This window comes from Hyaena hyaena, unplaced genomic scaffold (assembly GCF_003009895.1).
Source record: "Hyaena hyaena isolate Hyena2069 unplaced genomic scaffold, ASM300989v1 scaffold_48, whole genome shotgun sequence".
Lineage (NCBI taxonomy): Eukaryota > Metazoa > Chordata > Mammalia > Carnivora > Hyaenidae > Hyaena > Hyaena hyaena.
Genome location: NW_024080680.1, coordinates 2763710 through 2826162, shown reverse-complemented (window position 1 = coordinate 2826162; position 62453 = coordinate 2763710). Strand labels below are relative to the sequence as shown.

Sequence of the window (62453 nt, the reverse complement as noted above, 5' to 3'; positions counted from 1 at the left end):
AAGTCTGGCTAGAGGTTTGTCAATTTTGTTTACTTTTTCAAAAAACCAACTCTTGGTTTCATTGATCTGTTCAATTGTTTCTTTGGTCTCTATGTTGTTTATTTCTGCTCTAATTTTTACTATTTCTCTTCTTCTACTGGGTTTAGGGCGTTCTTGTTGCTCTGCCTCTAGTTCCTTTAGGTGAGCTGTTAGATTTTGGACTTGCGCTTTTTCTAATCTCTTGAAATAGGCCTGGAGAGCAATGTACTTTCCTCTTGGGACTGCCTTTGCCACATCCCATAGATTTTGAATTGTAATACACATTTTTTTTGTGTGTGTGTGTTTCTATAGACTACTAATAAACTAGCAGAAGGAGAGATTAAGAGAACAATCCCATTGGCAATTACATCAAAAATATAAAATACCTAGGAATAAAAATTTTAGGGTTTTATTTCAATTCCAGTTAGTTAACATACAGTGTAAATATTAGTTTTAGGTGCACAATGCAATGATTCAGCACCGGGTGCTCACCACGACCAGGGCACTCCTTAATCCCCATTACCTATTTCACCCATCCCCCCACCCACCTCTCCACTGGTAACCATCAGTTTGTTCTCTATAGTTGAGTCTGTCTCTTGGTTTGCCTCTCTCCCTCTCTTTTTTCCCCCTTTGTGCATTTGTTTTGTTTCTTAAATTCCACATATGAATGTAATAATATCGTTTTTGTCTTTCTGTGGCTGACTTATTTTACTTAGCATAATATTTTCTAGCTCTATCCATGTCATTGCAAATGGTGAGATTTCATTCATTTTTACCATTGAGTAATATTCAGTGTGTGTGTGTGTGTGTGTGTGTGTGTGTGTGTGTGTATTATATCGAATGTAGATAATACTGCTATAAACATCAGGGTGTATGTATCCCTTCAAATGAGTATTTTTGTATTCTTTGGGTAAATACTTAATAGTACAATTGCTAGACTGTGGGGTAATTCTATATCTTCAACTTTTTGAGGAGACTACATACTGTTTTCCAGAGTGGCTGCACCAGTTTGCATTCCCATCAAAGGGCAAGAGGGTTCCCTATTTTTTTTTTTTTTAGTATATGTATTTTGAAAGAAAGGGAGCACAAATGGAGGGATTGGAGGGGAGAGAGAGAGACAGACAGACAGACAGACACACAGACAGATTTTTTTTCTGTTTGTCTTGCCCCAGGAGACATATCTAGAAAGAAATGGCTACAGCTGATGTCAAAGAGATTTAGTGCATGTGTTCTCTTCCAGGATTTTTACGGTTCAGGCCTCACATCCAAAAACCTAGGAATAAATTTAACTAAGGAGGAAAATACTTACATATTGAAAACTACAAGACATTAATGAAAGAAATTGAAGAAGATACAAATAAATGGGAAGATATTGCATGACCATGAAATGGAAGAAGTAAACTGCTAAACTGTCCATACTACCTAAAGTAATACACAGATTCAGTACAATTTCTATTAAAATTCCAATGGCATTTTTCACAGAACAAAAAATTCTCAAATGTGTCTGGAAATACAAAAGATCCAGAATAGCCAAAGCACTTTCGAGAAAGAAGGATGAAGCTGGAGGCATCCTGCTCCCTGATTTCAAACAGTATTACAAAACTACGGTAATTAAAACAGTAGGATATTGGCACAAAAACAGACTTAGAGATAACTGAAATAAATATGGAGCCCAGAAATAGATCCATGCACACATGGTCAGTCAATGGTGCTGGGAAAATAGGACAGCCACATGCAAAAGAAGGAAACTGGACCACTATCTTACACCATCTACAAAAATTAACACAAAGTGGATAAAAGACATTCTGAACATAAGATGTGAAACCATAAAATTCCTAGGCTATATACTCCTCGCCAGAGGTCTTGATGATAATTTTTTTGAAGCTGACACCAAAGCGAAGACAACAACCACAAAACTAAACAAGGGGACTATGTCAAACTAAAAAGCTTCTGCACAGGAAACAAAATCATCAACAAAACGAAAAGGCAACCTACTGTTGAGAGAAAATATTTGCAAGTCATATATCTGATAAGGTGCTAATATCCAAAATATATTTAAAAACTCATACAACTGAGTAGCAAAAAAAAAGGGATTAAAAATTGGGCAGATCTCAATAGACATTTTCTCAAAGAAGACAGACAGATGGTCAACAGGTACAAAAGACACTCAATATCACTCATCACCAGAGGCATGCAAATCAAAACCATAATGAGCTATCAACTCACACCGGTTCATGTGGCCATCATCAAAAAGACACAGAATAACAAGTGTTGATGAGGATGTGAGAACAGGGAAGAACTTGTGCACTGCTGGTGGGAATTTAAATTGGGGCAGCCACTGTGGAAAACAGTATGGAGGTTCCTGAAAAAATTAAAAAGAGAACGATCATATGGTCCAGCAATTCCACTTCCGGGTAGTTACCCGAAGAAAATGAAAACGTTAATTCAGAAAGATATATATTCATTGAGGCATTATTTATAGTAGTCAAGATATGGAAATGACATAAGTATCCAGCAAAGGGTGAATGGGTAAAGAAGATGTGGTATATATTTGTACAATGGAATGTTACTCAGCCAATAAAAAGAATGAAATCTTGCCATTTGTGACAACATGGAAAGATCTCAAGGGCATTATGCCAAGTGAAGTAAGGCAGACAAAGAAAGCAAATACTAGATGGCCTCTTTTTTACATGGAATCTAAATTTATACATAAACTATATATATATATATAACTAAGCTCACAGATACAGAGAACAGCTCGGCAATTACCAGAGGTGTGGGTGGGGAGGATGGGAGAAATGGGTGAACTGTTTTCATGTTATTTTTTAGTTTAAATAAATTGAATACGGGGAGCCTGGATGGCTTAGTCTGTTAAGCATCCGACTTCAGCTCAGGTCATGATCTCACGGTTCGTGGGTTTGAGCCCCGCGTCAAGCTCTGTGCTGACAGTAAGCTCAGAGCCTGGAGCCTGTTTCAGGTTCTGTATCTCCTCTCTCTGAACCTCCTCTGCTCACGCTGTCTCTCTCTCTCTCAGAAATAAATAAAACATTTAAAAAATAAATTGAATTTAATAGAAACCAAAAAGCAAAGCAAAGAAAAAATTAAATTAACATAGTTTTGTACAATTTTCTTTCTTCAAAATACGACTTCAAGTGTCTTAGAAGTTTCTTACAGTATTACTGAAGTACTGGAGAAATGGAGAAAGCACAATACATTTTTTTCCCAAAAGAACAAAAGAGTATATAGGCACATAATCGCAAGCAGCCAGAAAATCACCTGTAACACTGTGCTTAGTCAAGAAATATGCCTGTGTTTTGAGAATGTAAGCTTCGTTAATGGCTCGTGAAGTTGCGAGCTGTTCTGATATTCTCCCAAAAGCACACCGTGATGCCTTCACACCAGATTTTATAACCAAATGCCCAGTTTCACTTTGCAGAATTCTTCCTGTTGATTCCTTTGAAAACTGCCAGTAGAAACAATTAGCAGAGAAGCTGAACACGCAAACCTGGTGGGTTAAGAAAGACCAGATTTCCAGGACAATGCCTTGTTTGTCGAGGGGAAATACTGTTCAGCCTTTTCTGGCTCTCGAAGCAATGGAATTTCCCCTGCGTAGACAAATATGAGCAGCTTGTTTCAAAATATGCATTCCTTCCCATTTAATGAAAATGATCCCATTAAAGTATTATAAATTGAATTAAATTGCTATCCATTTTTCTTTTTTAATATGCCTAATAATAAATTTCACCAAAGTGATGTTACCATTATAGGTTCATTTTTACCGCATTTCTTTATAGTACCTTTGTCATGATGATCTCATTAGCAGGCATTAATGCTTTTCAAAATCCTTGCTAAAAAAAGAAAAAAAAGAAAATGAAAATAGCCTATCCTATCAACATCTAATTGGAACTTCTCTGGGGAAACTTTCGGTTATTTGTTTTTACAAAAAGTCTCAGTATGTTGCTTTGAATGACTAATGATAATTGTCATAATATCATAAAATAACAGTTTACAGCCAACCTGTATCTGGGAAATTAGTCATGGAGACCAAAACAAATAACAGGGAGATTCTCATCGACTTCTACACATTTTCAGCTAGCAGGCACTAATACTAAAGGTTAGGTATGACTGTTAGCCACTTTACAAATAAAGAATCATAGTCTTACAGACATTATGTAAGGTGACAGGCACATAGCTAATAAACGGAAGAATGTAAAATCTGGAGGAGGCCAGCATTTATACCTGGAACTTCTACTTTTTCTCTTCTAACGAGAATTTACTAAAGTCTTGGAAATCACAGAAATACTTGACAGAGGTAACTCACATCTGCTCTAAGATTCGTTACTTCCAGAACTGCTCAGTCCTAAATATTCTCGGGGATTTTAACTGCTCCCTAGGAGACCTCCTTCCCCCCAGGTCAGAGATCAACTGAAGTCACCCACCGAGGAGTCAAGTTCTCATTGAAAGGGGATAAAAGGATGCTCGAGCCTAATATAGGTCTCAGGGTGCCTGTTAAGTTCCCAGAAAGATCAACGGTGGGAACATTCACTTATCTGAAGGGAAGCCCACCACACTTCCCCACCCACCTTGCCCAACACACACTATGGTCCCACACAATGGCCAGAACTGGGCCACTGAAGGATGGTCCAAATTCTCCAGCAAGGGAGAAACCAACAGCCACAGGGTAGCTCTCTTCTAAGCCAAATACGGTTTTTCTTCTAACCTAGTGTGAAGGACACTTGTCTTAACCAATGTTCACAATCTTTATGGGAAACACATAAATAGCTCAGATAAGTTTTTTCAGACATAGGATAGCTTCAAGCTAGCTTTACGAGGAGAGGAATTCTCTCACACAGCTCTGTCGTGTTCTCACTTTACAGGACTCAACAGAACATGGACAGGCAGGAGAGCCTGCCTTTGGGTGACTTCCCAGACTTAGGTATTGGCTCACTCGCCTTGACTAGCAGGGCCCACCAGAGGGGACCTCCTAGTAAACGAGGGCATTTGCTCCCAGGATAATCGCTACTTTAGATAACATATAGTTTGAAGTCCTAAAAGGTATAGTTTCTAACTTTATTATTATATTTTAATGTTTATTAACATATTTTTTGTTTATTTATTTTTGAGAGAGAGAGAGTGTGCGTGTAAGAGAGAGAGACTGGGGGAGGGGCAGAGAGAGAGGGAGGCACAGGGTCTAAAGCTGGCTCTTGACTGACAGCAGAGAGCCCAGTCCGATACAGGGTTCAAACTCACAAACTGTGAGATCATGACTTGAGCCGAAGTCGGACACTTACTTGACTGAGCCAATCAAGCACCCCTAGTTTCTAACTTTAAAACAAACCAAAAGGGCTAACCTCTGCCTGTCCGCAGGACCCATTCTATATGGAGCCCAGGTACACAGATGCTTAGGGCCAAGCAAGGCAAACGGAAAAACCCCAAAGGCTGTGTGTACCACACATGGGCCATCTTACAGAAATGGAAAGTTGACTCCAAATACCTGGTGACTTCATGTTGGGGTTCACAGATACCTAAGATTCCACTGACTTTTCCATTTCTGTCCAGATTAGGGGATAGGTGTTAGAGAGACCCACATAGATGGCTTCCATGTTCCAGAAGTGGTCAGCAGTTCCAGAGCTGAAAGTGGCACCCCTGATCTTCTATGACACTATGAAATAAAGGTCACAGGCCACCTGCTACCTCATCCTCATTTTGGAGGCAGCACAGCATAGAGGGAAGAATGAAGCTGTGGTTTCTCAGAAATGGGGAAGAGAATCCCCATTCTGCTTCTTACCAGCTATGTGATCTTGAACAAGTGGCTTTAGCATACTGACCCTTAGTTGCTCTATCCGTTATCTACATTTTACGGTGATGGTGAAGAGTAAATCAAACAAGGGCACCTGGGGGGCTCAGTCGCCTATGCCTTCGACTTCAGCTCAGGTAATAATCTTGTGTTTCGTGAGTTCGAGCCCCACATAAGAGCCTCTGTCCCCCTCTCTCTCTGCCCCTCCCCCACTTGCACTCTCTCTCAGAAATAAACAAACATTAAAAAAAGAATAAGTCAAACAATATTTAGTACATGCCTGGCACATAGTAGGTGCCTTAAAAATAGTAGCTACTGTACCTTCAACTTAGCTCTTTGAGAGTAGGAATTATGTTTGTTTTATCCTTCCCTTTGCCCCATTACCAACAGCCACTTGGACTTGATACATTTACATGCTCAGTAAATATTTGCTGAATGATGAATGCATGAACAAACAAATGAATATCTCTACAGTGCCTACAGGGGAACATTTAAGCCAATCATCACATAGTTTGAGTAATGAAGAGCAGTATCTGCCAGTAGATAACATTACCAGAAATAATACCGAAGCATGAGGAATTTGTGAAATGTCAATGCGCTGGCCTTTTGAACAGGCTGCACAGAGCAGACAGCCACTCAGGATTTAGCACAAGCCTTGTCCATCACACTTCAGCCTGAGACAGTGATGAAGGTAGACTTGGGACTCAACAGCCCATCAATGACTAACCAAGCAGCATCCAGGAAGGGCCCACAGGGTGCCAGGCCCCAGGTCGAGGGCCAGGAAATAGAGCTGACAGACAGAATTCCTGCTCTTGAAAGCTTACAGCCTGCTGGAGAAGTTGAGTAGAGACAACCTTTGTTATGGGGGTAAGCAGGGCAAATACACATGGAATGATCCGGGAGTATAGCAAGACTCCCCTTGCCCAACAGTCTCTCCTTATCTGGGTATCAGGCCTGGAATCCCCCCTTCCTCAGCCTCTGGAGCTGGATCAGGCTGTATCTGATTCCTTCCCTACAGTAGTCCTTGGTTCCTTAACAGCCCAATTCCTTGGTCCTTATGTGACAATGGTCACTTCTCACCTAATTTTCAGGTTAATCCTGAATGAAAAGCAGGATTTCTTCAAATCAACAGATGTGGTTCAACACTCACTATTCCTTTAATTATGGAAATGGTCACTGAGAGGCTACGGTGTGCTAGGCATTGAGGGTAGCACAGAGCTCAGGGAAGATGCAAGATACACCTATCATGGTGGGCAATACTGTTAACAACTATGAGGAGGAAGAATGGGGACTAATGAAATACACAGCAACAACACTAAATCTAACGGAAGCACAGATCTCAGCTGACAACAGATGGATAAATAAGTATACTCAGAGAAGAGGGAGGCTTCATAGTTAGAATGGTGGGATTTGGGATCTGAAGCCCACGTTCAAGTCCTCGGCAAAGTTATTAACCCATCTCTGCCTCAGCTTCCACACTTTAAAAATGCAAATAGAAATAATGACAATTATTACCTCATAAGTTACTGTCCTCAAAGGTAAAGATTAAATAGGAAACATATACATATAAATACACCTACGCATGTTCATATATAGAGCCTATAAAATATATATTTCTATATACATAAGTTCATTACATAAGTTCATTAGCACAGTATGTGATACATAAAAGGCTTCATAAGAAAAATTATTCTTAAGGATGAAAGTAAGAAAGAGTTCTCAATATTGAAGGAGTAACAAGTGTCACAGATTGGAGATAAAGAAGTAGAATGTCAGACTCAGATGGAGAGCCTTCTTTGGATCTCTGGGTTTCTGACTTCTACAAAAATGTCCAACCCCATGACTGACCCCAGAGATAGAAAGACTTCCCTCTCAGTCACTATTCACAAGCGGTTTTTTTTGTTTTTTTGCTTAAAAAAATTATTTATTAAGTAATCTCTGCAACCAACATGAGGCTTGACCTCATGATCCCGAGATCAAAAGTTCCATACTCTTCTGACTGAGCCAGTCAGGCACCTAGCGTTCACAAGTTTTTATTGTCATTATCTCCTGGTACCCCAGGCCTGTCTTAGGTCTGTTGTGTATTAGTTATAACACATTTGGCTGAAAGTGGCAGAAACTAATGTACAAAAAAAAAAAAAAAAAAAAGGAAGCAGAGAGATTACGGCTCAGACACCTGAGAGGTCCAAGCACAGCAATGGCTGAATCCAGATATTCAGAAATAGTTGCTGGTAATCTTTCTCTTCTCCTTGCTCTGCTTTCCTTTACGCTCACTTCACTCTAGACCATTCTTTTCTCCACGGTAGCAACGTAGCCATTAGCAAGTCTATGTTTACATTCCATAGCCCAGGGAATCTTCTAGGAAGCAGCTTCCTCTTGACCCCAAATTCCAGGGTTCACTCTCATTGGACCAACTCAGGGCACTCTAGCCAGAGGAGGGGAAAATGCTGATTGGCCAGGCCTAGATCACATGCCCGCCTTTGGAGCCAAAGGTCAGATTGGCTGCACCAGGACCATATGAGTGGGTGGTGGGAGGCGAGGCCGTTCCTGGGCGAGACGTCTGCCAATTTGCTCTCAGGTCTCTACTCTGAGCACAGGGAACTCTCTCTGCTTGATTGATGGCTTGCCCCTGGCTCTCGGGTAGTCTCTGCTAACTGGAGCACTGACAGAAGATGAGAGAGGAGGGAGAATGAGAAGCCTAGATATTTCTCCCTTTTCCTCTGCTTCAAGGGGTATCACAGCCAATGGTGGTGGCTCCCTTGGGCCCCCTCCCTTCATGTTCACCTCCGGATGGTCAGGCTCACCTTCCTCTAGCTTCCAGCAGATGGGCTTGGACTCTGCCTCCTCCCTTGGTCTCCCAGCCCTGTGTATTAGAGACAGCCTGCTGTTGCTGACCACTGGGCAGCGTCATGCTTCTGCGCCGCCTCCCACCCCTCCCCCCAAGAGCATGACCCTTCCCTGGAACACACTTCACTCTATTTGAAATGCCTGGGACGCTTTGTGTTGTTTCATCTGGACCCCGACTCACACATTCCCTAGAGGAAAATCCAGGAGAGGGTATCCATGTCTGCGAGGCAAAATCCATGGATGTCCACTACAGACTAAAATCTGACTAGTTCCTGTGATTTCCTCTGCAGGGAATGAAACGTTGCCCCTTACTCCCAGCCTGTGCCTGCCTTGCTACTTAACTAATATAACTCTGTTACGATGCCGTGTTCCAAGAGGCCTGGAGGAACAGAAGCGGCAGCAGCAATAGGCAGTTATGTGTCATTCCCTGTGCCCCACCCTGTCCTCAATGTTTATAATGTAAGTTAACTCACTTAGTACTCAAGCGACACTATGAAGCAGTACTACCACATTTCACTTTGACACACGAGGCAACCGAGACTCGAAGAAATTCCCTTGAGTCAAAGAGCTGCTAAAAAGTCAAGCTGAGGGGCACCTGGGTGGCTCAGACGGTGAAGCCGACTCTTGTCGCAGCTCAGGTCATGATCTCAGCATTTATGAGATCGAGCCCTGCGCTGGGCTCTGTACTGACAGTGCAGAACCTGCTTGGGATGCTCTCTTCCTCTTTCTCTGCCTCTCCCCCACTTGTTCTCATTCTCCCTCTTGAAATAAATACACTTAAAAAAAAAAAAGTGAAGCTGAGATTCGAACTTGGCATTCTGGCTTCGTGAAGAATCTCCTCTCAACCAGGGTGCTTGACTGTCTCCAGGCAAGGGAGGGAGCAGCCAAGGTCTGAAACATGCCACTTGGCACATCATGTGTGGCGACCCTCCCTTAAGAGGTGATGGGTCCACCCTGAGTGGAATAGCCAGTGTTCGGTTCCCAGTGGGGGCACGTCAGTATTAGGCAGAAACACCCTGATATTCTGTTTGGGGTTTTCCTCGCGGAAGCTGCCAGCTGTGGAACATCGCTTGACTATTTCTAATAAACTCTGGGTTATAAAAGGGGATTAAAGCTCTATCTGCAAAAACCATTTGTGGCACAAAACAATTACCATGATCGCAAGAAATGTGGGGGATAATTCTGTGAAAATTGCACAAAAGCCATGCCAAACCCTCGCTCAGCATTCCAGTTAGAATCCGAATGAAATGAGGAAATAATCACGGGGCTACGATGATGCCTAATTAAAGCTAAATTTAGCCAACCCCGGTTTTTCAGAGTTGTCATGAAATCCATTTCAACTCACACAGTAATAATGGCAAACCCAGATAATGAGGAAAGGGATTTAATTTGAAAGGTGGAATGTCATCGATACAATAATTAAGTTAAAAAAAAAAAAACCCACACAGGGGCCAAATGAAACGGGCAGTTCTTTGGTTGACATTTTCAGGGATTTCAGGGTGACTTCCTGACTTTCTAACTTAAAAATAAAAGGAAAGAAAAGCAAGCAAGGAGAATCTCAAGCAAGACGTTGATTTTCTTGCCATTTCCAGGGGTGCTAAGTGAACATGGTGTCTCAAGGCAGCATGGCTGGGGAGAGGGTGGAAGACCAGACCTTTAATTACAGGCAGGGAAGATTCTGGCTCTTCCTTTCCTGACAGCTCCATGGGGGCCGGGGAGTGACACCACAGGCTGGCTCTAAATTAGACTGTGAGGAAAGGGGAGTGAGGCTGCTCAGAGAGCTGGAGGGCCTCACCAAGTCAGTGCTTTAGACTTGAGCCGCCTTTCCCCTATGAAGCTCTACCTCCTCTTCAGTGAATCTGTGTCCCTGAGAAATAAATCAAGGAATGTCTGTGAAGCCTGTAGTCTTATGAAAAGGAAACAGTGAGGAGACAAGGTGAGGGGAGAGGAAATAGTTGATAAAGGAAACGTTCTTCACAGCCAAGGCTCTGGCAGACACACACACACACACACCCTGACGCACACACAGGCACACGTAAGTAACATGAAGGCCTCCAGCTTCGGTTCATTTTCTATTTTTCTCAGCCCTTGCAGGCAGGAAATGAGGGGGAAATCTGAAGGTTGACTATATGGTTACTGATCTGCTCTCTAAATCCAGAGAGAATCAAGGGAGCATAGAGTAGCTACATTTCTCTTAGAATCCTTCAATATTCAATTTACTCTCTCCTAGGTATGAGGCACTTTGTCTTACTTCATCTGCACTGCAATACTAAAAAGTAGGTATCATGACCCCCATTTTACAGGTTAAGAAACCAAGACTCCGAGAAGGTGAGCAACTTGCCCCAAATCACAGAGCAAGTAGGTAGCACATTTGGGATTCAATCCACAAACTGTCAGACAGTAGTACAAGACTGCCTCCTAGCTACTTCATTCCGCTAAGAGGCAAAATGTCTCCGTGTACTGTCTATCTTCATTACAAGTTGTCTATTGTGAAGATGTTTTTAATATGGGCTTAAAAAAATGAAAACAATGAAATTTCAGCTTTGGAAAAAAGTCCATGTAATGGACAAAAGAGATCATTTCAGCACACACACGCAGCATAATTTTTCAAAAAGTAACATAAATCAGAATATTATTCTGGGAGATAATCATGCCACACACTAGATGAATTTAAGGCTTTTTAATATTTCTTGAGAATTAGATTCAATTACAAAAGAAACAGGTTAGTTGAGGGGGAGGAGTTAAGATGGCAGAGGAGTAGGGAGACCCTAAGCTTGCCTCCTCCCTCAAACACAGCTAGATAAATAGCAAATCACTCTGAACACCCAAGAAATCGATCTGAGGACTGAGAGAACAAAACTGCATGTCTGTACGTAGGAAAACAACCAACTCATGGATGGTAGGAGCTGTGGAGAGTTAATTTGGGGGAGAGGAACTATGGGTGCTGCGGAGAGGAGGGAGCCCTGCTTATGGAAGACTACGGCAAGGCAGCGGAGTACAAAACCAAAGTTCTAGAAGTCCACCACCACCGGGGTCGGGTCTGGCTTAACAGTGATCCTCTGGGGAAGGAGGGCGGAGACCCAGGAGCGGACAGGATGGTTTGAGGATCTCCTTGGTTCTACCTGGAGAAACCTGGCTGGAATGCAGTTGGGAGTGGTGGCAAGGCCTTTCCCCTGACAGCTGCACTGTTCCCAGGCATAAGTGGGAAGGCTGGCTGAGGGCAGCGAGCCTTGGTGCCAGCTTTATGATCCACTTTGCCAGAAACTCCAAATTGTTGCATGGCCATGGGACTCCCTTCCTGGGACAAGATGGCGAATGGCAAAAGCGTGGCGAGACTCTCGCCGAGAGGCCCAGAGTAGGTCATGCCAAGGGAGTCCCTAAGATTTGGAGTTTAGAAACCCAGCTGTACGCCTAAGATAAAACACAGGAGTACTATGCAGTCTGGGAGGTGGACAGCTGGTACACAGAGAGGGTGAAGTGGGGGGGGGGGGTGTATCTGGCAGAAGCCGGGGACACAGGGAGGTGACTGCTCTTCTGTGAAGGCTTTTTTTTTTAATTAAAAAAAATATTTTTTAGTGCTTTATTTATTTTTGAGAGAGAGAGAGACACAGCTCACAGAGTGAGCAGGGAAGGGTCAGAAGGAGAGGGAGACATAGAATCTGAAACAGGCTCTAGGCTCTGAGCCAGCTGTCAGCACAGAGCCCAGCATGGGGCTTGAACCCACGAACTGTGAGATCACGACCTGAGTCAAAGTCAGACGCTTAACCCACTGAGCCACCCAGGCAAGAGTGACAAGTTTGAGCTCTCTGCTCTGGGGGCAAGAGAGCAGGGCACCGCCAGCTTGTCTCCCACCAGACAGCACAGACCAATCTCAGTGAGCTAAACAGCGACACCAAGTGGAGACAGGGGTCACACCAAACCCTGCCCACTATGCCCTCTCTGTGCCCTGTAGTGCATCTCTACTAGGGCAAGTGGACCTGAGAGTCAGCACAACAAGCACTTTGCCACAAAGACCAGCATAACCCCCTTGCCTGTACCGTATCTACTAATCTAAAGTGCTGCAAAACTTCAACACTAGGGGATATAGGATCTAGCTTTGCTCTTCTTTTTTTTTATTTAAAAAAATTGCAAAGTTTAAAAACTTGTATATATATATACACACACATACAAAAAAGACTAGAAAGGAACAGAGAACATCACCAGAAACACCAACTTTACAGTTAACACAACAGCACTAAATTCATCTTTCAATAATCACTCTAAATCTAAATGGACTAAATGCTCTAATCAAAAGACATAGGATATTAGAATGGATAAAAAACCAAGACTCACTAATATGCTGCCTATAAGACACTCATTTTAGACCTAAAGACACCTGCAGATTGAAAGTGAGGGGATGGAGAACCATCTAGCATGCTAATGGATACTGAAAGAAATCCAGAGTAGCCATACTTATATCAAACAAACTAGATTATATAACAAAAACTATATAACAAGAAATGAAGAAGGACATTATATCATAATTAAGGGGTCTTTCAATAAAGAAGATTTTAACAATTATAAATATTTATGCTCCTAACTTGCAACAGCCAAATATAGAAATCAATTAAAAACAAATATAAAGAAACTCACTGATGATAATATAATAATAGTAGGAGACTTTAACACCCCAGTTACAGCAATGGACAGATCAGCTAAGCAGAAAAATCAACAAGGAAACAATGGCTTCGAATGACACACTGGACCACATAGACGTAACAGATATATTCATAACATTTTGCTCTAAAGCAGCAGAATACACACTCTTTTAGAGTGCACATGGAACATTCTCCAGAATAGATCACATACTGGATCACAAATCAACCCTCAACAGTACAAAGAGATCAAGATCATTCCATGCATATTTTCAGACTACAACGCTATGAAACCTGAAGTCAGCTAAAAGAAAAAACTTGGAAAGACCACAAATACATGGACATTAAAGAATATCTTACTAAAGAATGAATGGGTTAACCAGGAAATTAAAGAAATTAAAAAGTACATGAAAGCAAATGGAAAGGAAAGCATGATAGCGCAAACCTTTGGGATGCAACAAAGGCAGTAAGAAAAGGAAAGTATATTCCAATATAGGTCTACCTCAGGAAGCAAGAAAAGTGACAAATATACAACCTAACTTTACACCCAAAGGAGCTAGAAAAGGAAGAACAAATAAAGCCTAAACCCAGCAGAAGAACAGATATAATAAAGATTAGAGCAGAAATAAACAATATAGAAACAAAAAAAAGTAGGAAAAAACAGCAAAACTAAAACTTCGTTCTTTGAAACAATTAGTAATATTGATAACCCCTAGCCAGACTTACAAAAAAGAAAGGAGAAAGGACCCAAATAATTAAAACCACAAATGAAAGAGAAGAGATCACAACCAACACCACAGAAATCATAAAACAATATTATGAAAAATTTTATGCCAAGAAACTGGGCAATCTGGAAGACATGGACAAATTCCTAGAAACATACAAACTACCAAAACTGAAAATTCCTAGAAACATACAAACTACCAAAACTGAAACAGGAAGAAGTGAAAAATTTGAACAGACCCATTTGAACAGTAAAGAAACTGAATCAGTAACCAAAAATCTCCCGACAAACAAAAGGCCAGGGGAATTCTTTTTTTTTTTTAAGTTTAACTTTAAGAGAGAGAGAGAGAACATGAGCTGGGGAAGAGCAGAAAGAGAGAAAGAGAAGGAGAATCCCAAGCAGGCTCTCCAGTGTCACAAACTCTGAGATCATGATCTGAGCCAAAATCAAGTCAGACGCTTAACAGACTGAGGCCACCCAGGTGCCCCTTCCCAGGGGAAGACTTAATACCTATTCTTCTCAAATTGTTCCAGAAAATAGAAAGGGAAGGAAAACTTCCAAACTCCTTCTTAGAGGATAGCATTACCTTGATTCGAAAACCATACAAAAGCCCTACTAAAAAGAATTATAGGCCAATATCCCTGATGAACATGCATGCGAAAATTCTCAACAAGATATTAGCAAAAGGAATCCAACAGTACATTAAAAGAATTATTCATCACGATCAAGTTGAATTTATTCGTGGGCTGCGAGGGTGGTTCACTATTTGCAAATCAATTAGCTTATACACCACACTAATAAAATAAAAAATAAGAACCATATGATCCTCTCAGCAGATGCAGAAAAAAGCATTTGACAAAATACAACATTCATTCTTGATAAAAACCCTCAATGAAATGAGGATAGCTGGAACGTACCTCAACACCATAAAAGCTATATGCAAAGACCCACAGCTAATATCGTCCTCATTGGGGAAAAACGCAGAACTTTTCCTCTATGGTCAGGGACAAGACAGTGATGTCGACTCTCAGCTCTACTATTAAATAGTAGTATCCAAAGTTTCAGCCTTAGCAATCAGACAAAAAGAAAAAAAGAAAAAAAAAATCAGCAAGGAAGAGGTCCAACTTTCACTATTTGCAGATGACATGATACTCTATACAGAAAACCCAAAAGACTCTACCAAAAAATAGCTAGAACTAATACATGAATTCAGCAAAGTCCAGAATATAAAATCAACATAATCTGTTGAATTTCTATACACCAGTAAAGAAGCCGCAGAAAAAGAAATCAAGGAACTGATCACATTTCCAATTACATCCCAAACCATAAGATACTTAGGAATAAACCTAACCAAAAAGGTAAAAGATCTGTATCCTGAAAACTATAGAACACTTGGGGCACCTGGGTGGCTCAGTTGGTTAAGCATCTAACTCTCGGTTTCAGCTCAGGTTCTGATCCCACGGGTTTCTGAGTTCAAGCCCTGTAATGGGCTGAACAGGCTGTCAGCACAGAGCCTGCATGGGATTCTCTGTCTCCTATCTCTCTGACCCTCTCCCACTTGTGCTGTCTCTCTCAAAATAAATAAATAAAACTTATTTTAAAAACTATAGAACGTTTATGAAGGAAAGTGAAGAGGACATAAAGAAATGGAAAAACATTCCATGCTCATGGACTGGAAGAACAAACATTAACATGTCTATACTCCCCAAAGCAATCTACATATTTGATGCACTCCCTATCAAAATACCACCAGCATTTTTCAGAGAGGCAGAATGCATATTCCTGAAATTTGTGTGGAACCACAAAAGATCCCAAATAGCCACAGCAAATCTAAAAAAGAAAAGCTGAAGGCATCATGATTCTGGACTTCAAGCTATATCACAAAGCTGCCAGTATGGTACTGGCACCAAAACAGACAAAGAGATCAATGGAGCACAAAAGAAAACCTGGAAATGGACGCACAATTTTATAGTCAACTAATCCTCAACAAAGCAGGAAACAATATCCAGTAGAAAAAGGACAGTCTCTTCAGCAGATGTTGGGAAAACCAGACAGCAACGTGCAGAAGAATGAACCTGGACCACTTTCTTACACCCTATACAAAAATAAACTCAACATCGATGAAAGACCTAAATGGGAGACAGGAAACCATCAAAGTCCTAGAGAACACAGGCGGCAACCTCTTTGACCTCAGCCAGAGCAACTTCTTGCTAGACATGTCACCAGGCCAGAGGCAAGAGTGACAAAAGCTAAAAGGAATATAGAGACTTCATGAAGATGAAAAGCTTCGGCACAGTGAAGAAAACAATCAATGAAACTAAAAGGCAATCGACAGAATGGGAGAAGATACTTGCAAATGACATATCAGATACTAAAGGGTTAGTATCCAAAATCTATAAAGATCTTTTTATACTCAAAACTCAAAAAACAAATAATCCAATTAAGAAATGGGCTGAAGACATGAATAGACAGTTTTCCAACGAAGACATCCAGATGGCTAACAGACACATGAAAAGATGCTAAACATCACTCATCATCAGAGAAACACAGTGCAGATCAAAACTATAATGAGATAGCACCTCATACCTGTCAGAATGGCTAAAATTAACAACAAAAGAAACAAGGGGTGTTGGTGAGGATGTAGAGAAAGGGGAACCCTCTTGCACTACTGATGGGAATGCAAACTGGTACAGCTGTTCTGAAGAACAACATGGAGGTTCCTCAAAAGGTTAAAAAATAGAACTACCCTATGATCCAGCAATTGCACTACTAGATATTTACCCAAAAGGATACAAAAATACAGATTTGAAGGGGTACATGCACCCTGATGTTTATAGCAGCACTATCAACAATAGCCAATTATGGAAAGGGCCCAAATGTCCACCAACTGATGAAGAGCTAAAGAAGATGTGGTATATATACACAATGGAATATTACTCAGCTATCAAAAAAGAATTAAATTTTGCCATGTGCAGTGATGTGGATGGAGCTAGTGTGTATTATGCTAAATGAAAAAAGTCAGTCAGTGAAAGACATACCATATGATTTTACTCATATGTGGAATTTAAGAAACAAAATAGATGAACATATGGGAGCTAGAAAAAAGAAAAAAATAGAGAGGGAAACAAACCATAAGAGACTCTTTTTAAAATCCTTTTTTTTTTTTTTTTTTTTAACTAGGCAAAGAACTTTATTAACCTTGTTTCAAACTTTATACCCAGGCTTCTTCAGCTTAATTAGCAACAAAGAATAAATGCTGTATAAGCAAAACCTGAAAAGAGCTGCAGTGTCCAAGGGGCTTGTAAAAATATCAGAGCTCTAGATTTTACCAAATTCATGAAGAAAAAATTTTGAAAGCAGCCATAATATAAAATATCTCCCTGTAACTTCTTCAAGTTTTATCTTCCTCAGAGGTTGACTCGATTCAGTTTGCTTCATCCTTGGGAGCTTCATCAAAATTCTCCACAAGATGGGGACCTTCATCGTCATCATCCTCTCTGGTTGCGAGTGGTGCCTTTCCATCCACAGATGGTTTGGGCAGAGCTTTCAGCCAGTCTTCTTAAACTAGTCAGACTGTGGGCAGCAAGTTGGCTTAAGATAGTGAGTAGCATTTCTGTCAGCTGCGTTTGCTCAGCATGGCTTGTGATGGTGAAAGTTTCGCTGCCAGGGATGCCTGAACTTTAGGGTTGTTAAAGTGGGTCAAGATGGCAGCTGGAGGGAGCTAAACATTTTTTTAATGTTTGTTTACTCTTGTGATAGGGAGAGAGAGAGAGAAAGAGATCATGAGCGGGGGAGGGAGGGGCACAGAGAGAGAGGGAGACACAGAATCTGAGGCAGGCTCCAGGCTCTGACCTGTCAGCGCAGAGGCTAAAGAGGGGCTCAAACTCCCAAACCATGAGGTCACGACCTCAGCTGAAGTCAGACACTTACCTGACTGAGCCATCCGGACACTCCAAACCATCAGAGACTCTTAACATGGAGAACAAACTGAGGATTTATGGAAGGAGGCGGGTGGGGGATGGGCCAAGTGGATGATGATTATTAAGGAGGGTGTTTGTTATGATGAGCACTGGATATTATAAGTGATGAATCACTGAATTCTACTCCTAAAACCAATACTGCACTGTATGTTAACTAACTAGAATTTAAATACAAATTTGAAAAGAAAAAAATGAAATGAACTTAGCATGTATACGGGTATGTGTGTTCCTAAACAACTTAGTATGAAGGTAAGAATATTCACAGTCTTTGCCCTTGCCTGACCTCTAATTTTGGTGCCCTCATTACCACTCCGTCCAGGCCCTTGGTTGGTGTTGGTTCTCAAAGTGTGGGCCCGGGAAGAAGTCTGTGTGGGCAACTGAGCAGTGACGAATGCATCAAATAACAAATCCCTCTCTTCATATCTTTATGAGACAATCTGCCTTAGGCAATCGAAGTAATTCAAAATGGTACTTCTCAGAAAATAATGTGGCCCAGGAAATGCATTACTAAATGCCAGATGGACAAAATGATTTGATCCCTTCAACACTGCGGTTGACAATGTTTACCCAAAGTGGATGCACCAGTCTTTCCATCCCCAAATGCTGCTTGTCATGTAATATGACTCTGAGACTCCACCCACTGAGAGCGGGGTCTAAGATCCCTGCCACTGAGTTTGGGAAGGCTTGTGATCACAGCAGAGGTGACACTACGTGACTTCTGATGGTTGGCCCTAAAAGCCAACACAGCTTCTGACAGGCTGTCCTGGGGCACTTGGCTTTGGATCTTGCCACCATGCAATAAGCAAGCCACGCAGCCCCATTGAAGGTCAAGTGTAGATGTACCTACTGGCAAACACTCTGTAGTCTCTACAAACATCAACATTACCTTCCAGAAGCTTTCAGATGGCTCCACACCCCAACCAGTGTGTTGCCTCCAGCTTTCAAGCTTTCCTAGCCATGCTCTAGACATTATGATGTAGAGACACTCTAACTGCTCTACATTCCCTTTCAAATTACTGACACACCTCCCCTTCCCCCCCCCCCCCCCCAGCCCCAAGCAGAAGCATCATGAAATGAGTGCTATGTTATTCCACAAGTTCGGGGTGGTCTGCTACATAGTAATAGCAAGGAGAATAAATACCCTTCCTCCATTCCTTCCTCAACTTTAAAGATAAAAACCCTGCCTTCTTTGTGTTTTCTCACAGCAGGTTTTATCAACCTCCATCAAAGCAAGTATGATTTCATTTCACCAGTAATTACCTTTCTGTCTGTCTGCCATCAGCTTCGGACCTTTGCAAGGACAGAGATTTTGCTTATTGATTTCTCTTGTCCCAAAGTATTTGTTGTAGGAATGAACAAATGAATGATTGAAACAGCCTAGAGAACACCACACTTTCGACTTCAATCTCGCTGTCCCAAACGCAGAGGAAGCTGATAAGTTTTAAAGCTACTGTGTTTGTGAACAGTCATTACATATGAATCAATGCACATGCAATCAATACGCCTTCAGAGGCTAAGCTAGAAGCAGAGAAATGGAAAACAAGAACCCTCACAGTTTGGGTGGCAGAAGTTGGCTGTGCCCCTCCCATATCCCTCTGAACCCTTGGGTCTCTCTCGCACGTGCCTACCACATTCTATTACAGGCACTTACGACTCTCCAACTAAAGACTTGCTCTCAGCTCCCAAGAGGGCAGGCCAGACATGCTGGGAGAATTAAAGCCCTGGACACAGCCCACAGGCGGTGATGGGTACGGGTTGGAGGATAAATACCCTACAGTTCCATATACCCTGAGTGGGTATTTTTAGGGCTTATTCTACAATGTTCCCTAGAATTCCCAGGCAGGAATGAGCCCCAGCAACCTTTGCAATAATGCATTCTTCTCTTTCCACCTTTATTCTCTCAGTCTTCTGCTGATACTCTTGGGATCACCTTTGAAATAAACCATCGGCTTTCAAATCTACCCAGGTGTTCTGGCAAAACTCAGAATGACCAGCACTCGAAGCAACACAGACCAAGTCTCATTGACAAAAACAACAAGAAGAGGGTACGGACAGATAAAATTCACCCAGCAAGTTACAATGCCTTCCACTGCATTTCAACAAATGACTCCAGTAAAAATTTCCATGTGCTGTTGATTAAAGATAATCAACTCAAGATTCAGGCCACAACGAACTATAATAGACAAAAGGTTCATTTGTATATTAGTCAGGACACTTTGGGCTGCAAGTGACAGAAAACGAACACAGATTGGCATAAGCAAAACAGGGATTCACTAGTTTGTGTAAGTGAAGCGCCGTGGGAAGAGGAAGGTCTTCGGCAGTGGTGGACCCATGTCAATTACCAAAAGTCTCTTTACCAACATGCAGCTCTGCTTTCCTCTTGGGTTTTGTTTTTTTTTTTTTTTTTTACCATTTGGGAAGCTCTTTAGAAAGAGTGGGAAGAGGCAACTTCAGATTTACATTCCATTCACTAACTAAGTAACACCAGCAGAAACAGAGATGCTCTTTCTCAACAGCTCCATGCAAAGTCTTGGGCTTGGCTTTCACTTCTGAACTGACAGCTGTGGTTAGGACACTGGAATATGTCACTGGGCAGACTAGATCTGTGACCTCTCTGCAGCGGGAGATGATGGTAGTGGTGATTCCCTCCCAAACCAAACAGCCTGGCAGGCGCTCACGAGTGGTTCCTTACAGGAAATTCACAGTTGGAAGGGGAAGGAACACTACACAGAGAAGCATGACGCCCTACAGCACCAACCCAGACGTGTTATTTTAAAAAGGACAAAGTACAGGGGCACCTGGCTGGCTCAGTCAGAAAGAACATGCAACTCTTGATCTCGGGGCTGCGAGTTCAAGCCCCACGTTGGGTGTAGAGATTACTTAGATAGATAAAATTTTTAAAATGAGTAAGTACAGAAAAGCAAAACCAAATAAACTGAACTCTTCAGTTACTCAAGGCATAAACACTCCATCTTTTGGGAAAGCCAGTTTCTCTGACTTATAACTGAAAAAAGTTGTGGCTGATAAACGTATGTATATAAATCAAGAGGGTGCCAAGGGAGATGAAATTAGCACCTTCTCACCTGCTCTTCTGTTTTTAAATGTAGGTTTCATTATTATTTAGTTATGGCAAGGCCAACAGATTAGGAGATGATTGTTATTGACATGAGAGATTTTTACTCACCGTTCCCAAGAGGAGGGTCATCTCATTCCCTGAGGGGCCACACGGGGAAGCAGTGGGGATGGTCAGGAAGCAGAGGCAGAGGCAGCAGGGAAAACTTCGCAAGAAGACTTACTCTAGTTTCTGTGGGAAGGAACGGGAGAGGCAAGGTAAGCAGGCATGGAATTGGCTGGTCTGAATAATTTCAGGAGGCTCTAGGGTATAGGGGCTGTCCTGAGTTGTCTGGTGTCTGGCTCCAGGGTGATTACAGCAGGTAGATCTGGTAGCCCAAAGTGTTATACTTCAATAAAGGAGGTGGGTGGGGGTATGGGTTTTGGATTATTTAATTTGCATTTGAAAAGGATGCTCCCAGGTGAGCTGTTTAAAATCTCTAACAATTAGCTAATCCTGGGAGGGGTAGTCCCTCCCCAGTTAGCAAGACCCTAGATGCCAGCACAGAAAGAATAGGAAAATGCAAATATAGTTAATACACTCTTTCAGTGAATGAAGCTATATAACCTGGAGAGATTGCATCAATCAGCCACTTGAGGACTCTGAAAAGTAAGGAGTAGCAAGTAGATTGGAAAAGAAGATCAGAATTTGAAGCACCATCCAACTGGAGTTGACTCTTTTTCTCTCTCTGGTGTCCACTGGCCTGAACCCAACACAGTCTGAAACCTGGGAGTGGACAGAGAGAGCTCGAGGAAAAGGCCTTTAGTTCTGGCTCAACAAGGAAAGAGGTTTCCAGATACTTAGAAAAGGGGAGGAAATGCCTTGTTTTCTTTTTCTCATTCCTTCTTGTCTTTTTTCTATTCTCCCGTGCCCCAGCCCACAAGCAGTCTTGGCATACTAATGGAGCTGGTGTCGGAGGCAAGAGTGGAGGCCCCCAGGAGCCTGAAATGCTGAGGAAGGGAGCTTCCTCTCCAGTAGGAGGATGTGTGATTCCCAGAGGAAAGGCAGACTCCTGTTGCTTTCTTACCCTCTCTGTCCTGACACTTGGCTCCAGACATGAGCACAGCTAGGGGTTGTATATGCCAGTGGGGAGTAAATCAAACCCCAGTTTTCTGTTCAAATCGGCAAAAAGAGGCGTTCACAGAGCTGAAAAGGGTCAGGGACAGCTGAGAGAGAGAGGAGAAAGTTGCTCATGGACTCCTAGGGTAACCTCTGAGCTACTCATTCCTGCTTGTGACCCTGAACGACTTGCAGACACTTTGGAACTAAGCTATGGAATAGACTACACCCACGTCCCAGGCTGAGCCCTGGGCGGTGAACATCTGGAACAGATCTAACTAGCACTGTAAAAGGATTTGAAAACTGAACTGACCTTGAAACCACAACCCACAGAAAACTGGTTGGGAATTGAGGACTGAACCCAACTGGGTTGATTAACTGCTAAAACAGAAATATCAACACTCTTCATAGGATTTAAGTAAGATTTGGAGTCTCGTAATATCTAAAATGTCCAGGATACAAACCAAAATTACGTAGCATGCAGAGAATCATGGAAATCTCAACTCACAGGGGAAAAGAGGCCAATGCTGAGATAACACAAAGGGTTAGAAATATTTGAAAAAAGGTTTAAAGCAGCTGTTAAAGAAATGCTCCTACATTCCAGCAGGAATTCTGGACATTCCAGAAATAAACGGAAAAATAGAAAGTCTCAGAAAGAGAAAAGAAGATATAAAGAACCAAATAAAAATTTTAGAACTGGAAAATACCGTAACCAAAACAAACTGATTGGATGAGTTCATCAGCAGAATGGAAATGACATGAAGTCAGATGAAAATGACATGAAGCAGTGAACATGAAGACTGATTAGTAGAAATATAATCTGAACAAGAGAAAGAAAAAAAGATGAAAAAATAAACAGATCGTAAAGGACCCGTGGACAATACCAGAAGGTCTAACATCCTTATCATTATGTCTGAGAAGAGGGAAAGAATGAAGCACAGAAAACCTATCTGAAGAATAACAACCTGAAAACTTCCTAAATGTGGCAAAAAGCAGAAATCTGCACAGTCAGGAAGCTCAGCAAACCTCAAACAATATAAATCTAAGCAAATCCTGTGCCCCCCACATAATAAAACTTCTGAAGACTAAAGAAAAAGAAAAAGTCTTGAAAGCAGCCAGAGAACAATGGACACACCACCATTGAAGTAGCTGCAGATTACTCATGAGAAACCACAGTTTGGAATGAAGTATAACAAATAAAGTGGAGAAGGAAAACAAATGTCGAGCCAGAATTTTATTCCAGTGAAAAGAGACTTGGGAACGAGTTGAAATAAGGACATTCTCAGGTGGAAAAAATAACTAAGAGAATTCATTTCCAGCAGACCTGTTCTAAAGGAATTTCCAAGCAGGTTCTTCACACAGAGGGAAATTATATCTGAAGGAACCTTGGAACATCAAGAATGAGGAAAGAGAAATGGAAATAGTAAATTTCTGTGTAAACATAACAGACTACTTTTCTCCCAGGAGTTTCTTAAAGTATGGCTGATAGTTGGAAGCAACAAGCAGTTGTACCACTGTCTGATGGCATTTTCACTGTACGTAGATAACAAAAAACATACCAAAACAAACAATCCTATCTACTGGTAAGGTTTCTATGTTTGACCTGAAATGCTAAGATATTTAAAAATGAAAAGTTATACATACTGTAACCTCTACAGTAATCACTAAAATCACCATACAAAGAGATATGATCATAAAAAGAGAATACATATATCCGAAGTATGCTCTCAGACCATAATGGGCTTTATCTTGAGTTATGCTAGGTTACTTCAATATTTGAAAATCAATCAATGTATTATTCATTGCCAAAAAAAAAAAAGCACATGATCATATCAATTTATACAGTACAAGCATTTCACAAAATTCAATAGTCATTCATAATTAAACACTCTCAGCAAACTACTAAAAGAAGGGACTTTTGTCAGCCCAATAAGGGACATCATTGAAAAATCTACAAGGAACATTACACTTAATGGTAAAAGATTGAATACTTTCCTCCTAAGAATGGGAACAAGGCAGACTTCTTCTTTCTCCTTTCCTATTTGACACCATACTGGAATTTCTATCCAATGCAATTAAGAAAAAAAAAAAGGAAAATAAATAAGGAAAAGTCATCCAATTTGGAAAAGAAGAAACAAAGACAAGATGAATTGGCTGCCTAATTGTTAAAAAAAAAAAAAAGATTATATGTCTATATAACAGCAATAAGAAATTGGAAATCAAATATTTTTAAATGCTTAAATTTAAAAAGGCTCAGGAACACCTGGGTGGCTCAATAGGTTAACTGTCCAACTTCAGCTCTGGTCATGATCTCACAGTTGATGAGTTCGAGCCCCACACTGGCTGTGTGCTGACAGCTCAGAGTCTGGACCCTGCTTCAGATTCTGTGTCTCCTTCTCTTTCTGCCCCTCCCTTGCTCATGCTCTGTCTTTCTCTCTCTCAAAAATAAATAAACATCAAGAAAATTAAAATATAAAATAAAATAGCTCAAAAATGGAGATAATTAAATATAAATCCAATAAAACATGCAAAGGATCTGTGTGCTGAAAACTACAAAATATTGATGAAAGAAATCAAAGAGGACCTCAGTAAATGGAAAGACATACCATGTTCATAGATTGGAAAATAACATGTAAAGATGTCACTTCTCCCCAAATTTATTTATAAATTTAACATAATCTGAATCAAATTCCCAACAGGATTTTTTTGTGCAGATATTAGTTGATTCTAAATGGATATGAAAATGCAAAGAAAGAAAAATAGTCAAAATGATTTTGAAAAAGAACAACAGACTTGGAGGAATCATACTTTACAATTTTAAGTCTTCTATAACGCTTCAGTAATCAGGATCAAGATAGCACAGTATTGGCAAAAATATGTAGATCAATGAACAGAAGAGACTCTGGAAATAGACCTGATGCTATGGCCAGCCAACTGATGACATTTTCATTGAAGTATAATTCATATACAATGAAATGCATAGACCTGAAGTGTGCAAATTGAAGAGACTGACAAAGTCATATACTCATATAATACACAACCAATAAAAAATATTTTCCATTTCCATTACTCTAGAAAGTTTCCCTGCATTCAGTTTATCAATTGAGTTTCTGCTAAAGTGCAGAGGCAACTCAATAAAATATTTTTTTCTTCTAAATGGTGTTGAAACATTTGGACTTCAAATGTGAAAAAAAAGAATTCCCATATAAATCTCATTCTTATACCAAAATTAACTCAAATGAAATTACATATAAAATTAATTAATTTATTTTTAGGAAAGAGAAAGAAGGTGAACAGGGGAGGGGGCAGAGTGAGAGAGAGAGAGAGAGAGAGAGAGAATCTTAGGCAGTCTCTACACTCAGCATGTATGTAGCCTGAAGGAAGGCTTGATCCCATGACCGTGAGATCATGACCTGAACCAAAATCAAGAATAGGACACTCAACCAACTGAGCCACTTAGGCGCCCCATGAAATCACATATTTAAATGTAAAATAGAAAATTATCAAACTTTTAGGAGAAAACATAGGGGAAAATCTTTATGATTCATAACAGTAAAAGAATTAACAAATTGGGTTTCATCAGAATCAACAATTTGTTCCAGGAAAGACACTGTTAAAATAATGAAAAGACAAGCTAAAGAGTAGGAGAAAATATTTACATACCACATATTTAACCAAAGACTTGTGTCCAGAATATATTAAGAACTCACAAAACTCAACGTTGAGAGAACAAACAATCCAGTTTTTAAATGAGCAAAAGACTTGAACAGACAGAGGAAATCCACATGGCAAAAAAGCACATAACAAGATGTTCAACATCCTTAGCCATTAGAGAAATGCAAATTAAAAACATGATGAGACTCTGTCTTCCTCTCTGTGCCCCTCCTGTGCTCACTCTCTCTCTCTCTCTCTTTCTCTCTTAAAAATAAATACACATTAAAACATTTTTTAGATAAAAAATTTAAGAAAACCATGAGATACTACTACTTACCTATTAGAAAGGGTTGAAAAATAATAAAAGATTACTGACAATCTCAAGTATTGGCGAAGATACAAAGCAACCAGAACTCACACATTGCTGGTGGGGGCCTAAACTGTCGTACAACCCTTATCGCAAGTAAGCTGGTAGTTTCTCATAAAGTGAAAGACGTGTCTACTCATTGACTCGTAGACTAGGGTAATACCTGGGTCCTCCTAGGTATTACTATAGATACATGAAGATTTATCTTTATGCAAAAACGTATACACTAATGTGTATAGCAGCTTGACTCGTGATTGCACAAAAGTGGAGGCAGCCAAATGCTCCCCAATGGGGAAACAAACAAACCAGGTTACATTCATACAATGGAATTCTGCTCAGCAATAAAAGGAAATGGACTATGGATATTAGCAACAGCTTGGATGAATCTCAAAGACATTATGCCGAATGAAAGAAGCCAGTCTCAAAAGATTATATACTGTAGGACTCCATTTATATAACTTTCTGGAAAAGATAAAACATTGGTGACGGAGAGCAGATCAGTGGTTGCCAGGGACAGGGCCTGGGGGAAGGATGTGCCTACAAAAGAGTAACATGAGGGAGTTTTCTCTGCTGACGGAACTGTTTTGTGTCCTGAGTGTGGTGTGGTAGTTACGTGAATCAATACATGGGTTAAAACTCACAGATGCGTAGACACACACGAAAAGCCAATTTTACTGTAATTTCATTTAGAAAGTAAAATTTTAAGAAACTTAAGTTAAAATGCTTCCAGTGAGGGGCGCCTGGGTGGCTTAGTCGGTTAAGCGTCCAACTTTCGCTTGGGTCATGATCTCGCGGTTCGTGGGTTCGAGCCCCGCGTCGGGCTCTGTGCTGACTGCCAGCTTCAGGGCCTGGAGCCTGTTTCAGAGTCTGTGTCTCCCTCTCTCTCTGACCCTTCCCTTCTCATGCTGTCTCTCTCTCTCGCCTAGAAATAAATAAAACATTAAAAAAAAAAATGCTTCCAGTGAGACAAGAAGACATATCAGGAAGAAGAAGCTTCTCCAGAACGTGTTATTTTGTAGGTAAAGCTGAAAGGGAAAAAATAAAATAAAATAAAAAGAAGTAAGTATTGCCTTGAGCAGTGATTTTCAAACTTTAGTTTTTATAAGAATCATCTGGAGCAGTTTTCAACATTGTTTATTCTGGACTTCACCCTATTCTTACCCTTTGAGAAACACTTGATTGGAGCAGAAAGGTACTAGTTGTTAAGTTACCTCAGCATGCCCTAAAATGCCAGATTAAGACCCAACTGGACTTACCGTAAATCAAAGCAGATGCTTCTGGATTCAGTTAAGTAATTAGGACAAAATTTTCCTTCAGAGAGTTTACATTTGCAGTGCTTAGGCTTGTAAATTGAGACACATAAATAAAGCCTCTCCTACCAGCAGCGCTAAAACTTTTTTTCCTCTTTAGAGATTGAGGCAGTTCAAATGAGATTCCTTGAGTTTTCCTACACAGTCACCAATGAGCAAGAGCCTTAAAAAATGAATCCATGATTAAATGAGTTGCTCTGAGTTATTAGTGGAAGACTAAGAATTCAGTTGTTGTTGCTGGTTGGGAAGGTACGGGCAGGAAAGGAGATACAATTGCAAAGATTAACCAAACACGGAATTTTGAATTCTGGGAAAGAGTGTCAAAAACATGACTGAAAAAAATCTCCCTCTCTTTACTACACTTCCAGTTTGATGTTGGCCTAACTTAGTTTGAAATTTGTCTGTTCTTTTATTTATTTATTTTTAACATTTATTCATTTCTGAGAGACAGAGCACAAGCCAGGGACGGGCAGAGAAAGAGGGAGGCACAGAATCTGAAGCAGACACAGAATCTGCCAGCATAGAGGCCAGTGTGGGGTATGAACCCATGAGCCATGAGATCATGACCTGAGCCGAAATCGGATGCTTAGCCGACTGAGCCACCCAGGTGCCCCTCAAATTTGTTTTTAAAGTTACTTTGAAGGGCCATATCTAGTTTTTCATGACATTCTTAAAAAGAGATAGGAAAAGTGAAATAAACTCCCAGCTTGCATATAGTTCTATTATTTCCAGGACATTCCAACGACTTTAAGTTTTGAGATGATGTGAACTAAACAGCTCTCTGACTTGGCAACATTTTAGAAAGAGTGGAAAGTGAGCAGGAGCTGGGTGTGCAAGGCACCAGCTTCATAAGAGTTTCATGAACAGAGGCCCCAAAGCTCCTCATATCAAAACAGCAACTGTTCAGGGCGCCTGGGTGGCTCAGTCAGTTAAGCATCTGACTTCGGCTCAGGTCATGATCTCATGGTTTGTGGGTTCGAGCCCCACATCGGGCTTTGTGCTGACAGCCAGCTCAGAGCCTGGAGCCTGTTTCAGATTCTGTGTCTCCCTCTCTCTCTGACCCTCCCCTGCTCACGTTGTCTCTCTCTCTATCTCATAAATAAATAAAACATTAAAAACTTTTTTTAAATAAAAAATTAAAAAAATTAAAACAAACAAACCAACCAGCAACTGTCTTCTCCAGCTCACATGGGTGTGCTCAAGCCAAGAATTCTGAACCCAAAGCCACAGGCTGACCTTCCAGAGGGGGAAGCCCTGCCTACCTGCCTCCTGCCCAGGGGAATGGGTTGGGGATTTCAAGCGACCAGAGCTGCTACAGGAGCACACCTTGTCTGAAATGTGTCCCTCTTTGCCAGATGAAAAAGAAGGGCCTCTGTTCTCTTTACTTTTTAGCAGAGGAAGTGGGTTTGGCTCAGCAAGGGAGGTGGATGCAGACAGGAAGGGAGAAGATGTAGGCCTGTCTTTTCTCAGTCTTGCCAACCCAGAGAAGGGGAAAATGCAGGCCAGCATGCTTGTCACTCACAGCAATGCTCACAAGTACAAAACAGGGACAGGTGCTTTGAAAGACAGTTGGGCAATTTCTCACAAAATGTGCCATATGAGTCAGCAGTTGCGCTCCTTGGTATTTTCCCAATTTGTTGAAAACGTATGTTCATACAAAACGTGTTCCCTAACGTTTACAGTAGCTTTAGTCATCATTGCCAAAACGCGGAAGCACCAAAAATGTCCGTCAACAGGTGAATGGAGAGACAAACTGTGGTACGTCCATTCAATGGAATATTATGCAGTGATAAAAAGAGCCGTGAAGCTTGAAAAGACATAGAGGAATCTTAAAGGCATAATCCTAGGTGAAAAAGTCAATTCGAAAAATGCACGCTTGAGTCCCTAACGACCTAACATGGTGGACAAGGCAAAATTACAGAGAGGGTAAAGAAGATCAGTGGTTGCCAGGGGTCTAGGGAGTCAGAGGAAGGCAGGAGAGGGTGGAGTCCTGAGGATTCTCAGGGCAGTGAAACTTTTCTGGACGATACTGCCAACATGGAAACAAGTCATTACACATTTGTCAGAGCAGGGAGAATGGAAGACACCAAGAGGGAACCCTCCCATAAACTACTACGCACTTCAGCTAATAATAATATATCAGTATTGGCCCCTCCAACCATAACAAAGGCACCGCACTAATGCAAAAGGTTACTAGTGGGGCGGAGGCTTTAATAATAATAACTGGGGAAGGGGGTTGGGTGTAAGAAGACAGATGGGAACTCTCTGTACCCTCCAATCAGTTATTCTGTAGACCTAAAATTGCTCTTAAAAAGAAAAAGCACAAACCATCTTGTCAGGGCCCTTTTGCCGTGGCCAGAGCCCTGCTTGCGCCTCAAGGCCACCAGGCCCCACGGCAACATTCTGTTGTGGCCGGTTTCCCTGATGACTTGCAGCCCTGACTTTTTCAAAAGCACCATGGCCCCCCCAAACCCTGGCTGCCTGAGCCTAGTGCTGCCTGACTTTGTGCCTTCAAAATCACCCCAGGTAACAGGGGCGCCTGGGTGGCTCAGTCGGTTAAGCCTCCGACTCTCGATTTCGGCTCAGGTCCTGATCTCACTGTTGGTGGGTTCGAGCCCCACATCAGGCTCTATCTACACTGATAGTGGGAAGCCTGCTTGGGATTCTCTCTCCCTCTCTCTCTGCCCCTCTCCTGCTATCTCTCTCTCTCAAAAATAGATACATAAACTTGAAAAAAAAAAAATCACCCCAGGTAACAAACTCTGCCTATGGCAAGAATCTTTCCAGATTCCCTCACCACTTTACCCACAATACTTTGAGCTTTTGTGTCGCCAAGCGTCCACTTCCTCTTCTATAAAACCTGAGTAATAACACAATCTGTCTTCACGGTTGTTCTCATGCAGTGCGTATTTACCAAGTTCTTCCTCTGGGCCGCGCACCGACCTGGGCTTTTAGAAATACTGTCGTGAAAAAGGGACAGATTCACTTCCTGCCTGGGTGGGCTTCCATTGTAGTGAATGGATTCGACGAGACAACTCAAGGAAGTTCTCAGCTCAGTGCCTGACCCACAGTAGGTGCTCAAGAAATACCAGCAACTGCAAAGGCGAAGGCCCCTGAGGCCGCGAGCTGGATTTCCAGGCTTGGAGGACTTGTCTGCGCCAACGCCGCAGGCGGACTGCAGTGACTCCGGGCTCCAGCAGGTGGCAGCAGCGGCAGACACATCCCGGCAGCCAGGAGCCTTGGCCACGGGGAGGAGGGCCGGCCTGATGAAATCATGAAATCCAGGCGCAGGCTCTTGAGGCTCAGGCTCTTATCCTCTGGGTCACAACAAAAGCCTGTTCTTTGCGGGGAGTGTCTGCTGAAAACGGAGCTCCTTATCTTATCGCCGTCTCTTGCTTTGTCCTTTCGAAAGCAGCCACTTAACACTCTGCGGAGGGATCCTTCTGGGGCCTGCCAAACCTGAGCTTTCAGCGCTGACTTTTCCAGCCGGAAGAGACTTGAGAATTGGTGGGTTCAGAGGTTTGCAAAGTCAGGCGCCTCCTGGGGCCAGGCGGTAATGGACGCCGCCCAAGATCCCTCCAGGCTCCAAGGGACTGGGGGTGCCCTCTCGGCAAGGGCTGAGGGAACCACATACCTGGACTTCAGGGTGACCCTACCGTGTTTTCAAAGCCCAGCGGCACCCCAAGGACCTGTCTGCCATCAGAATTCGCCGGAGCCCTTCGGCCTGTGATGCCGGACAGCTGGCCGCAGGGTGCCCTGAGTCGTAGACCGCACCAGGCCCGGAGAGAAGGGGCAGCCTGCTCAAGGCCGACCAGTGAGGGGGGCCCAGTTGCGAGCTGAATGGAGTTCCCATCTGCTGGGGCTGCACTCGGGGCCGCGAAGTGGTGCGCGTGCGTGCGTGCGTGTGTGCATCTATGTAAAGAAAAGCAAAAACTATGTTAAAATATGGTGCGTAGCCCAAACTTACTGTGCCGGGGATCACTCCTCAGTTATAGAGGATACCGCCACCATCGGGAGCAGAGGGTGTTGGAGGGCATGTGCCCTGGGCCACATACAGGTCACACACTGTGTGGATTAACGCAGTTGATCCCTACAGCCGCCCGGCGAGGCAGGCACCCTCCCCATCCCCATTTTACGCATGTGCAAGTCAAGGGCGCTAAGCCATCTGCTCAGAGTCGCTAAGCTGGAAGTGACCGAGCCTCTATCCTTCCTTGGCGTGGAGAAGGAAGGTGATCAAGAGAGGGTTCCCAGGTCTCACCCTGGGGAGGAGGCTGGAGGGATGGTCTCCTGAGAGGGTGGGGAGCCAGGACCCAGGCCTGCTGGGGTTCTGAGGGAGCTCCCCCTCCCTTCATAGCCTGCAGGCCTCACACCTGTCCCAGGCACCTTCCTGGCCGAAGGTGACAAACTGACACAGGAAACGGCAGTAAGCCTAGGCCAGGAAAGCCGTGGGAGGCAGGATCAGGGAGTGGTTCCCACCTCCTGGCAGGGACTGACTCCCCCCCCCACCCCCCCCCGGTGAGCCCTGGGGGCTCTGTTGAAGCAGTCCGGTCTCCAGGGCAGCTGTAGAATGTACCAGAAGGTGGGGGAGGGGGAATGCCCGCTGGTCTCACAAGGCCCCCACAGAATGGAGTATGGAGGTGGAGCAGGAGGGAAAGGGTGGCCAGAGCCCCTCCCTCTTCGTTGATACTCCTTTGAATGTCCCCTTGTCACAATAACTAGCTTCCTGCCATCTTGCTTCACACTCAGACACGCCTTAGATGTTTAGCACTTTTCGGGGGTTTTCCAGCTTGCCAGAGGCCTCAGAGTCACAGTGTTATAGCTGGGCTCTCCCTCCTCAGCATTTACTAGTTTATTCCTTAAGCGATCACTTAACCTCCCCAAACCTCAGTTCTCTCATCTGCAACATGGGTGTAATGATATTTACCTTACAGCTCAAGGCTGCTGAGAACGTTAAAGAGAGGAGGCTGGTGCCTAGCATGGTGGTGATGCTAGCTGGAGACGGAGTCACCTCGGTCAGTCACTGCTCTGCGTCCTTAGGACAGTCTCCCATCTGGACCTTCCCATTCCCCAAAACAACCACTGAAATTTTAAAAAATCCCCCAGATCTGCAGTCTGGGTGGGCTTTTTCAATGAATCAAAAACCAATCAAGAAAATGAATTCACAAAAACAGTGTAAATGGAAAATAGTGGTTGAATGTGTTTCCCCTCCGGGGCAAGATTTGCATTTTAACAGAATTTCTCAATGTTTTAAGTTCAGAGTGAGGAATGGAAGGGGGTTACAAGAAGAAATCGGGCTGCTTGTACACAGGCGTGGGTTAGAGGCGCTCCAGCTGTGCTGCCGAGGGAAAGTGGGAAGCAGAAAGCAGAGCATGATGCCCTGTAACTGGGAATCACCCCCTTCTCACCTCCACCTTCTATTCACACACACACACCCTCCCCAGTCACCGACAGTTACAGACACCTTGAGTCAGAACTAAGCTTTTTCTCCCTACACTACCCCTTGCTAATATGGAAAATGGCATCATCATCATAATAGCTATGTCCTAGGGTTATTATTGTGAGGGTTAAATAAATTAATACATGTCAAACTCTTCAAAAGTGTCCAACATCTAGGAAGCACGACATAAGGGTCCATTGTGTTAATTCAAGTTGGCCCTCATTCTGAGTTCTTGCAACAACGACATGTAAATGAATGTTACTGCTTCTGTTTGAACTCGCATTCATTTTTCTGAAAATGCCACATTTTTTTTTTTAAATCTTGAAGGCCTTTCTCTAATGCCTTTCACGTTTGGATTCAGGAAGAACTAATGGCTTAGCTTTACTCTAACAGTTAAGCATAAATCAACTTGATGTACTGGGAAGGACACAGGGGCAGAAGATGATTCAGTGCTCCTGACCTTGGAGCTGTGTGACCCTGGACAAAGTCAGACCTCTCTGAAACAGGAAACATTCACAGAGTCCTCTGAGGATCAAATAGCATCATAGATGTAAAAGAGTTTATAGAGAGCTATTATAACTACCACTACCAAGTGGGCTTCAAGAAGCAAGGTCATGAATTCTTTGACTGTCGAACTAATTAACCTCCCCCACTGCGTGCTCCAGCCCTGGAACTCAGTATTTCACAGGCTGATGCTAAGTCTGCTTGGACGGCTAAGACAGAATACCATAGACTGGGTGATGTAAGCAACAGAAATGTATTTTTCACACATATGGAAATCAGAGCAAGGTGCCGACAAGGTAGGTTTCATTCTGATGCCTCTTCTCTTAACTTGTGGACAGCCACCTCTCACCATGTGCTCACATGACCTCCTTATGTGCACACAGAGAAAGCAGTGACCTCTCTGGTGACTTTTCTTATAAGGGCACTAATTCCATCATGAGAGCTCCATCCCATGGCCTTACCTATACCTAATTGCTTCCCAAAGGCTCCTATCCAAACACCACCCCAGTAGGGGTTAGGGATTCAACATACAAACATTCAGTCCATTACATCACCCACCAGTAAATGCTGGTGGGGTGTTCGGGCTGCTGGTATGTCCACTGTCCAAAGCTGACCAGTGGAGATGTTCTGGCTAAAGAATAGGGGCAAGAAAGGTGGCACACACAAGCTAACACTCTCCTTGCTGAGAAAGGAAGACGACAAGCCTTATTCTTGTGCTATCACATCTGGCCATGGTAGGGAACAATATGGCACAGCATGTCTTATTGAGAGCAGGGTATCTGGTAGCAAACAATGCCTTTGCCTCATTTCACAGAGTTATTTGCTATCTCTGCACTTCAGTGTTCACATCTGTAAGATGGGGACAATGATGTATAACATCATGTTACACATCTCACAATGAGTCAGAAGCACTGAGCAGAGTCCACAACGCGGTTCATGGCAAGTAAATGGCAGTTGTGAATCTAGGATACTTGAACGAAGGAGGAACATTAAAATTTTTGCTACAGGATGGAAGCTCAGAAGAGCTTCATCTGTGTTTGGATCTGAGTTCTTGGTCAGGATACTAGGCTGGTCATTTTCCCCGTTTATGGAATAACCACACCAGAGTTTCTGAAAGTGCATCTAAGGAGGATTCATCCCTTTAGATGTCCCTGAGGAAGGGAGCCATGGCCACGAGGTCTTGGGCAAAGCTTCCTTCCCTCCATCTTAGAGAGTCTCACCAGGAGTGTGCTGGAGCTGGTGGTGAGGTTTTCAAAACTTCTCTAAACCAGATGTATATTCAGTGATGTCATACTGGTAGCTTCACATCAGTTACAGTGGGAGCATAAACTCCAGACATTGGCATGTGCTCAAAATCAGGGCTACATATTTTCTCAGCGTGTTGTCAAGCATTTACCAGCACACCATTGACTTGAATACATGTTGGCTTATTCATGTCACCTAGAAGTTCAATGATAAACTCATTGAACTGGTGTTTCCCAAACATTTCAAACTATCGGACCACTTCATTGACAGTGTTAAGAAAACCTTCTGGGAAATGTAGCACTAGATGATTCCATGGCCTTTTTATTCTACCATTTTCCAATTAGAGGATGCAACTACTGAGTCACTGGGCTGGGAGGGACCGCTGTTGCTTAGAAGGCTCAGTTCAGTGTTCACCTCACCATACTTACTGACCAAGAAGTACCCTTTCATAATCCCATGAGATTTCCAGACTGGTGTCCTTGGCAAAGGAAGGCTTCCTTGCATTCTTTATGTTTATGAAAGCCTGCACGCAATGGTCCTACTGTCTAAACACTAGCCTTCTTCTAGTAAACACCCCCTTATCCTTGATATACATCTTGAGATACATCACTTTTTGGGGGTAGCGTTAAGCCTTCAGTCAATGAGACTCTGATCATCCTTCAGACACTTCTGCAGTATGCTGTTCTTTGTCTTCAGGGCACTTGTCTTGTGGTAGCTGAAATGTAGCCATGAAGTCTCTTCCCATCAAATTCACTTCCATAACCCCTTGAATCTGGGATGGCCTCATAACCTACTCTGACACACAGGATGTAGAAGCCTCCTCCAACTCCCCCGGCATGTAACCCTGAGACATTTAGGCTCATCAGCTCAGGAGAGATGGAGAAAGATTGAGGTAATGCTGGTCTAATAAGAAAAATCAGATTTTGAAGGGATATCTTGTGAGAGAAGATTTCCAGATTCTTCTGTTCCCCTTTGGCCCACAGTCCATGATGCTAGAAGGGCACATATTTTAGATGCTTCTGACACCACCTCTTCGTTACGGAGAAAATTAAGGGAAATTCAAACACTGTCACATCGACAGTGCAATACGTTGCCTGTGTTAGCTTAAGCTCCTGTTAGGTGAAGACTGCTGCCCAAATGAGAAGTGTATACACCAGAGGCACTTGCTTTGAATCATAAAGACCCAATTCCAGAAGTACTGACAGTCCTTAAGTGGAAGAGCCTTTGCTCATTAACAAAACAAACATCAGAAATGTGTTTTCACTGACAAAATAATAGGTTTTAAATGAACACATTAGATGCTATAAATGGGTTCTCACTGGGTAAATCAGTGGTATTCAAGATATATATCTCAGCCAGAGGCCTGAAGAGACAGCTCTCTGTCCTTGTATGAAGAACGTGAAGTCTAATGAAGCCTGGAGCATGTACTCGTAAGATGATACTAGAGATTTGATTTCTTGATGCTGCATCTAGATTAGCATCCCGCCTGACGCATGTGAACCTTCCACAACAGCTGGGGTGAAAAGGGCAGAGATCTGCACCTCATGTAGCTTGCAAAAAGGTTTTGTACAAGCAATTTTATGGCTGCTTCTTAAAAAATATGTTTAAATAATGTGTCTAATGTGCGTGACACAGTGTGGTGGGAAACTTGCCTACCTAATAGCCTGTCCTTCAAATGCATGAGTTGAACCCTTTGATTGTCCTGGGTTTTGTTTTGTTTTATTTTTGCTTTGAAGCTCTTTCGACATCATGGCCCAGGGAGGGAAAACTGAAGCAGAGAATGGCAATTTCACTGAGCAGATGTCATGGGATTGGAGTTAGGGCTGATATCACGGCTGTAACTTATAGGGCAGAGTTCTAGAAAGATGGAAACCTGCATAGGAATCTCTCCAAATCTTGAACTGAATACCAAGCGGCATGTGCACAGGGCAAGAACCCACAAAGGGAGGCCAAGTACAAATACTGTGGAACTATGAGCCAAATTGAGACTCTAGAACTTAAGCAAAACTGAGAGAGATTATTGTATGTGTAAATGCAGAGACCACTTTAATAATCCTGGGCATTCAGCCGACACAAGAAAGACTGTGCATTAGGGGAAGGGTTACTATCATCCTAGAGTTAAGAATATACTAGACCTAACCCCACAAATATTTTTAAAAGCTTCAAAGGATCAAGCTGATCCGCAAGGAAGTTCACTGCCTTCCAGACAAAACCCAACATTATTTAAAGGAAGGCAACAAAATCCAGACGTTCAACAATGCATCATCCACAATGCCTAGCACATAATAATATATTATTAGACACATGAAGAAAAAGGAAAATGTGAAGGAAGAAAAATCAGTGAATAATTGAAACAGACCAGAAAAGACAGAAGTGACAAAATGAGGAAACAAGGCTTTCCAAACTGCTATTATAAATGCGGCCAAGGATATGAAGAGAAAATATAAATATTATGAAAGAATAGATTGTGAGTCTCAATAGAGTAATGGAAACTCTAAGAAGGAACCAAACTGATATCTAAAAACTGAAAAACACAGTATTTGCCATGAAATTCACTGACCGGTATTAACAGAAGGTGAGACACTACAGAAGAAAATATCAGGGACTCAAACTAATGAAACTGAAGCAGACAGAGAAAAAAAAGCTGAAATAAAAGTAACCGAACCGAGCTTTCAGGAACTATGTGATAACATCAAGTCTAACATAATATTTTCAAGTTCTTGAAGGAGAGGAGAGTGAGAAATGGACAGAAAGAAACATTTTTTAAAGAAATGTTAGCCAAAGGGCAGCTGGGTGTCTCAGCCGGTTAACCGCCTGGCTCTTGATTTCAGTTCAGGCCATGATCTCAGTTCCTGAGTTTGAGCCTCACATCAGGTTCTGAGCTGACAATGCAAAGCCTGCTTGGGAATCTCTCTCTCCCTCTCTCTCTGCCCCTCCCTTGCTCGTGCTCATATTCTCTCAAAATAAATAAATAAAAAAACATTAAAAAAAGAAACTTTAGCCAAAATCTTTACAAATTAGATGAAAAATATAAACCCAGAAATCCAGGAAGCTCAACAAACCTGATGTGGGATAAATGTACACTAAGACATGTCATCAGAAATTTGCTGGAAATCAATGATGAAAATAAAATTGTAGAAGCAGTAAAGACATGTTACACAGAGAGGAATCATAGAAATTGTGGCTGACATCTCATAAAAAAAAAAAAAAGAACAAGCTCACAACATGAACCAAGAAAACAGTGAGACGACACTTGTAAGTACGAAAGGAAAAAGTCTGTCTACCTAGAATTCTACGTCCAGTGAAAATATTCCTCAGACATGGAGAAACAAACTCATCGTCAGACTAACAAAAACTAACCAAATTCATCACCAGCAGAACCTCATGAAAATGGAGGTTTTTTAGGAGAAGGAAAAGAGTAAGAAATGAAAATTGAAATCTGCACAAAGAAATGAAGAACCCTTTAAATGGTAAGTACCATAAAAAAAAAATTCTAACTTCTAAATAATTTCTAACTTCTTTACAACATAATTGACCATTTATAGTAAAAATAACAATATATCATGGATGTTATAACATGTATGTAACTAAAATATCTGACAACAATAGCAAAAAGGATAGGAGGGGGAAACAAATATATCGTTTTACGTTTCTCACACTGTATGTGACGTGGTGTAATGTGATTTGAACGCAGACTGTAGTGAGTCAACAATGCGTATTTCAAACCTTAGAACTACCACTAAATAAAACTATTTGTTGAATAAATGGAAGATTTATTCTAGGTATTAGAACCCTACCTTTTATGGAACTGTTGACTGATTTAAATGTGACATTTGTCTTCTCCCACATACTTTGATTTGGTGGGATAAAACAGTGGGCAATTTTCACAAGGGCAAAGGAAAGATGAATGGAGAGTAGCATAGGGTAAATTTTCTGCTTCACTGTGCCTAATACAATGCTCCAATTGTTAGAATGTCAAATTAGATTCGACCAGACAGTACTGTAAATTCCAAGGGAAACAAAATATTCCAGGAAAGTCTTCCAGCCAAGACCTCAGCTGGCCCTCCTGTGGTGACATTCCATTAAGAAATATTCCAACTTACATTTTATGAAAGGATTAGAAGTGACAAAGTGTCTTGCCTGCTAATGTAAATACGTGAAAGAAAATGAGAAGTTTTTACCATATGACTTTTCTTTCACTTTCAATGTCTGTTTGAGGCGACACCTCTTATATTTTCTCTTCTGGCTTAGGTCTTGATATTTATTCTGCATGTTTTATAAGTGCTGTGAGTAGGTGTAGGAGAATTACATTGGGAGCATTAGATGCTGATATTGCTGGGCAAATGGAAACGAAGCTTTCTTGACGGTAGAAAGGATAAAATCTATTACTATGGAAAGTTACTATTCATGGTGTAAACCCCAAAAGCGTATATAATCAAAGAACTGATGTATTTCTACAAAGCATCATCTACTCCTTTTCATGAGAGGATAGATTAGCCGAGTCACAGAGAGGACTAGGAATGGGGTGGATCCCCAGTAAAACGGCTTTGAAAGGCATGGAGTTGAGTGATACCCACCCTCTCCCTTCTTCCTAGAAGCTTCTCCGCCCTTTTCTCTAGTCTTCTGAATAGAACTCCATGGTAGGCTGTTTGGAATCAGCATAACAGTGTGTGTAATTATAATAATCATTTTGCAGGCATGTAGCTCTTTTCTTCCAAAAAACTCAAGGGCAATGTTGAAAGAAAATCACAACTCTCAGAACCTTGGTCAGCTTGTAAATCAGGATTCCTTAACTAGGGGTTTGAGGCCAACCTTGGCTGTGGGAGTAGCAGTGAATTGCCAAAAATGGTTTGGAGAATATATTCATGCATTTTTTCCCCAAGAAGATGGTTCCCAGATTTACTGTGAGAGAAGGGGGAGAATAAGGTCCAAAGAAAGAGTAAAACCCATGGTAGCAAAAGATGCATCTCTCTTTCAAAAATTAAGAAGCAACGCCAATTATTGCATATTTAATTTCATCATTTAATCACTGGAACTAAGAGACAGAACAATGAACATATTGAGAATACATTTTCTGTCTCCTAGTCTATGAAGTAAATATGCACCTGTTTTATGGAAATCATTTCAGCGTGGAGAATGTATGTGCTTTACTGAAAGCAAATAGCTTCAAAGGTTCAAAAGAGGATTTACACCAACGTATTTCAGTGGCTGAAGTCCTAATTGCTTCCATTCCTTTCCCTGCTATCACAGATGAACAGTCTGCACTCCGGTACAAAGCCACCTACCCTGGGCTCCATGTCCCCCTACCTTCAAGGACATAGCTCTAGCCGCCCGTCCCACTATTTTCTCTATCAGAGTTAGGTGAACTATGGCCTCTAGGGCAAACCTAGCTGGCCCCTGGGCATCCTACGGTCTGCAAGCTAAGAATGGCTTTTACATTTTTAACGGGTTAGGAAACAAAATTTTTAAAAGAGAATAATATTTGTGATATGTGACAATTATATGAAACTCAAATTTCAATGCCCATAAATACTTGGCTATTATAGCAAGTCAAACTGCTATGCCAGTTTCTCAGGGTTTCCTCTCAATTTCTTTCATATCTCCTTGCGGATGGGAAAGAAATGGTTTTTGGACGGGCACAGGTTCCCAGAGGCACTGGGGACCACTGCTTTAGGGTACCCTGCTCTGGCCTCCTCTGGCTGTGTTCCTTGCCACGGAGTGAGGATTCTGCAGTACAAGGAATGGCACCCACATGGAGCTGGGAACCCCTGGAGATCATACACCAGGTATCCTGGACCCTGGGGTCCACATTCAGAGCCTACAAAGGCCTCTTCCTCAGGTTTGTGTTGGCCGCTGTGTGTACCTCTAACCACAGAGGGCACCTATTTGTGGTGAGCTTTGGACACGAAGAGAAGGGGGGATGGCTGTGGGCCTGGGCTTGCTCTACACGTACCGCCATGTTTTGGTACAGAATTCCAAGTAGTCTGGAAGGTCTTCGCGTCATGATGAAAGCAAATGTCAAGGCAGGAAGACAGAACCTTGCTTATGTCTTGCTAATACTAATAACAGAGTATTAGCTTCATTTATAACTTTTAAATTTTTGGGTGTGTCGTATGTAGGATTTCATTTAAACTCTTGGCTGGGACCTCATAAATAATAGGGGTAGGTGTGTCCACATGGTTCATTTCCCTCAAGGTTTTGTTCAGCTTATTTTCTATGTTAGTTTCTTAGATCTGCTATAACAAAGCACAACAAACTGGGTGGCTTTGAACACTAGCAATATATTATTTCACAGTTCTGCAAGCCAGAAGTTCAAAACCAAGGGGCTGACAGGGCCCTGTTTCCTCCGAAGGTGCTATGGAAGCATTTTCCTAGGTTCTCATAATCTCAGGTGCCCTTGGCCTATAGATAACCACCCTCTCCTTGTGTCTCTTCCTATCATTATCCTCCTGTATTAGTCTCTCTGTCCAAATTTCCCCTTTTTAGAAGGATTCCAGTCATGTTGGACAAGGGTCTATCGTAATGACCTCATTTTAACTTGATTACATTTATAAAGACGATTTTCAAATAAAGTTTCATTCTCAGGTACCAGGAGTTGGAAATTCAACATATCTTTGTTTGGGGGAACACAATCCAACCCGTAATACCTTGTCAGTGAAAACTCCTGACATGACTCTATTCAATACTGAGTTCTGCCTCCTTACCTCCAGCTCCCAAACTCTCCAAACCCTGTTACTCTAATTTACTTTGTCTTTTTCTATTGCAATTATCACTCTCTAACATGCTTGATATTAACTTGTGTGTTCTCTTTATTGCTCATTGAACGTCTCTCCCTATGAGAATATGAGCTCCCTGAGGTCAGGGGTCAATCTGGAACAGTATTTGGCTCATAACAAGCACTCAATAAACATGTGTGGGATGAGTGATTTGATTCACATTGGCTTCTAGGGGAAGAAAAGTGTTCCTTCCTATCTCTGGTAGGAATAATGAAGGAGTTACCACACCTAAAGAGCGATGGTCACAGAAAGGAGATCATAAGTGAGCTCCAATCTGTGAACGTCAAAGAGTTTAAGAGCAGGCTCAGAAGTCAAGGGTCATTCCAGACCTTCTCAGGTCTTTGTAAGGAAGGTAAAACCAGTTCTTTAGAAAAGATCCCTACTGTCACCATGAATGCAAACAGATGGCTTTAAAGATGTAGTGAAATATACATGATGAGTGCCATTTTTCAACCATTAAATAGGCTGAAATTCAAAGGTTTGGTCATATTAAGTGCTAGCGAGGCCTGCGGAAACAGGAACACTCTGGTGGTGGGAGTGGAACCCCAGGGGTCATTTGGCCACATCCAGGAGACAAAATACACATCCTCCTTCTTGAAACAATTCTACTTGGTGTGCAGAGGCATGGAACAGAGCTTCTTGCTAGCAGAATTGCTTGTAATAGCAGAAAAAGAGAGGACAACCTGTGTGGCCATCAACATGGGTTAACAAAAGGGGATAAATAAATCATAGTATATCTAGAGTAGTCCTTCTCCACTCTGTACCCTAAAAACACTCGGGGAGCTTTAAAGAAGACCTGTGCAACCCAGAAGCAACAGAATTCCTGCTGACAGGTATGGCATCTGTAAGCTGGACATCACTATTGTTAAAAAAACAAAAATGGACCAGAACTGACAAATGCTGATCTATGTAGTGGAACCTTATGCCATATTGCAACAGCACTGAGATATATGTGCTAACAGTGATTGACCTCCATGGCATGCTGTTTCCTAAAAAGAGGAAGTTGTAGCAAGTTAGTTGCAGTATAAGATGTTTTATGTGAACATACAGTGGTAGGCGGCCTCTAAAATGGGGCCCAATGATCTTCCCTTAATGTGGAAGCTCCTCCCCTTGGATTTACTGACTTGTTTAACAGAATATGGGGCAAATAACGGGATGCCACTTTTGAGATTAAGTTATAAAAGAGCATGATTTCTATCTGGGGTGCTCTCTCTTATTCTCTCTTGGATTTCTGGCTTTGGAGAATCCAGCTCCCATATCAGGAGGCAGCTTGGTGGGGGGAGTCCTGATGACAAGGGAATGGAGCCTGCCAATGGCCATGTTGCTGGGCTTGGAGGTAAGTTCTACCCCCAAGTCCAGCTTTCAGATGAGCCCAGCATAACTGTCACTTGACAGGAGACCCCAAGCTTCAGGTAATCAATCAGCTGAGCGCCTCCCCATATTCCTGACCTGGAAACTGGGTGATAGATTTGTTCTTCTAACTACTAAGTTGGGGATAATTTGTTGCATAGCAAAGATAATATACAAACACAAGAATCTACATATTTTAAATGATTCTAGATATATACATATAATAAAGGCACAGAAAAGATACAGACAAAAATGATGTTGGTTACCTCGGTGGTGTGGGTCTGGGTATTTGTTACAAGGAGTGGCCAAAGAAATATCAGCTTTATTTGTACAGTTTCAGATTTATTTACTGGGAGAATACATTCAGGGTTGGTGGTCTAATTAAAAATGAATTAAACAAGATGTAGTAAGTTGTGGCTTTCCTTGGGAGAGGTGGCCAGCTTTCAGATACTGTACATTGCAGCTGGGAATGAATGTTTGCCTCCAGAATGATTCAAAGAGGCTTCTACTAGCTGCCCTTCTCCTGGTGAAACATTAATGAGTGAGCTGTATTTCTGGTTCGTGGCGAGTTTTGTCATCATACTCCATGCCACGGCCTACGGGCCACTTGGGAAAAGTGGGTTGAGGCCGGAAGGAAAGGTCAAGTGAATGAAGAGAAAATGTGCTCTTGGGAAAGAGGAAAATGGTCGTAGAGGTGGCCCTGAGATTTCAAAAGTCTGTGTGATTTCTTCTATCCTTACAGTATCAATGATTTAAAACAATATGCAGCCATACTTTCTAGAATCCTGGAATGCCAAGCCATGGGAGGGTAACTACACAAACTGAGGTCCAAAGACTGGGGTTTTCTTCTCAGTTGATTGGGGAAGAGCCAGGAGTCCACTAGAAAGTGCATTTCTAGTTGCCAAAAAGAACAGTCTCATCAGAGCAGCTACCATTCATAGACCTCATACTACATGTCAGGCATGTATGCTATACTCAACCCTCACTACCCAACATTGTGTGAGGATGATACTATTATTGCCCTGATTTTTAAGAATAATTCACTGAAAAGCATGCACGTGAGATAACTTGCCCAAGGTCACCCAGCCAGATATGAGGGAAGCTAGGATATATACATAGGCAGCTGGACCCCAGAATGCAGGCAACGGGTGACTAAGTGTTTTTGTATTCTCTATCTTCATTCCGTCTTCCCTATGCCTTGTGCCCTGCCTTCATCAATTTCTTGGGTAGATATGGCAGTTTTAAAGTACTGTCTGCAAACTCTTTGACATCCTATTAAGAGATGGTGTCTGTTTCATCCTTTGAATCTGGAAGGCCTCTATGACAAATGAAATTCTCATGTGACTGTTGATGCTAAGTCACTATAGGCAGTAGAGATTCTGCCTAGTTCAAGGCAGAGGAAGTCCAAGCCACAGGGAGAGCCACATGTAGGTAATCGGATCCACAGCCCTCCTTAGTCCTTACCAATTGGCCAGAATCCAAGCCCAGACATATGAAACAGGAAGCTCTATGGATGATACCAGGCCCAGCTACCATCTGCCTATTACCGCATGAGTGAGCCAGTTCAAGGACCCAGGAAGTCCCTCAGAAACATGAGGTAATAATAAAATAACTGGTACTTAAAGCCACTACGTTTTGAGGTAATTGGTTACATAGCAATACATTATCAGACTTGTGGATTTACCAGAGCTAGAATTGGGCATGGTCCATGCATGACAAAGGATACCCAAGAGAATAAGAGGATTAGTAAAGGAAAATCTCATCCATCAACCTTATCAATCTTCAGCCTCTGTCCAGAGGTAAAACTGAAACACTGGTTTCGCCAGGGATGGACAAACATTTGACGAACAAAACCAGTGCTGGAGAGATGTCATGAGAGCTGCCATTCACTGAAAGAGGCCACTGTATGAGGCAATATGAAGTGCTTTCTTTCTTTCTTTCTTTCTTTCTTTTTATTTTTTGATTTTGTAATGTTTTATTTATTTCTGAGAGACAGAGAGAGAGAGAGAGAGAGAGAGAGAGACAGCGTGAGCAAGGGAGGGTCAAAGAGAGAGGGAGACACAGAATCTGAAACAGGCTCCAGGCTCTGAGCTGGCAGTCAGCACAAAGCCTGACGCAAGGCTCAAACCCACAAACCGTGAGATCATGACCTGAGCTGAAGTCAGACGCTCAACTGAGTGAGGCATCCAGGAGCCCCTGAAGTGCTTTCTAAGTGTGCTCTTATTTCATCTCTGCAACAACACTATGAAGGAATTATAATCAGCTCTGTTCTTTGAGGTATAGGAAGCAGAGAAGTGTTTGCAAGTTGCTTCAAAGTTACATAGCTAGGAGCATCTGGGTGGCTCAGTTGGTTAAGCATCCAACTCTTGATTTCCACTCAGGTCATGATCTGACACTTTGTGAGATGGAGTCCTGCATTGGACTCTGTGCTGACAGCATCTGCTTGAGATTCTCTCTCTCTGTCTGTCTCACTCTACTCCTCAAAGGCAGGCATGCATGCATGTGTATGCTTTCTCTCTCAAAATAAATATATAAACATTAAAAAAGAAGTTACATAGCTAGGAAGAGGGTATATTAGTTAGTGTAGACCAAGGTGCTGTAACAAAAAGACTTCAAAGCACATTGGCTTAAATGCGATAGAAGTTGTCTTCTCTCACCAATCAGTCCTGAGGGAGGCAGTGCTGGCTGGTAGAGCTTTAATGCCTTAATACATGGCTTCTATTTCTGATCCCAATAAGGTCACCCCATTGTCACCAATTCACCAGACAACAAAAAGTGTAAAGGGCACAAAAGTGCCTACACATTTAAGGGGTATGAACTAGAACTGGCACATGGCACTTTTATTCACAGCTAATGGGCCAGCACTAGCTTACCAGGAAACCACACTGGGGCCAAGGGTCAACGAAGCAAGCAGTCTCAATTTATAACTTTGCCTAGTGTATCAGTTAGTTTCTGCTGCATAATAAGCCATCCCCAAACATACTTAAACATTACATTAAACAGCTTAAAAACGACAAAACATTTATTATTTCTCACAGTTCTATGGATCAGTTGGGCCGCTTTTCTGGCCCAGGCTGTCTTAGTTGACTTCAGACGTTAGCAGGTAGGTGGGTTGTGGTTGGGTGGTCTAGAATAGCCTTACTCCCACCTGGTGACTAGCAGGTTAGGTGGCCTAGGGACTCTTTGCTGAGGGAGGAGAGCCACTCCACGGTCTTGGGTCTCATCACATGGTGGTTTCAGTGTTTCAAGGAACCAAGAGAGCAAGACCTAATGCACAAGTGCTACTTGTGTCAGATTAGTTACAGTCCCCTTGGCCAAAGTAGGTTCCAGGGCCAAGCCCAGAGCCAATGGGGGGATGGGGTCTACAGGAAGGCATGAATGCAGGATGGCCCAAAAAAGGTGTGGGCCATTCCTGCAACTATCTACCACACCTCACAGAGCACCCCAGGCATCTACGTCATTCCAGGGCATTGCTGTGCGATGCTTACCGGCATGGGCGGGAAATTAGTGTTCTGGAGAGCCAGGTCCTGTCTCCTAACCTAGTTCTACTTTGAACCCTTAATTAACAAACAGCATGAAGTGAGATGCAGGCATTGAAGGGAGACTCCTACTGAGTACATTCTGTTTTGACTAGTTGACTCACCTCTGATGAGTAAATGACTTGGTAGGATTTCATTATGGACCTGTACTCTAAGGACCTGGACCTGTTATATAGAAAAACAGGCAATAAAAAATGATTTGGGGGTATCTCTTGTGGTAGGCTTTAGTGTTTACCCGTCCCCCATGCTCAGCAGTCTCTGTTCAGAGTGGTGCTGAGGAGATGGTAGGTTGCGTGCCTATTGAACAGTAGCACAGAACCCAGACTCGGGAGTTTGAGGTCACGGAGTCCAACGACTCCTACCCCAATGACTGTAGATTAGGTTTCATAAATTAAGGTAGTGATTCTCAACGTCTCACTGTACATTAGAATCATCTGGGGAGGAGTTTCTCGAAAGTTACAGTTCTCTGGACGCCACACCAGAGTGAGGGGATAGGGATCCTTGGGGTCGGAGCCTAGACCTTTTGTGTTTGTTTATCCAGAAGCTCCCCCCAAAATGATTCTTGCATGCTGCAATTAAAAGCACTGAATAAGAGTATGTCCCTCTCACAGAGTTAGGGGGCTGTCCTTACTCACTCATCCTACCTGTCAGGTGGACAGATCAACAGGCGGAGGGGACAGACATGGAAGGTGTACCAGTGTAAAAGGATCCTGGAACTTCGAGCCCCTAGATGGACTGGTAGAGACCCTCTAGGGGAACCCAAAAGAGGGTGTCATCGCCATGCTAAATTAGAAAGAGGTCTTTCTAACTACTCAACCAGAAATATGCCATTCTTGGGTCACTGCCAATGGAAGCCGAGAGAGCAATATTCCAGCTATCAGGGTGCCTCAGGCTGAGGGCTTAATGGACAGGACCTCTCTTTGATGAAGAGAAAAGAAAAAGAGAATCTAGTGTGAACACCAGTGGAGGAAGGGCAATAAAGTGGTGAAACATTGCTATTCTGTTGCCAACGACAGCGGGCAATTGCTGGGCACCCATGGCTACCAGGACTGTTACGGATCTGGATGCAATAGCCAGGCGTGTGGCTTTGGCCAATTCACAGTGCTGTCTGTGGCCCCGGGCCAAGGAGTGAAGGCGGGGGACCTGGCTCTCACTGTTCTCCATCTGCCCCTCACTCAGCGTCACTCAAGGCATACCCAGTTGTCCTGGCCACCTCCCTTAGGCACCCTCCCAGGCCTCCCCACCCCAGGCAGCATCCTTTACTCCGAAACTCCTTTCTCCTAGCCCTGCACAGCCAAAGTTACCCATTCTGTGCTTCCTACTGTAGGGAACAGCTGTCCATCTGGAAAGAAAACGGCTCTGGAGTTAGGTGTTCCTGTACTCAGACCAGAACTAGGTCACCCATTAAGTTCTGAGACTTTCGTCAAGTCAATGATGCTCAACGAATATTAGTTTCCTCCTCTGCCAAATGGGGACAATATCCTCATAACCACCTTGTAAGACCAACACGTGTATGTTGGTGACATACAAGTGACATCGTGTATGAAAAGCACCATGGGTGGGACTCAGGAGTAGTTTGGGTTGCATCTCAGCGCTTCGCAACGAATCAAAATATACTTTTCCAGCTCTACAACATTTGCATTAACCAAAAAAAAATACAGAGAGTTCATCTGAGACCTCTGGGTTGGGCTTTGGAAGCAGTATAAGGATTACCATGGGACTTTCTGCAGTTGGCCAGTAAATGGGGTCTTATCAGAAGAAGTCCGCCCCCTGGAGGCCTTCACATCGCACCACAGGGCTGGCATGTAGATGGGACAACTTGTTATGGAATCACCCAGAAAGCGTAGTCTGTGGGTGGGTGGGTGCGGCCAGAAGAGCTGAATTTTATTCCACCCCATTCAGGGAAGCTGATAGAGTCTGTCTGAGAAGGTCCCCCACCCTTCCTTAGACGTAAGACGTGTCCTGCTGAGGGGATTTCTGTTTAAATGGGCTTTTGCTTCATGAAGCCACTTAGTAAAACAAAAACAAAAATGACTTCCCAGAAGTGTTTCGCCCATGTGAGACATTTCTTGATGTCAGCACAGTCCTTGCGAAGCTGGGTTCTCACACCCTTAGTAACCTTTCAGAGCCACCCTGCCTCATTTGAATGGGGAGGATTAGAAAACAGTTACAGAGAATTTTCCTATGCATCATGCCACCAAAAATAGCCCTTTATTTTCTTCTTACCCAATGACGAGAAAGGTTAACAGCAATCTAAAAGCAAAGGGTTGAGAAACTCACACTTTAAAAATGGGGATAAGGAGACGTCAAGCTCATGTTTCCTGGGCCCATCTTGTCTTTGGCTGGGGTGTTCACCTTCCCCATGACTGAAGGGTCACGTCACCATGAGGCATTGTCGACAGGGGCGTTTGGGTTATTCGAGGGGAATTCTGGGGGTCCTGGTTTGTTTTCACAGGTTCCTTTTCTTTTTTTTCCAGGGGAAGCACAGAAAGGGCAGCTGGCAGATGCTGCCAAGTCCCACAGATGCCCCAGCTTGAACGCTCCTGGAAAACATCACAGTCTCTCCTGGACACATTTAGGGAAGCCATTTTGAGGGCTAGATCTGGGGAAGGAGCCCAGTCCTAACTCAAACTGCTTGGTGTTGGCAAAAAGAGAAGGCACTGGCTTAGGCACCTGGGAAGGATCTGGGAGTAGTCCTCAAAATCTAAGACAGGGCCTCCGGGTTAGACCTGGTGACCCCTGTCCCCAAGCTCCTTCTTTTTCCTTACTGGCTGTCTCTGTCATTTCATTCTCTCAGAATCTAATGATTCTGATTTCATTCTCACAGCATCTAATGTTGTATCTCCAGGTAGGACTCTGATTGGTCCTTCCGAATTTCTATCACTACTCCTTGGACCCATCATCATTGCTGGTTGGGTGGGATACTAGGGTGGGCCAGGTAGTGTCCCAGTGCCCAGTTCTAGCTCAGCTAGAACAATATGGATCCTCTCCAAAAAAGGGCAATGCAAATACCTGCTAGATTGGTAAGCAGCAAAAGCTATGAACGTCCACTACATGGGCAAGAGGCCCATGCCTGGTTGGATCGAGTCCCTGGTCAGAACCAAGTAAATCTACTTCGGGGCACAGCAAGAGCGGGGAGCTGAGAGTAGATACAGTGAACTTGCTCCTCCAGCCTTGCTGAAGATTTTTCTCTTTTAATTTCATTTTTTAATTTGAGAGAGAGAGTGAGAGAGAGAATCTTAAGCAGACTGGGATCATGATCTGAGACGAAATCAAGGGTCAGATGTTCAACCCACTGAGCTACCCAGGTGCCCTGGGGAAGATTTCATAATAAAAGTGCCTTTGTGGCACAAAGGGCCTAAAAAGAAGGTGAGCTGGGGGGCGCCTGCGAGACTCTGTCAGTTTAATGTCTGACTCTTGACTATGGCTCAGGTCATGATCCCAGGGTTGTAGGATTGAGCCCCATATTGGGCTCTGTGCTGACAGTGCAGGGCCTGCTCAGGATTCTCTCTCCCTCTCCCTATGCCCCTCCTCTGCTCTGTCTCTAAATAAATGGATAAGCTTAAAAAAGAGAGAGAGAGAAAAAGAAAAAGACAAAGAAAAAGAGGGGGATTTATGACTGAGTCCTGTGTGTTATTTTTAATGGTGAAAATATAGAAATACCTTAAGTATCTAACAACAGGGGACTGGTTAAGTAAATTACAACACATACGCATAGGAGACCATCATCAAGAAATTTTAATGACTGAGTGAAGCAATTCTACAATAAATGTAAGAAGCAGGACAAAAACCTATATGCTCTGTGGCCTTAACCATGTACTTACCTCCCCTCAAAAAGAAGGTAAACACATAAATATGCCTGTTAACTATGGTTAACTATGCCTGTGAATTATGTCCCCTCCACCTTCATATTTATATTTATTTATGCTTTCTCTTTCATTTTTCTTCCTTCCTTCCTTCCTTCCTTCCTTATTACTTTTTCTCTTCTACAGTGCCTATGTCTTCCTTTGGTAATGAGAAACAAACAAAAACACAAACAAACAGAGTCATAATCATGTCCTCAACAAAACTGAACCATAGAGATTTAAGGATCACTAGAGGGGATAAAGAGAAAAACTCCCAGAATCCTTGGGGAGCAATTCCCAAGAGCAGGTACAGGGAGACAGTAATGGAGGCAGAAGAGAAGCAGGGAAGACAGAACCCTGAGAAGCTGAAATCCTTTTCTTTCGTTTGAAAGTAACACTTTCTGAGTAGCTTTATACAAATTACCTCCTTTAACTCTCTCCAATAACTCTAAGAAGTCAGTACAATAGGGGCGCCTGGGTGGCTCAGTCGGTTGAGCATCTGACTTTGGCTCAGGTTATGATCTCACAGTTCATGAGTTTGAGCCCCACATCAGACTCTCTGCTAACAGCTCAGAGCCTGGAGCCTCTTTTGAGTTCTCCGTCTCCCTCTCTCTCTCTCTCTGCCCCTCCCCTTCTCTCACTCTCCCTCCCTCCCTCCCTCCCTCTCTCTCTCCCTTTCTCTCTCTCTCTCTCAAAAACAATAAACATTAAAAAATAAAAGTCAGTACAATTATTTATTCCAGCTCTCATATGAGGAAACTGAGGTTCGGTGAGATTAAATGACTTGTCCAAAGCCCACAGCCCGCACAGTAGCAGAGCGGAAGAGATAGGAACTTGGCTTTCTGCACTGCAGCAAAGGAAGTGTGGGCAGGGGCTTTATTTCTTAGCTATCACACTGAGATCTGAAGGGGAAGGCGGAAGAATGATTTCCCTCCAGTAAACAAGAAGGGATGTGAAAGCCTCCAAAACTCTTGTGAGAGCGTGAAACAGAGTCCTTGAAATACAACTCAGTCTTGACATTCCGAGAAAGGTATAACTCAAGGCAGAAAAGAGGACACAGTCAGGCAAGATTTGTTTTAGATTAGAGAGACACCTGTAAGAACATCCATCCATCCAGGTTGTGGCTTTGGCAGATGAGGCCACTGAGGCCCAGAGAGGGTGGGTGACATGCCCAAAGTCACAGGGCAAATGACTACTGTTGCTGAAAGCAGTCAAGGCTTGTCACTGGCAACGCAGTGCCCTTTGGGGGCCATCATGTAGCAATGCGTCATTTGCTATAAAGGGAAGCGGGCACCTCGGTTGGGACAAGGCATCCATGCTTGTCTCCTAGAAACACATATCACCAAGATGGATCTAGAGAAACAAGGTGCTGATGTGATAAGGACTTTTGGATACAGTGCTGGAAAATCCATTATGTTTAATCACTGTTGAAAAACCATACTGAACTTAAAGGCATTTCTATGAAAAAAGAAGAGCTTTACATATATATATGTGTGTGTGTATATATATATATATACATATATATAAGTGTGTGTGTGTATATATATATACATATATATATGTGTGTGTGTATATACATATATATATATGTATATAATGTACTTCATTACTTCATTTCTGTTACACTGGGTCTTAGGTTGCCAAGGAGACAGTTATCAGCAGAACTAAGCTGTTACTGAATAATTAATTGTCTGTCCTCAGTGAGGTTTGGAGACAACCCAGAGTTTCTTAAACAGAGCATGGGCCAAGTTGGCCGCTGTCCACAGCAGTAAAGGAGGGAGGGATCGGAGAGAGAGAGACCAATAAGAAGTGACTGCTCTGGATGGACACCTCCCACCTACCCCCAAAATGGAGCCGGCAGCAGTCTCTGCCACGGCCACTCCCTGTCCCCCACACCTGACCAGTGCAGGAGACCGTGCCACCTGGTGTCACTGTTTGCATTTTCTTGCCTAAGAGGTCTCTCTGGCAGTCAGAGCTCTCTTGTTTGCCCATGGCAGGCCCGAAGTCTCTCTCTCAGAGAGAGAGCAAGTGGGTAGCCCTCAACCATGAGCAATGGAAGCATAAGTCTTCAAGGGTACTTTCATTGGCACCCCCAATCCCGGGGGGGAACATAGCTCTGGCTAACTCATATGGGTGCTTGCTAACACACCTGTTTTATTAGCTTCCTTCCTTTCTCTGGCTCACTTCTCTACTCCCCTGTCACTGCTTCTGGGGATCATCACCGCATCAACGCCTGGCCTTCAGATCCCCGCCTCAGGTCTGCTCCGGGGAGAGCCTAAACCAAGATGGTCACGTCGTGAAGTGAGTGAATGGGTGGGTGACCAAGAAATGGGGCTGTGTTTCCCACCTCTTGTTCTGTTTTACCCATGTGCATTGAAGAATACTCTGGAAAACGGGATTTCTCAAGCTGTCCATCTTTTTTTTTGCCAAGTGTAGCATAGATCCGATTCGCCTAGACTCAAATCGTGGCATGTTCTGAATGAAACTTGCCCTCCGGTCAAGGTGGAAAAGATGTCAGGGGCTCCAAAACCCTGAGAAGAGTGCTTGCAATATCGCTCGGATTTGCAACCGAACCTCTTAGCATCTTCAGTCTGGACTTGCCCAGTTCAATTGCTTCAGGTTTATAGACTTGCAAACCCGAGCTGAGACTTAATCACAGTCAGACACCTATTCGAGGCATTAAATAATCCTGAACACCTTTCAGGTGGCCAACTAACATTCCTTGTTATGTAGAAAAGAACTTCGGGCTATAAACACCTCTGTCTCTCCATGATGCAAAGGATCTTATGGTCCCAAGGAAGGGACTGATTCTTCTGAAACCATCAGGGCTGCATAGAAGCCGGGGCCAGCCTCCACGTCTTCTCAAACATACAAAATTGTCTACTTTTGCCTAAACTCTCACTCAGTTCTACATCATAGACTATATATAGTGTTAAAACTGAAGCCTCTGAGCTCCAGTTCATTCCAAAATCTGCTAATGAGTTACCCGTATGAAAAGTGCTCTCAGTCACAAAAAGTTGTCTATCGTAAACACTTGATAATACAGTGATGTTACAGGTGTTCTCGGAGAGCAGCAACTTTCTTTGCCAGCACTCTAAAGATGTCCTAATCTTTCTAGATTGTTCAAATGGAAACTCTTCTCCCCCGCCACTGCCCGCCCCCTTAGGGGTTAGAAACTAAAAGTCGTCTCACCAGCACTAAGGAGCGGTACACTGTGGCTGTCCCTCTACTTTGCAGTGGCAACATGACTGACTTCTGCAGCGAGGGAGCTCACTGATCACCAAGGTTAGATTGAACAGAGTGAGAATATGTTTATTCTTAAACTCAAAACAACTTCCAGGTGCACAGGCAGAAGGGGGAGAGGGAGGGGGAAGCCAAGCGTGCAAGCAGACAGCCCTGAGTTCAAGTTCTCGCTGAACTGGAGGCTCCCCTGTACCTCTCTAGAGCTTTGGTTTCCTCCTACAGTCAGTGGAGGGATACAACGGAGACAATATATCACAAGTGCGAAGCTCAGTGCCTGGGCATAGTAACCACCTCCCTGAGATTGATTACCTCCCATTTCACCTTGTTCAGGTAAATGCAGTGTCGCCTGAAACAAGAAAGCACGAAGGTTACTGCGGACATTTGCTTTTGTCTGTCTGTCAGTCCTCCTTCTGAGGCCCCACTTCCTTCTTCTCCAAATATAACCTTTTTTATAGGTACTGAGGGAGGCCTCCGGCCTTTCTTCTCTTCAGCCAGGTGGGAAGGAGTCTCCAGCTCTGCCCATCTTCCTACGCGCTCCAACCACAATGGCAGGCGCAGGAATGCATCCGCGCCTCAGGCTGCCTCTATTCTGAGTCCAACCTGGGACTCTTTTCCAGTTGGAGATACTGTAAGAGATGTGCTCCGCGCTGAGCTTGAACACTGTGAATTTTACGCATCTGGCAGACACCTTTCCTGACATCACGGTCCAGGTCTGTTCAGCAAAGCAAACCCGGAAGAAGATACATATCCCTGGGGATTTGTTAAAGGGATGTGGCATCTTGCAGTTGGAAGAGTTGTTCAACGCTCTTGTGAGGCTGCTCTTTCTGGGTCTAGTGCGGAAACCGGAAGTCTGCAGGGCAGCCTGCTGAGAAGGAAAGATGGACAGGACGCAGGGGAAGCAAAGATAAACTGCAATCTGTGAAGACACAAGGACCCACGTTCCTCTCTTCCCATCACCAAGCCACTCACTCAGATGACGGAATTACACTGGAAGGGGGGCCTCCCTTAGCATGGATCTGGACCTGCACCTGGCCCAGGAGTCAGGGTGAAGAAGGATCTGGTAGAAGTTGGTGATGCTGTGAGCCCAACTCCACACGAGAGGGAGCAGATAAGTGACAACATGAGTAAGGCTCTGCCTGCACTGGTCTTCCCAGCATCAAAGAAATATGGCTGCCGCTCTGGCTCCACTTGCCAACCTCATACAAAATGTGTCTGTGCTCCCATCAACCCACAACTATGCAGGAAAGTAAATGTGGGGAAATGTAGTTCCAGTGGAGCTAAATGGTCAGAGCAAATCTGCCGCCCTGGCTGTAGGAAGAGAAGACGTTCAGGACGTGGGGGGAGAGCAAGAGCCCTGATGGTATCATTTCAGCCTCTGGATCCAGCCAGGTCTGAAGCTCTAACTTCCCCTAGAATGTCCAGTTAGGTAAACCATTTAGCTTACGCCGCATTTCAGTTGGGTTTCTGTCTCTTGGAAGTGGAAGTGGCCCAACCAATCTGAGTAGCTAGTTGAGCAATAGTTCTAGCAGTAATTTGGGTCAGGAGTTGTATCAGAATTCCTGTTCGAGAGTCTAACTTCGGCATCATAATAAGAAACAAACTAAGAAGCCACAGATAACAGAGAAAAACTAGTACATAGTACTTTGAATGTTGATGGGTAAAGAATTTGCTAAGAAATGGCAAGAAGGCTGTGTATAAAACACTATTATTAGTATATGCTATTAACACACTACCAAGCGGCAGGTGTAGACTCTGTAGGGAGTAAGATGACAGACTGTGAGAAGCCAAAGAGACACCTAGACAAGTACCTTATAGGTGAGGGGCCCTGGACTCCAATACCTCAGATTTTCATTCTTGACTTTGCAGGCCAAGTAACTTCACGTGGGGGCGCCCAGGTGAAAACTCCGCGTTCAAACAGTCAGTTACGTGTCCAACTCTTGGTTCTCACGGTTCATGAGATTGAGCCTCATGTTGGGCTCTGTGCTGACTATAGGAAGCCTGCTTGGGGTTCTCTTTCCTTCTTTCTTTGCACCTCCCCTGCTTATGTTCTCTCTCTCGTTCTTTCTCTCTCTCTCTCTCTCTCTCTTTTTCAAACCAAATAAATACACATTAAAGAAAAAAGAGAGAGAGAGAAACTCCAGGTGGTCAGGGTGCATGTGATAGGTCATCTTTGCAAGGGGCGGGGGTCAGACTTCCTTACTACACCTTCAAGAGATAGATAAATAAACCCATGTAAATTAAGTATAAGGGGGGGGAGATATATCTTTGGAACAACTGGAATTCTTGTACTCTTTACCTAGGACACAACTTTCCCAGAGATAATTCACCTAGAATAATGAATGAAGATCAGAATACTTTTTTGGAGAACACAGAATAGTTTGAGGGAGATTTTACCCAAGCTCTGGGTCAGTCTGCTCAGTTTTTCCAAAAGTGGATACAATGCTTTTGAGTGTAACAAGACTCAGAGTCTGGATCCTATTCTATCCATAAAAATACTTCCTGATTTTTATAATAAGATCCTTGAGGGGCACCTGGGTGGCTCAGTTGGTTAAGCGTCCGACTTCAGCTCAAGTCATGATCTCACGGTTTGTGGGTTCAAGCCCCGCATCGGGCTCTGTGCTGAGGAATAGCTCAGAGCCTGGAGACTGTTTCAGATTCTGTGTCTCCCTCTCTCTCTGACCCTCCCCTGCTCATGCTGTCTCTATCTCAAAAATAAATAAAACATTAAAAAACAAAAAGATCCTTGAGTATTTGCCAAGTCATGTATTATCGCAGTTAGAGATTACCTCTTAAGGTATTACATACAGATGTTCAACCTCATTATTAAGAACAGGCATTTAAAAACTAGGTTTTGAAAAAAGAATCCTTTCCTTCTCTCTCTTCTCTCAGAAAATGTTTTCTCTATTTATACCACTTCTGACACCAAATGTGTGGGCTTTCCATACAAAGCAACTTTCAAATTTTCTGCAGATGCCAGCTGGATGTCCTATGATTTAATTCAATCCTGACACTAATTACCTGAGCACAGACCCCAAAGGTTAAGGGCTCAGTTCCACAAGACTGCTCCTACCTCAGCCACCAGTCGCAAGTAGTGGGTCCTCAGGTTACCCACAGTACAGTCTGATTTGGCTACATAAATCAGGAATCTCTATGATTTTTTCCTTAGGATCAAAAATTTGCTATAATGCATCACAGAAGTCAGGGGAATACTTTACTTATGCTTATTGGGTTATTATAAAGAGTATAAATAAACTGCAAGAGGAAGTGTTACATTAGGTGAGGTCTGGAAGGGTCCTAGTCATAGGTGCTTCTGTCCCCATGGAGCTGGGACTCTCTGAAGCTCCTAGTTCAGGGATTTTTAGAGAGGCGTCATCAGATAAGCATGGCAGATTAGTAATTCAATCTTCAACCCCTCTTTGCTTTCCTGAGGATGGAAAGTGGGGCTGAAAGCTCTGAGTTTCCAATCATAGTTTGGACTTTCCGGTAACTAGTACCCATCCAGGAGCCCACCAAAAATTTCCTCATTAAAACAAAAGCCACTCCTGTCACCTAGGCATTTCCAAAGGATTTAGGGGACTTGTATCAAAAACCAGGGACAAAGACCAAATATATATTTCTTAGTATATCATGATATCATGCCTTCCAAGCCTTTCAGGTACCAGACAGTATGTATCTATGAATGGGCGACAAATAAATGTATATCATACAGTCATTCCCTCAAAGGGCTCACAGAATCAACCTCCACATTCTTGATACCATTTTTCTAGTTACACAACCACACAAATCCCATGACAAATTTCTGGGAAAGCCATCTTCCACTCCACAGTGAGCCGATTATCTTCGAAAGCCCTCTACATAGATTTTTCTTCCTCTCTATGAAGTAAGCCAACTGCCCCCTCCACCAAATCTTTCTTTCAGTGGATGTCTTAAAATGTTTTATTTTCTTCCAATTTCAAAAATAATAAATGCACTATGCAGAACATTTAGGATACCATGCTCCCTGCCCCCAATTTTTAAAACAGCTTTTATTCCCAGGTAGTGACTTTTTTAAGGTCCAGGAGACACCTCGCCTGCTAACTGTGGAAGAGTAAGTGGGGCACGTAGGATGGATCTAAGACCCATCACTGCCCTTTGTCCTCACTCCCCCCACCTTGGGACAAGCCACCAGCACCTCTCACTGGGCAGCTACAGGTGCTCTGTACTAGGTCTCACTGCTTCTATTTTTGTGTGTCCCCTTTGCAGCAGCCAGAGCGTCACTTAAAATGAAATCTGAGAGCTCCACTTCCTTGCTGAAAGCTCCCTGACGATTGCCCATCATAGCTAGGAAAAAACCAAATGTCACCACTCCCAGGAAGCCCTCCTTTTCCACTTTCCTCAGGAGGTCTCTCCTACCTCTTTCCCACTGGATGTTACCTCCTTTTCTACTTTATTTTCCATCTTTGGACTTAGGAACATCTGAAAGAACATTGTTTCCAAGTCTGCTGATTGCACCTCCTACCACCAGGAATGTTGATTCCCTAAGGGGTTGTTGAAACATAAGGGGGCTTTTAGCTTCCTCTGAACCCTGGGGTGGGAGTGGGGTGTGAAAAGAGCCCCAGGTGCCTCACTATGCTTTGTTGACTTCCTTTAGCCTAAATTGTGTTTTCTTTATTAAACTCTCCTTAATTACCCCTCCAAATGGGCCATCTTTTCCCTAGTAGGTGCTCGACTCAGGTTTGAACTTGACTTCTGTGTCAAAGAAAGAGGTACTGATGGCAGATGCTGACTTGCCAGAAGCCAGGCCTCTGCCCTTTGGCACAAGCACGAGGGCTGTTCCCACCCTCCTGATCAATGCAGGCTTCTCCCCTTCCCTCTAGTGCTTGGCATCTTGTAGGCAGAGGCATTATGAGTTAATGTATCTCTAAAAATTAAGCACTGAATCAAGCCCTTTATTTATAGCTCATTTTACAAATGTGAATTAAAGTGGGCCAGTCTTACAACATACTCAAATTTATTATCCCCACTTGATGGCTTGGATAGTTAAATACTTCAGTGAATAAACTTAGAATTCATTAAGTCTCAATTTTCTCACATTTCATATATTTGCAATCCACTCTCCTCCCTGGCAGTTTTCAAACAAGAAAATTAAGCCTGGCTCTGAAATTTATGGACGTATTCTTCTAATATCCCTTTAATTAGAAACTCATATGTGGCTTCCTAAGCAAGCCACCCACGGAGGTAACTTATGTGAATGGGGCCACCTTATTGTTTGGCTGCTTCCTAATTCCAGTTTTCTTCCTAAGCCCTCATTAGCTCTGAATCACCACGTAGGGCACATTCTGTGGGAACACAGCTAGGAGAGCTAGCTTTTCAACTTTAGGTTGATATTAGCATGTTTGGTAATAGTTTATTGGTTTAGTTTTCACTGCTGAATATCAATGGAGTGGAATTACAGGTACTCAGGCCTGGCTAATACAGTGCCTCTGAGCTCTGTGATGACCATGGTTAACTGTATTGTGGGGAAATGGACTCTACCTTGCCTCCTTTTGTTTTTAGATACAAGATCTGTCTAAACCCATTCTGAAGCCACCTATGCTGGGTAAGGCTGCCATTTTAGATATCCTGGTAACCACTGCATGAGAGAGGGGAGAATAGAGAGAAGGGGAGAATGTGGCACATGTCCAGAAAGAGAGGACAGGGGAGAGAGGGAAGAGACCTTCAGGGCACATGGCATATTTATAGTTGTGGTATTAGATGGGGGCTTGGATTGTAATCCTACTAAGTGTGCCTAAAATTACATATCATTCCAGAATCAGTTGCTGTTATTGGGAACTATCTGTGGCATAGGCCTGAGGAGTTAGAGATGATTAAGGTTTTTAGAACTAAACATATGTGGCCCGAAACTTAATAAAAAGCATTAGAGGGGTCCATGCAATCAACAAATGTCTATTCATTATAGGCACAGTGCTTTGGATGCCAGAGACAAAACCCTGATGGTTTTTGTCTAACAGTGCTTGTTATTGGCCAGGCATGATTCTTAGTAATTCTGCTTAATCCCCACAGCACTCTGTGAAGTGGGTTTTAATATCATCTCCAATCCAAAGATGAGGAAACTGAGGCTCTGCGAAGTTATGGTGCTCAACGTTATAAAGCCAGTAAGTGGGAGAAGAGAGATCTAACCCTTGACAGTAGGATTTCAGGGTTCATGTTCTTAACCACTGTATTTGTTAGGATTCTTCAGAGAAACAAAACCAACAAGATATATACCTATATATTTATATATACGCATATATATAAAAAGAAAGAGAGACAAATTGATTTTCAGGAATTGGTTCATATGATTGCGGTAGGGAAGAAAGGTAGTTCACCGTCCAAAGAGAGTCTGCTGGTAGAATTTCTTCTTGCCTGGGGGAGGACACTCTTTGCTCCATTCAGGCCTTCAAATGATTGGATGAGGCCCATGCATGTTATGGAGGGAAAACTGCCTGGCTTCAAGGCCATCAATTTAAATGTTGATCTCATCCAAAAACAATGCTCACAGAAATACCCAAATAATGTCTGACTCAACATCTGAGCACTACGGCACTGCCAAGTTAACACAAAATATTAACGATCGCAGCCATTGCTTTGGTTAACTTGTGTCTTCCCCAAAAGATATAGTGAAGTCCTAACCCCCAGAACCTAGGGACATAACCTTATTTGTTGGATATAGGGTCAGTGACAATGTCATTAGTTAAGACCAGGTGATACTCAAGGAGAATGGGTTCTTAATCCAATATGGCTAGTGTCCCTATAACAGAGGGGAGGGACACAGAGAAAATGGCCCTGTGAAGACACACAGACACAGGGAGAACACCAAGTGAAGACTGAGGCAGAGTCTGCATTTATGCTGCCACAAGTCAAGGAACATCAGAGGCTATCAGAACCACAAGAGGCAAGGAAGTTCCTCCAACATCTAACTTCAGACTTCTGGCCTCCAAAACTGTGAGACAATAGATTTCTGTTGCTTTCAACCAACTCGTTTATGCTATTTTGTTAGGGCAGCCCTAGCAAACTAACACGATGGATGCTAGGGACCCCTCAACAACCCCACCCTCAGGGGGTCTGCTTTGCAGATGTGGAGACAGGGAGCAGATCTGCATTGCATTGTGGAGAGAGGGAGCAGACAATGATCGTGAGACTTATATGGGGATCATGTGAGTCACAAAAGAGTTCATAGCAGGGAGGACTTCATGCGTATGGTGGTCACCTTGCTGGCTGTATTCATCAGAGTTCACTGAGAAAAGTGGAACCTTTACAAGATGCATATTATCAGGGATTTATTATAGACATTTCACCTTTTACAACTGGAAATGCTGTCTAAACAGTGTATGTGAGGCTGCTATTTCTATCTGGTACCCAAACAAACCTAAAGTCTGCTTTCACAGATCACTCAGAAAGAAAGATGGAGAAACAAGGGTAAACTGAAACCTGTGAGGTGAAATGTCTTGGCAGAGGTCTGATGAAGGGATGACAGCAGAACAGATTCAAAGTCACCTGATTTCCTACCAAGAGCCTTTCTCATCACTCTAGCATATCTTTTTTAGAAGCCTATGAAGACTTCACCAATTCAGTAAGAACTAAAAAGTGCCAACTACTCAGTGAGCTCTAGTTACAGTGATTCTGTTCTGGGACGCCTGGGTGGCTCAGCTGGTTAAGTGTCTGACTTTGGCTCAGGTCGGGATCTCACGGTTCGTGGGTTTGAGCCCCGCGTTGGGCTCTGAGCTGACAGCTTGGAGCCTGAAGCCTGCTTCAGATTCTGTGTCTCTCTCTCTGCCCCTCCCCGGCTCATGCTCTGTCTCTCAAAAAAAAAAAAAAAAAAAAAAAAATGAATAAATGTTAAAAACAAATGTTAAAAAAGTGATTGCATTCTAGAAGGAAATACAGCCAAATGTGTTTAGTAGTTACTTTGGAATTTGGGGGCTTGCATTAGTCAAAAAATTTTCCTTCTTTGCTATGTTTTCCAAATTTCCTATAATGATCAACAGCATGTTTTAAAACAAAACACCATTATTCGTTAGAAGAAAAAAAAATCTCAATGCACACCTGAATCAGGTATCCCTTTCAAGAAAAACCAATGTGCATTTACTAGCTGGCTGGTCTTGGCTGGCAGTCAAATAAAGTTCAAAGCCAGTGGTTTTAGAATTTGAGGAAATTCTGAATCCATGCTTTGAAATTCTATGTCTGACTTTAGGCTACTATCTAGTCTCCACTTACTGAATTCAGCTGCCCATAAGGAAAAGGTGTAGGACCTCATAATCCCTAGTCTAAGAAGCATGGTCATCCCTAGATCCAAGATGTGGTTGAGTATTAGGTTAATCATGCTACTAGTTTCTGAATGGATCATGTATTAGTGCTAATACATATGTTAATAAATAATAGACTCTATGGTCCCTACCCTTCCATGTCCTTCCCTGACTTAACTGTGCCCAATGTATTCCTCCAGAACTTGGGATCTTCCTGATTCAATCATTCATTGAATCACCATGTATAGAGCTCCTACTATGTGCTAGATGTTGTGATAGGCAACGGGATGCAAAGATGAAAATGACATGATCTGGTCCTTGAGGGTCCCAGAAATCCATCATCGGCTATTCTACAACACAGTTCACGTTTCACATGGCATTAAAGTCCAGTGGTTAAGAGTCTGGGTTTGGCAGTCAGACTGCCAGGGCTCAAATCTAGGCTTCATCTCATGGGGCACCTGGGTGGCTCAGTCAGTTAAGTATCTGACTTTTGCACCGGTCATGATCTTGTGATTCATGGGTTCGAGCCCCATGTCAGGCTCTGTGCTGACAGTTCCAAGCTTGGAGCCTGCTTCGGATTCTGCATCTCCCTCTGTCACTGCCCCTCCCCTGCTCATACTCTGTCTCTCTCTGATTCTCAAAAAGAAATAAACGTTAAAAAAAATTTTTTTTTTTTTTAATCTGGGCTCTATCTCTTACTGGTCACATGACTGTGAGCAGTTTCATGATTTTAGACCTCATGTGTCAA

General features: G+C 43.0%; 1 long non-coding RNA gene across 1 annotated transcript; it reads right to left on the bottom strand.

The window, feature by feature from the left end:
• Positions 1-3302: 3302 nt before the first annotated feature.
• LOC120230820 lies at positions 3303-31990 on the bottom strand. The gene is made up of 3 exons (XR_005528173.1): positions 31873-31990; positions 21185-21304; positions 3303-3623 (listed from the first exon to the last, which is right to left on the bottom strand). It is a non-coding gene; the product is annotated as an uncharacterized LOC120230820 (long non-coding RNA).
• Between the last annotated feature and the right edge of the window lie 30463 nt (positions 31991-62453).